The sequence below is a fragment of the Girardinichthys multiradiatus genome, chromosome 20, assembly GCF_021462225.1.
Source record: "Girardinichthys multiradiatus isolate DD_20200921_A chromosome 20, DD_fGirMul_XY1, whole genome shotgun sequence".
In the NCBI taxonomy this organism is placed as follows: Eukaryota; Metazoa; Chordata; class Actinopteri; order Cyprinodontiformes; family Goodeidae; genus Girardinichthys; species Girardinichthys multiradiatus.
This window is the reverse complement of record NC_061812.1, coordinates 21,490,421-21,562,509: the sequence shown is the minus strand read 5'-3', so window position 1 is coordinate 21,562,509 and position 72,089 is coordinate 21,490,421. Positions and strand designations below refer to the sequence as shown.

The window sequence follows — 72,089 nt, the reverse complement described above, 5'->3', positions numbered from 1 at the left end:
ACCACAAGAGAACAAGGTTGTGAGATTAATAGGAAAAAGCATAATTATGTAACTTGAAATTGTGTTCTTTATTTGCAAAACACAGCTTCTTTTTAAATCATCTGACTGAAACTATCTGAAGATGCTAAAACAAAAAGTGTTAGTAAAACAGCATGAAATGAAACAGAGGGGATCAGTTGTACCTCTAGCTTTTCTTACCCCTGAAGTGGGTGAGGTGTCTGTTTCCAATCAGCAGACCGTGGCAGGATGATTCCTGGTTCTATTTGTAGCATTCAAGTGTATGCTTGATTTTATCTGCTACAACCTGGAGGTGCTGAGGTACTTGACAAACACAGGAAGTTGTCCTGTTAAATAAATCCCCAGCTGAAAATGTGTTTGTTTTTTTTTTTGTCCAATATTATGACTAGGATAACATTCTCAGATAATACTTGATGACTGGAGGCAATGGTCAACGTGCCAAAGTAATCTTTGCATGTCACAGTGATTAGTTTCTCATTCAGAGAGTCTCAGAGTCTCAGGACACGTCAGCAGTGGAACAAATGTGCTTATGGAAAAATGCAGGTCATTTCTCTCCTGAAGTAAGGATGGATCAATTTGGATTCAGAGAAAGACATTTTCCTACAGACTCTAAACCCAAAACTTTATTTCAATCTGTTTCATGTTTAAAGACTTTAAAAAGTAATTGTCACAGTGAGAAATGTTGGCCACCATTTGATACTGGACTGAGGACGGCTCCAAAAATTACTCTTCTTTCTAATAATGAAGTAATAACTATTGTGTTGTTTAAGTTTTTTATATTCTTTATATTATTTCACTTTTCACGCTCCTGACAACTTTCAGCATGCAGCTGTTTTTTATAAACAAAACTGATAAAATCACTTCACGCCACCTGACCCGACAAAAATCAGCAAACAAATGTGGAAAGCCCCTTGTGAACAGTATGGAACATTTACTGTAGGTTTTAAAGAAAAATGCTGTGCAAGTGTTTTTACAAAAAGATCAGAAAGTGAAATAAATATTTGACTGACAGTTGGAAACAGTAACTTTATCCATAACAATGTGAGCATTCACACAGCTGGGCATTACCTTTCCATAAACAGTAATAGAATGCCCTTGCTCCAGACTAAAACTGTGCTAATGGTCCAAAATTTACTTTGACAAGTCCATATTTTAACACTACAAAAATGTATTTCATCATGGTAACTTAAGAAAAAAAAATTGCCCTATTTGTAATGTCTCATTCATAAAACCATGGCTAAGAACCTACATTTCGCGTTTATGCGGTCAATAATGGCTACTGTTGAAGTTGCCAAGATGCTCGTGCATGCTCTCACTTTATGGAACCACCTTTTGCTACAGTTGCAACTGCAAGGCTTTTGGGGTATGTCTACTTTCTTTGTTGTCTCATTAGAAGGTGAATCTCTGTCCTAGTTTTAAGTCTTTGGCAGCCTCTTGCAGCTTTGCCTTATGTTTTGCTATCTATGTACTTCCAGTGATCTTCAAATTTATCTAACTTTCCTGACTGCATGTTTCAACATGGGTATGATGTGTTCGATTTAAACAACATGCTCAGAGATTGTTATTATCAGGATGAACCGGTGTCCTCATGATTTTTTAAGTGAGATTGTGTAGCAATTTTCCCTTTGAGCTTTATCCCACAGTTCAAATGATTTTAGCTGTGTTTGATGTTAAAATGGGAACATTTGGACCAGCTGCAGGTTAAATTGTCTTTGCTCTCTAGCTTTGTAAATTGGAAAAAAAAAAAGAAACAAGTATGGGGAAACATCAAAACTGCAAATTAAACTGAGCTGCACTGTTCATCCTGAACAGAAGAAGAGAAAATACAGTGGCAAACAAAATGAAAAATTACTTCATGACAGATAAGGTAGGAACAACTGAAACAAGCAACTATTGCAATGCTCAAAAGCCATGTTTCCAGTATCCGAGCTTATTAAGAAAGCCCTTGTCTGTAATAGTAACGTTGTATAATGAGCATACCAAATTTTGAAATGTATTAATACAAGTATTTTTACTCTACCTTCCAGTAGCAGCTTGTTGGATTCTGTCCATAATAAAGGATATTCAAAGTAAAACCTCAATATTTGCTCAATATTTGTTGACATCTGAAGAATTGCAGATTATTCACTTCTTTATATACTGGAGAAACATCTGCCTGGGCCTAGACCAGAAAGAAATCAAATAATTTGAATGATCCAGCTAACACATCTTTATTCATCCAGAAAGGGACCAAAAAAAGAAGCATAAGCGGAATAAAACTGTGGCAGTTCTGATTTACTGTATAATACTTGAAATGTCATTTTAATGTTAGAATTATTTATTTGGAATGATACATTTGTTTGTTTTAATATATATATATATATATATATATATTGGCATTTCCTCACTGAACTAGCTGAGCTGATCATATTTCATCTTTATTTTTTTCTCTCCTTATCTATTTGACCTTTTTTATGCTTACTTAATGCAATCATTTGGAGAGTGTGTCTGTTTTCATCCTTTGTACAGTATTCTGTGTTACTCGTGTCTGTATGAAAAGTGCTGCATAAATGAGGTTTGATCTATTGACTGATGTTTTGAGGAACAACTGACTAACTGAAAGCAATGGTAACATAATGAGGTGTTATTAAGTAACGTATTCTGTTTCGCTTCATAACACAGCAGCAGCAAATAGAAACAGAATGTATGAAGACATTAACTATCTAAAATGATGTATCACTTTGATAAAATGCATATTTTAAAATTTATCAAAGGTATGGTGACATTTATACAGAAAAAATATTAAGAAATTAAAAACTTGTGAAACAAAGGATCCCTAAAACATTCTCCTTACTTAAGTCACTGTATTTATTAAAGTGGGAAACCACCATCTATTTGAGTTGGAACAAGATTTACCAAGTACTTACTATTATTACTCTTCTTGTTCCCTTTGTAATATCTCATGTTGGCATAAAATTTGTTCTTGTTCTTCTAAGATGCCGCTCACAAAAGTAGTTTGTGTGGTCACCACAGATTGCGATTTGATATGAATAGTTTCACAAATCCTATGAGTAGTTTGAGTCTTCGCTAAATTAAACTGCTGAGAGCTTTTCTTGTATCAATTTCATGGATATCAATTTTCTGTGTTTGATATGAGATACAGATGTTGCATTGCTTTCCCACATTTGAGATGCAATGCGTCACATATGAAACAGTGAATCTTGGGATTATTTGTTTGCTTACCCTCTGCTCTTCCTGTGGAGCAGCGGTAGGCAGCCACAGAGGACGGTGCCATCAGGATACAAGAGTCTCTTGGGTGAGAGAAGCCAAGGATTGACAGACTGCACTTGTTTAGATATCAGGAGACTCTGCATTCTTGACCTTATTAAAAGTTAAACTATGAAAACAGCAGCATGAATTAACTGCTTAGGGTGCTGGATGTTCAAATTAAAGGACAATAAAACCAATCTGATAAAACATTGGCAGGTGAAGTGGCTATCATTCTTTATAATGGAGGCAACGGATCTAGAACATGCAGCAAAGCAGATGGGCAGTTTGTCTCTCAAGTTAAGAGAGCACACTGTAAAAATCTGTTCGACTTCTGTTTATTGTTTTTTATTTATTTTTTTATGGAAATTGTAGGAGCAGACTTATAGAAATGTTTAGGATCTGTTTATATTTGCTTGTTTCTTTGTGCAGGTTGTGAAGGTCCAACAAGCAGGCAGAAGGTAGGCAGGATGATAGGTAATTTGTTTGTTATAAAACTGAATTTGTAAATTATACAAATATCTTTGAGGGACAGTAGAGTAAAGCTTGAAGCAACAGGGAACCCACAGTTGGAGAACATGTCATAATGAGTGTTTTATCTGACTGAAAAGAGCACAACCACAAGGACCTGACAGCGTTTTAAACAGTTTAAAACAGGAAAACAGGTAACAGCTCTCAGACTGGATCTTACTAGGAGGGAAAGGAGACTGGTTATTGAGGTTCTGAGGAATGGAGGTAATTTTCAGGAGGAGGGTTTGAAGGTGACTTACTGAGGAAGGATGTGGTGAGCTTGGTGGGAGAGGTAAGTCTTTCCACAGTGTCAGGCAGGAGTGGAAGGAGACTCACGACAGACCTGGCGGGTTTCTGTTCTCTGATCAAACTCGTTAAACGAGAGAGGGTGCAGGAGCCCGGGGATATCCAGAATGTTTGTCTGAAAAAGAGCAGGAAAAAAACAGGGTCGAGGAGAGCGCGAACAAACAAGAATGCTAAGATCTGCACAACACGGTCAGTTACCACATAGGTGAAAACCATGAGCTGACGCCTCCCTCCAGGTTCCAGCTCCTAATATAACCCCACTGATTTCGCTCTGATCCAGAACACTTGTGAGGCAGCACCTGCCAGTCACACCCTGTAGAAAACGAAAAGACAAAGAAAAAAAAAACACAGCATGCACGCACAAACTGCACACTGACACCGTGGATATGACACAACTGTGGACATCAGAGAAGAGGAGCAGACACTGATAAACAAGAGGATCCAACAATGACTAACAGAACTGGGAAGAATATATATATTGGGACAGTGATTACTGGACATATGGAATATATGAGTAATTAAATGATTGGCAGCAGATGGGAGGCAGGAGGCTAAAAGCAGCTGTTGTAGGCTAGCCACTGGAGAACGACAGAACAAACACAAAAGTGAAACACTGGGAAGGTAAAACAAGAACTAAACAGAACCCAAAAAAAGCATAAAGGTAAACTTAAACAAGAATTACAAGAAAGCATGGAAATAATGTAGAAGAGTCTCAAAAATCCAGTACCAACATACCAAAACTAAGCCAGACAGATAATGACACAGTTATGTCGTGTTAGCGTGTTTTTTTATTCTTAAACACTGATATTTCTGAAAACCTTCCACTAATTATAACAATTTAGAAATCGGGAAATTAAATCTCTCCAACGGTCACATGGGTGTGATGGTATCAACAGTTGATAATACATTTTTATTGACTTATTTGGATAGTGAAGTACAAGTAATATTTGGAGAGCAAAAAAGATAAATGAAAAAGTCATCTGTTGCCTTTAAACTGATCAAAACATCATTCTAGGTAGGATTGGTTCTCCATATATCTTAGCATTACAAAGCTATACACAAATTATAAAACTTGGTCTTTTTTATCTTTCCATAAACCTTCATGTGCTTTGATATATTAAACGAGTAACCACAATATCTGACTCAAGAATTGTTGTTTCTTTGTATTGGAAATGTTTACATTTCCCTGGAGAATGAGAGAATTTATGGTCCTTCTCGCATAAAGGTTCAAAGAAGCATAAAAGACACATCCAAATATTTTCATGCATGTGTTACAATAACATACACCAAGTTATTTTCCAGAATTAGCCTTTTAAAAAGTCAAAACTTAGAAAGTTGTTTAGATAAAATTTTCTTCAGGCTTTGGTGTTCATAGCAGGAAATTCAGATCACGTTGGGCTCTTTCTGACAGGTCAACAAGAAAACATGAAGCAAAGTTTTTATCCAGTTTATGGAAAATCAAAAATAATAAAAACCCAAGGCATCAAAGCCAAATAAGCTTACAGTGGTAATCCTGGCCAACATGACCTACTCCTGTGTAAACATTTACAATCTGTTACGAGAATTTGGAGGCAGAAGCTTTGTAGACTTTTTCTTTGTTCCTCTTGTGTGTCGTCAAACACATCCAGCAATAGAGTAAACTGTCCTTCAGTCAAATAAAGCATACAGCATCAGTTACAGACTGACTTCAATAAGCTGACAGCAGGTGCTGTCCTCTGATCACATTAGACACGATGAGAGGACAACACCTGACTAATCTTAACTGGGCTTTCCTGGAAATACAGCAAATGGCAAAAATATTAATGGCTCCTGAACCTTTTTACATTTTGTCAAAACACCACTAACTTCAATGTGTTTTACTGAAATTTTAGTGGAAGGGAAGAGTGGAAGAGTTTTGAAGTGGAAGGGAAAATGACTGATGGCTTTCAATGTTTTACAAATAAAAATCTGCAAATTGTCACATGCATATCTAGCCAGTTCTCCTGACTCAACACTTTGCAGAACCAGCTTTCATTGCAAGTATTTCAGGGTTTGTTCCTACCAGCTTTGGATGTTTACAGATATTACCCATTCTTCTCTGCAAAAAAGCCCAAGCCCAGTCACATTGCATGGAAAGAATCTGTGAATGGCAACTTTTCAGTAACAAATTCTCCACCTGGTTTATTTCTAAACGTTCACTTGGCTATCCTTACAACACATGCTGCTACTACAGAATTACAGGCCTATATCAAACCTCCCCTTCATCAGTAATATTATTGAAAAAGCTGTGTTTCAACAGTTAAACAACTTCCTAGCAACAACCAACCGCTTCGATGTCTTCCAGTCAGGCTTGCTGCTCACCACAGTACAGAGACTGCTCTTGTCAAGGTGTTCAAAGACATCCATATAAATGCAGACTGTGGAAGAATCACAGTGCTGGTATTATTGGACCTTAGTGCAGCATTCGACACTGTTGATCACTCCATTTTATTAGAGCGCCTGGAAAACTGGGTCGGCCTTTCTGGTACAGCACTCAACTGGTTTAAATCCTACTTGAACGACACTGACTTTTTTGTGTCAGTAGGTAACTTTACATCAGAGACCACATAAATCACATGTGGCGTTCCCCAAGGGTCCATCTTAGGGCCCCTCCTATTTAATATCTACATGCTCCCCCTCACTCAGATTTTAATAAACAACAACGTAAGTTATCATAACTATGCAGAAGACACACAGCTATACGTTACGATGTCACCAGGTGACTATGAACTCATTCAAGCACTGGGTAAATGCTTAGAAGAAATCAATGCATGGATGGGCCTAAATTTTCTTCAGCTGAATCAAAACAAAACTGAAGTAATAATCTTTGGACCAAAGGAAGAGCGTTTAAAAGTTAGCACACAGCTTCAGTTAATACAGCTAGAAACCACCAGTCAGGCTCGAAACCTGGGTGTAGTGATGGACTCAGACCTGAACCTTCAGAGGCACATAAAGACAGTAACAAGGTCGGCCTTCTATCACCTAAAGAACATCTCCAGGATTAAAGGACTAATGTCTCAGCAGGACCTTGAAAAACTAATTCATGCGTTCATCTTTAGTAGAATTGATTACTGCAACGGTGTCTTCACAGGTCTGCCTAAAAAGTCGATCAGACAGCTGCAGTTGATCCAGAACGCTGCTGCCCGCGTCCTCACTAGAACTAAGAAAGTGGAGCACATCACCCTGGTTCTAAAGTCCCTACACTGGCTCCCTGTAGCTCAGAGAATAGACTTTAAAATACTTCTGTTAGTCTATAAATCACTGAATGGCTTAGCACCAAAATACATGACAGACTTGTTGTCAGTGTATCAACCACCCAGACCTCTCGGGTCATCTCGCTCAAATCTACTCTGCATACCCAGAACCAGAACCAAACATGGAGAAGCAGCTTTTAGTTCTTATGCTCCACTAATCTGGAATAAACTGCCAGAAAACTGTAAAAGCGCCAAAACCCTAAGTTGCTTTAAATCAAGATAAAAAACTTATTTGTTTAGAGTGGCCTTTGACTGTGCCATCTAGGCACAATTAGTTGCGTTTTCAGTCCAATTTTCCTTTCATTTTCTTGTCCATCATTCTATTTTCTTTATTTTATATTATTTAACTTTTTTAAATTACCTCTGTTGTTTGATTTTATCATTAGATTTGTTTTTCTGTGTCTGCATCTGTGTTTATTTGCTTTGTGACTGTATTGTAATTGTATGTACAGCGCTTTGAGTGTCTCATTGCTGAAAGGCGCTATATAAATAAACTTACCTTTCCTTACCTTACATGAATATACATTAATCTAAACAACTTCATTGCAGCTGTGGTTCTGTAGGACTGTTGTCCTGTTGGAAGGTGAATCTCCATATCAGTCTGAAGTCTTTTGCAGCTTCTGATTCACTATCTCGGCTGAAGAAAAGCATCACAGCAAAATGCTGCAATCCCGATTTGTCATTAAGGGCATGGCATGTTCAGAGGTATGTGTAATGTTAGTTATCATATATACATAATATTTTACATTTAACAAAAAAGTTTATTTTTAGTATCATATTACCATATTACATTCTACATGTCTGCTATGTCTACTACTTGCTTTGCAGCAAATATTAAACTGAATTACTTATAGTTTTTAACAATACTTGCCATTCTTCTGTAAAGGCCAGACTTGTGGAGTTGTCCTTTTAACGGATTTTTCCCACCTGAGCTGTGAATCTCTGTAGTTCCCTTATGAATACTATTGCACATCATAGTTTTTATATTTTTATTTTATTAAATAATTTAAAACCATGTGTTTCCTTTTTTCTTACATTTCCCATATTTGCTACTTTGTGTAGATCTCTCACATCAAATCCCTGTAAAATACATTATACTTTGTGGTTGTTATGTGAGAAAATGTGAGCAAGTTCAAGTAATATGAATACTTTTGCAAGCTACTGTGTTCTGGTGGCTCTAATTACGAGGTTAAGGGGGTCATGTGGGACTGGAAAATACCCCTGCTGTTTTCAGGACATTTTTCCATGTTAATGTCACCCCTTCATGCTGTTAGAACCCAGAAGAAGACATGGCAGTTTTTTAACATGTTAAATAATGAAATCTTTAATCCTCAGATTTAAACTTGGGTTCTGCATTTTAACTATGACGATAGTAGATCCTCTTGGGAGGAACAACTCTTCCATTGCAGTGTGGTTTTGATTAGCTGAGAGACTTTGGGTTGCTGTTTAGTGTCCAGATTTGTTTGTGCAGGTCTATAGGGCATAACTGGAAAAATTGATTATATTTGTTTAGTTTTGAAATGACCCCCTGCTGTGTGGGTAAGAGACTCAGCAAAAGGCAGCACACCAGAAACTAAAAATATCTTGTAGATCTGTTTATGGTGGAAAGATTGCATGCTAATTGAAGGAGATTGCATAACTCAAAGTGGGCTTTTGCTTTGATCTGACTAACAATGTTAGCCCAGGCAGGGCAAGGCATCAAAACAGCTTGTTCATGCCAAACATTAAGGCAACTTTATTTGTTTAACATCTATGAAAAATAAGTTTGAAAAATGCTTAATCTAAAACAGTTAAGATGGGTTTTTTTCTAATGGAGGCAGACATACAGCACAATATTGGTTGATGCTTTTTTTCACTGCAATATCACTAACAATTCAACACTAGCACACTGTGGGCTAAAAACATTCATATTCAAAATAATTGTATTCTTATAGAGAAAATATAAAATACCCTATTTGGATTTTACTTATGCACAACTATTGACTAATATGCACACATTTCCGTCTTTACATTCACATTGTTTTTGATAGCGTTCTTAGCCCATACATTCATGTCAAAAACTAAGAATTTTGGCAGACTTTATTTAAAAAAATACAGACAGTGGCAGTTTTTCATATGGACAATGTAGGTCATTGCCCTTTTCAACAAATGGGGTGGCACAAGCTCTTGGAAAAAAAAGGTTCGTCATGCTCCGATTGAGTTTTCTATTACTAATTTGCATGTCAAGTCAATAGGTAGGATTCCCATGTTATGTGTATTTAATAATAAATATGGCCATACATTGCAGGTGACTAATGATGATGAAGTTGGTGAAGCTTCCAAAATGTAGAAATTTATAAACCTTTTATTTTCTTTGCCCAAAAGCATGTTTGCAATGCTTGATTTTTGAAAACTTTACTGAATTTGTGAAAACAAAAATTTGGAAATTCTTAGTGTTAACAAAAAATATTTTAACAGTTTATTTTGTCTCAGTTTTGACATTGGTTTAGAAAGAAGAGTTTGTCTGGGGTGCTACTCATACAAAAACAGGCACTTTAAACAGGTCGACGAATACAAAAAAGAACAATAACCTGAGATTAAAATCTGTCATGTTTTTTACACATAGTCTTTATCAGCTTGGAGGAAATACGTGGTGCACACATTTCTAGAGAGATTTTGCCATTCCTCAGCATATTTTTCTGTGCTTCTTCCAGAAAAGCACTGCTCCACTTTTCCTTTGAAATAACCAAATGGTTTCCTGTTGGATTAAGCTCAAGCAACATATCTGAAACAGTTTTTATGTCCTTTAAAAAAACATGATTGATTTTTGCAAAAGTATTTTGCTTGTTATCATGCTTCTGTACTCCTGCAGATTTGGACTTATCAGCCACTGTTTTGTTAATTCATTGCCATTCATGGTGCATTCTTTAAATATCATCTCTCCATGCCTGCACTCATGCAGCCACAAATCATCACACTACTGCCTTTGTACAGGTCTGGGTTCCCAGAGTTCCTTTCAACTCTAAGGAGAAGAGAGCAAGGTAAGTACAACGCAAGATCATGGACAGTGAGGACACAGAACTGGTCTGTAGATCTGATTACCACTGAGTTAACAATCTGATGCCTTCTTCAGGGTTCCAATAGCCTAAGAAGGCTGCTCCTGAGTATTCCCAATGTTCCACAGCTGTGACTGGACATGCGTGTCGTACCCTGTAGGTAGAGGTAAGAGAATTTAATGAAATTCAATGAAATCAGTCAAAAAATAGGGGAAAATGTTTTAGACCTCCGGTAGTCTGGTACATTCTTGTGCACAATTTCCAGATGCCTGAAGGTTTTATGTTCATCTGTTCAAACCTTTTTAGAATGCAAAGCATGCGTCCAGCCATTATACCATTCAGGAAGGAGACAGGTTGTCTGTCCCAGAAATGAACATGCATGTTCTGGGGTTGATATGCAAATTTTACATATCAATCCCAGAACAAAAGTGGGACCTTGTGAAGAGTGGCATCATGGGGTCACCAAATCTCCCTTACCAAGAGATGAATAAGGCCTGTCTTCCTGTACCTTGTAAACTTTACTCGACATCTCTCGAGATGTGCTGCTGGAACATCATTGTAGTTTGTGGTGCAACATGCGTGAGAAATTGCATTGGTGGACTTTTCCGAGTTCTAAATTTTTTGTCTTCACTTTCGCAAACACGTTTTGAACTCATTTGCTCGTAGGCCTTTGGTGGGAATATCTACCCTGGATCTGAAATATCTGCTGGATGACATCTAGGGAAAACATGTACTTTTGTGGGAAGAAAATCTAATTTATAATAGCTATGAAGCAGTTCTCATCAAAACTAAGCTGAAAAATGGATATGTTGTTTATCCAAACAGGCATATCGACATGACAGAAGGCTGGACTTGATAACAGCTGTTCACTGATTTTCTGTGATTTTTTTTATTATCAACTGAGCCTGAAAAGCAACAAACGTGTGCCTGCAGCACAAAGGCAAAACATGTTAGATAATTTTTGCTTTAAAAGTTGCCATGACGTTCCGACAAAGTTAAAAAGCATGAAATTAAATACAAGACATATCCACAATGATTTATCTAAATAAATGCATAAAATTAAACGACTGAGCACTCAGATGAATTAAGACAACCAAGGTAACAAAAGAGGAGCCTGACAACATGTGACTAAAATTATAAATTGTTATTTTTCTTATGCAAGCAGGAGTGTTCCTGTGTTTTTTTTATTCTTCAAACGTAACCTGTGACTAACTCCAAAGTCTTTGGGTTTACATGTTTTGATAGGTTACAGGCGGAAAATTAAAACTGAAATCTTAATGAAATCCTGATGGCTTCTGTGCAGAACTGAAAAAAATGGCAATGCTTCATATTTAAACCTGGCAGGCAATGACGTGAAAACTAATTCAGCTAGGATGAACAGGATTGCATTGTATTTTTGTCTCCATTACTTAGTGTTTTGTACCATCTTTTTTCCTTAATCTATGACATTAATTGCATCATATGTCTTTAAAGGAGGACTGCATTTGCAATTTAAAGGCAAAATACAACTTCCATTCAGACAATAAATTGTTCTAACATAACCAAAAAATCTTTTGGAATAGCTGCAGTGTAATTAAAAAAGATCATGTGTGCTACATGTAAACTTTGAAATCTCACTGAAGAAGAACATCTTACTTCCTAAATATGAGTTGTAAATCAGATACTTTAGTTAAGGTTTAATAGACTCATAATGTTGGGGACGATGTCATACATCACAGTAGGTTTTATTTTTACCTCATATTCTGAGAAGAAATATGAACACAGTAATGACCATGTGTTAAATCAAACTGACTCCATTAGCCGAGTCAGACTTTTGATGAGCCAAATGATTAACTGTTTCATCTGCAAGACAAAGCCATTTTAGATTATTTCACACATTGGCCACGAGAATGTAACTTAGTTTAATACTCAAAACAGATGTGTTGTGTGTTCTGGAGGAAAATTGAGTTTACAAATGGATTTATCTAGAATATACACAAATATGCATCATAGGTTTTACATTTTATGCCTCACAAGTAATAGTTAATGTTTTTACAGGGTGTGAGATACACGTGGGAACATTTTAGATAGAAAAAGGGTTCAGAAGTTTAAACAAACAGGTATTCTAGTAAGAAATATTTTCCTCTTAACGCTGCACGTTCTGTTGTCACATTATGTCATAGATACCAGATATAATCTGCTATGTTTTCATATACTGCTAGCCCGAGCCTCCCTATGCTCACTTTTCTTTGTATCAGGCCTGCGTCCTATTAAAACATCCCATAACAGTCAAGCAGGAATTAAAAAAGCAGCAAACAGGCTACAGAATTACTTCCTTTATACAATGACAGGCGAGGAAAATTAGAAATGTAAACCAAAGGCCTTTCTTTTAAACTGCACCGAGTCACAGCTAGTCCACAGATATTTTTAAAAGATTATTTATTCTACGTATATAAACAGATACTTTTAGTAATATACAACCCAAACATTGTTTCTTTTACTCTTACAGATGTGGCTCTCTGCTAACTTTAGAGATATCCTCAGTTTTCTTAACAGTTCATCAGACTGCTAAATGCTTTGTTATTACAATAAACCTATCCACAGAATAACACATTCATGTTTTATTCTTTAATTTCATTGTTTTTGGTACACTGCCCATAATGAGATTCGTACTTCAAGATGAGGATGAGGGGGAAAATTAGGGCGTGCAGAGCTACACAGGACTTTCTCACTATAATGGCAAGCTATCAAGCCCTAGGCTTGTGCACTCTGTTCAGAAAATACACTGGAATATTAAAACTCCAGCAAGTTCCCTTTTCTTTTCCTCAGGCCAGATTAAGATCTGAACAACTCCAGAAGCATAACATGTAGTTATTTATGCCAACTTAAAATTGTGAACTAGATGCTAAGCCCAATTTTCTGAAATTTAACTTGTGAAGATTCTTAAGGCTTGGGAAATATTTGAAAATAAAATATTGGGTTCCAGCACAATAGTAGCATGATAAATGCTATTTTAATTGTATTCTTTGTTCTCCCAGGCTCAGTGGCTCTGGGTTTTTTTTCATAACATTATCTACAGTGCCCTGGAGACGCATAAAAACCTGTTGAACCTTTCGACACTCTGTCACATGACTGACCAACACATACTATGCAACTGTGAAGTGTCCAAAGAAAAATACATGGTTTACAAATGTTTTACATTTACAAATGTGAAAAGTATGATGTGCATTTGTATCCAGCTCCCTGAGTCTATTTTAAAACCATCTTTTGGGGTATTTCTGTTTCCACAGTGAGACAGAAATTTTAGATCATTCTTCTTTGCCAAATAGCTCAAGCTTAGTCAGATTGTTAAGTCTCACAAAGTCTCAATTGGATTTAGACATGAATGTGCTTTGATCTAAATCATTTCCTTGTAGCTCTTGGCCAACTGGAAGGAGAACCTCCATTCCAGTCTTAAGTATTTTGTTGACCAATTTCTTCTGATATTTTCCTGAATTTATCCTAAACCATTTCCAAAAAATTCAGACCAGCTTACTTTCATGTATTTTTCTGAAGAAAACCACACAGCATGATGATGCCACTGCCATATTTCATCATTGGGGTGGTGTGTTTAGAGTGTTAGCTTTCCACCACACATGGGGTTTTGCATGTAAGCCATGCTACATGCTACATCTTCTACAAGTTCATTGTTTCTCTTCACTGTTCTTGACAAACATGCAGAGAAGACTTCTTATATGTTTCCACAATTTAACAACGTTGCCACTCCTGAATGAAGGACAGATTTGTGAGGTGCATCATAAATGGTTGCTGGGATCCCTGCATCTCTTCCACAGTTCCAATGAGTCTCTGGTCTGCATCTTTGATCAATGCCCTCTTTTCCAGGCCTGTCATTTTAGGTGAATGGCCATGTCTAGATAGGTTTGCAGTTTTGCCTATCTTCTTTGCCAGATAGTCAAAGAAGATCTTTAAAAAGAGTTTAAATCTGTAAATTTAAACTCTTTAAATTTACAGATAGATTTAACAGTGTTCTATCAGAGAATCAAACCTTGGGATATCATTTTAGAACCAACCCCTGTTTTAAATCTTCCCCACAGTTTTATCCCTGGCCTGTCTGCTGTGTGTCTTGGTCATCATGATGCTTCTTGTTCACTATTGTTCTCTAACACACCTCTGACGTCTTCATAGAGCAGCTGTATTTATACTAAGATTGAATTACTCACATGTGGGCTCAATTTGCTCATTTGGTGACTTTTGAAGGTTATTCGTTCTGCTGGAGTTTATGTAGAGATATCAGAGTAGGTTTGTGCTTGTAATGTGACAAAACATAAAACAAATTGTGAATACTTTTGAAAAGCTCTGTATGATGTAATATATGATGCAAGATGCAAGGCATCCAAATATCAGTATCATCAAAATAATCAAAATCTTAGATTACATATTAGAAATGCAACAGGCTGAACATACTATGTGAAGACCCTAGATATAGAGACATAGAGACACTAGATTTGAAAGTCATGAAGCTAATTACCTATCTTAGAATTCAATATTAATATAGTTAATGTTGTCAAGGAACAAGAATTGGAATCTTCTCAGATAAGCAATAATCAAAACCATGATTTGGCCAGGTAAAATACCACGAAGAGGCAAAACACTCAGGCGTCGAAGTACTGGCTCGCCTCCTTCTTATAGTCCTCCAGCTGATGACAATCATGCGAAACACCTGACGACCAGCTCCTCAACTCCTCCTAACGCCCCTACTGGTGGAAGAGGGTTAGTAGCAGGCAAAAATTACCAGGATCTGACAAATGTGGGGAAAAGAATTAAACTTAAAATCAGTTTCCTCGATACATTCTGTTTGGGAGCTCTGGTACGGTGGCCGGGGGGGTACCGAAACAAATTGACATTTTAGAAAACAAATTTACATTTCAGAAAACAAATTTACATTTCAGAAAACACTTTTACATTTCAGAAAATACTTTTACATTTCAGAAAATCAACCGGAAAGGGAATGTACCAGCGCCGAGGCTGACCCGGAAGTCAGCCTAGGGGCTGCATCCTTCGAAGGCCGTATTTGTAGGCCGATTACGTTACAGCGCGGCGACGAAGGCTGTCCCAATGCATGAATCATTTCGAGCAAATGCTGTCGACAAATGTGTCCTTATTTGAAGGATGGGTCGTGAGCAGCGCCGTAGAAAGAGTAAGATTAAGTAGCACTGCCAGAGACTCCCTGCTCAGCTGAAAATCAGGCCTGGTGTCCTCCTGGTTGAAGAAGCGATCAGGACTGGGACACTCAGGTTGATCCTGCAGTAAAGGGGTCTGGTCTAGAAAAAGGAAGAATGGAGATGGAAAAACACATTATTTTTAAGGCATGCTTCTGGATATTTTAAGTGATCAAAGCAAGTAGATACCAATACACCAAAAACACTGCATTATTATATAATTATCTAAGAACAGCCAGAGGGGATCAAATACTTTATAATTCCCATCTATCTTAAAATGTAAAGTTGTTGTTTATATATATATATATATATATATAAAATATGTCGACATACATTAGCCATAAAGTTGTTATCTCTTTGTTTATTGGCTAGTTAAATCAAACATCTTTTTTACCTGAACATGATTGTCTCTGGATTGTACCTGGAATCAGAAATTATAATGCTAACTGAATTATAAATAAACTTTTAAAACATATAGCACATTTCTTCATTAAAAATTCATATCGAAAAGCTTATTTATTCTCAATCACACTCTCCAGCGATACAGTTGGATTACATAAAACTGTCCATTTATTCTGGTTAACCTTAATATCACCTGAAATGTTAAATCGATTTTCAGTAAAAATTAAAATAATAACATAAACTGTTAGAAATCACTTGTGTTAAACGTTCACTGTGATGACTGCCAGCGGGAGCTTAGTGCCGGGAGTCCGGTCAGATCTCTACCGGGCTAGCTCGCCTCACCGCCGGTAGGGCTGGCGAGGCGAGCCGGTTACTACGCCGGGAACGGAAAACTCAGAACACGTCGGAGCACGTTTGAAATTAAGCGATGTCTAGATAAATCAAGCAGATATTTCACGTCTACATAGTTATATTCCCGCACTAAAAACATTGTAGAAGTTAATTTGTGTCACAGAAAGTCTGTAAACTGATTTTAAGTTTAATTCTTTTCCCCACATTTGTCAGATCCTGGTAATTTTTGCCTGCTACTAACCCTCTTCCACCAGTAGGGGCGTTAGGAGGAGTTGAGGAGCTGGTCGTCAGGTGTTTCGCATGATTGTCATCAGCTGGAGGACTATAAGAAGGAGGCGAGCCAGTACTTCGACGCCTGAGTGTTTTGCCTCTTCATGGTATTTTACCTGGCCAAATCATGGTTTTGATTATTGCTTGTCTGAGAAGATTCTAATTCTTGTTCTTTGACTAATGTTTTGTTTTTGTCTCAGGTTGACCAAGCCTCGCTCATGTGAGATATCTGAAGGAACTTTCCAATAGTTTTTTTGGACTCTGGATTCTTGTTTTTGTTCCACTGGCAACCACACTAAAGATTGTTCTCACAGCTTCATGCAAACCCTGTCCACCCTCCTCCAAGCCTCTCAGGACTCACCTGCTACGGCAGTGCTGCAATGTAAATTTGTTTTCTGAAATGTAAAAGTGTTTTCTGAAATGTAAAAGTGTTTTCTGAAATGTAAATTTGTTTTCTAAAATGTAAATTTGTTTTCTAAAATGTAAATTTGTTTCGGTACTTGTAAAAGTGTTTTGCACCCCCCGGCCACCGTACTCTGGCTTTTGTTTGTTGAATTAAATATGTTTGCTAAATGTCATCTATAGGACTCTAGATTTTGTTTGTCTCTTGTTCAATTCCCTGTTTGTTTTTTATGACCACCCAACCCACCCTCCACCAGCAACTAGTCAGTCATTTTCTACCGCTTATTCCATAGTGGGTCGCGGGGAAGCTGGTGCCTATCTCCAGCAGTCTATGGGCGAGAGGCAGGGTAAACCCTGGACAAGTCGCCAGTCCATCACAGGGCAACACACAAACAACCACACACACATTCATTCATACACCTAAGGGCAATTTAGAGTTACCAATTAACCTAACAGGAATGTTTTTGGACAGTGGGAGGAAGCCGGAGTACCCGGTGAGAACCCACACATGCACAGGGAGAACATGCAAACTCCATGCAGAAAGACCCCTGGATGGGAATTGAACCCAGGACCTTCTTGCTGCAAGGCAACAGTGCTACCAACTGTGCCACTTTGCTAAATGTCATCTACAGGACTCTAGATTTTGTTTGTCTCTTGTGCAATTCCCTGTTTGTTTTTTATGACCACCCAACCCACCCCCCACCAGCAACTATATTTTCCTAATCTTGTCATGAAAACACCCATCCCTGAGGGACACTAGTGCTTTTGAAATAAGACACAGTGAAATTCTTCCAAATCCCCTAAATCAGAAATGTTTGTGGTTTTCCTCTGTATTCTGGGTTTGCTGTTGGGCAATGATCAGACTCTATTGTCAAATCAGCAATTATGTAACCTTAACCCCCATTAAAACCAGTGACCTAGATCAAAAATTATTTTCTTTGCTGTTTTGGATGATGTTCAAATGACATTCTGAGAAATAGTGATTGTTCTCCACTCATGTCGTTTACACTTGATTGATAGGTATTTACTGCCCATAGGATCATCTATGATGTCTATGTTTTAGTTTTGATACATTTTCGTGCTGCAAAAAACTATTGAGCTGTTTCATAAGCAGCATTCCTGTCTTTGATTGTACATTTTACTTCAGTCCATAGCCAAGCCCAATGCAAAAAAGAAAGGACACAAATCCATACAAATCAACACAAGGCTGCCCTCCAATATTTAATCATGGTTAATGTGATTTTTCCAGGTTTGTTTAGGTGCATTTTCCAAAAAATACCTTTTGTTAATCCCACTAATGACATAGCTCAGGGGATGAAGATGTGCCTGGTGAGGATTCAGATTGAAGATTTTCAGCTGTTAAGAATAAGAAAAAATGCTTGTTTTGATTATGATAAACTTTAAAACTGAACTTTTTGACACTGATTGCAGAAGAAAACAAACAAAATGATGGTTCAGAATTAATAGAAATCAGATGATAAAACTACATCTACCATCTATTTACTACCCATTGCCTTCCTATACTGTTTACTGTTTTTTCATGAAGGAAAAAAGTGAGCAGCTTACAAATGTAAAATGAGACAACACGACTAATAAAAACCATCCATTATATCTCCACTTCCACCATGTTCCGTTTTATTTGTGGATATGCTACATGACACGGTATCTCTTGCATTTCTTTGTCGTCACTGATCAAGGTCGGGTTCCTAGCACTGTCCTTTAATGTTTGCATTTAAAGATGTTCCCACATTTCATAGAATCCAAAAAGGCTTCATCATGCTTCCTCTGCCTCCAACACAAGCTATGTTGGTTCAAACCCATCTGGAATAACTTTATGAGCACAAAGAAGATTTTTGTTTGATCTCCTAACTTAGAAAGTCAAATAAAGTGCTTTTTCATGGTTTTACAAAATAAATGGTTGCGATTTCTGTTGTTTTTCTAGTTAGGTGAAAATAAATTTATAAATTATTGTAACCAAGGACTTCTGATAGTGATCCTGCATGTAGTGCCTTGCAAAATTATTCAAACGCCTTAAAAGTTTTCATATGTTGTCATATTACAACAACATGCTATATAATTAATTTGGATTTTATGTAATTTTACAAATACAAAGCCTGAAAAGTGTGGCATTCACCTCTATTTGGTCCTCCAAATGCTGTAGTATCTTTGTTCATCTAGAGATTTTTAAATTTGTTTTTCCATTATTCTTGCAAAATAGCTAAAACTCTGTAAGATTAGAAAGCCAGCATGTGGGAACTATGGTCTTCAAATGTTGCCACAGGTTCTCAGTTGGATTTATGTCTGGAGTTTGACTGGACCATTTTACCAAATGGATATGTTTTGATCTAAACCATTCCTTTGTAGCTCTGGCTGTATATGTAGGGTTGCCATCTTTTGTTGCCTCTAACAAGGTTTTCTTCTAAGATTGCCATGTATTTCTTCCCATCATCTCTGACTACCATATTAATCCTTGCTAAGAAAAGCATCTCCACAGAATGATCCTAGCAAAAACATGCTTTGACATTGGGATAGTGTGTTCAGGGTGATGCATGTGTTTGTTATCTTTTTATTATTTATTATTTTGCATATAGGCCAAAAAGTTACCTTTTGGACTCATCTGACGAGAGGAGCTTTCACGTTTTTTGAGGGTTTTTTTGTCCGCTACATGGGCTGGGCTGTAGCAAAAAGCAACCAGGACTTATTATATGACTGTCTTTCAGTATACTTTTCTTTTCCACACTATCTAAAGGTCAGATTTATGGAGTGGACAACTAGTAAATGTCCCACCTGAGCTGTGGATCTGCTGCCTCTCTGATTAATGCTCTCCTTGCCTGGCCTGTTAGATTCATGGCTATGTTTTGGTTGGTGGGCAATTGTGCCATACTCTTTCCAATGTTAAATGATGATGGTGATTCTCTAGCAAACCTCTGAGTCCTTCACAGAACAGCTGTATCTAGACAGAGGTTAAATTTACACAGAGGTGGACTATTTACTATTTAGGCAAACAGTTGCTCTGGATTGTATTTAGTGGAATCAGAGTAAATTTGTTTAAAAACAATTGTCCACCCCACTTTCAGAATCAGAATCAGAATCAGAATCAGAATCAGAAAAGCTTTATTGCCAAGTACGTTTTTGGACATACAAGGAATTTGTTTTGGCGTAGTCGGTGCAATACAGTACAAATTAAACAGTTTTCAGATATTTACTTCTGAAAACCGTTTATCATTTTCCTTCTACTTCCCAATTATGTACAAAACACAAATGAAAACATTCAAAGGGTGGGAATACTTATGCAAGTCACTGTAGAATCGATATAATAAGATGCTGCTTCGCTTATATGTGTATTATAAACTTCACTGATTTAGTTTACTCCCATTTCTTTGTCAAATACAACAATGTTGAAAGTTACTAGAAAACGGGAATCATTCATATAGTTTTGTTTCTTTACAGGGTAGCACAATTATTAAGGTTTACTCTTTCAGCTTTATGTCCAGGGGTTCATTAAGATTAGATATTTTTGCAGAGGTTTCTTTCATGGACCCTCAACCTAGCATTCTAACATTACAGTTAAATCAGATTTTCCTCTATTTCATTTGACACTGGTAAAAGTCTTGCATATTTGATGAATGCAATGTTTTTCCATCTGACAACTTTGCGATGGGTATTAAGAAAACACTGTACTCTTTAATGATGCAAAATTCTGATGCAATATAGTTTTATAAAATACATTTTAAAGTTTTGCATGTGAAACCTGTGCTTGACTGCATGTTATTTGTTTTCCTGGAACTGTGTTCAGCTGCAGAATTGTATACTTACCCCTAATAATGGAGCCAGGGGCTACTGAATAGACAGTAAACTGTTGTTGTGTAGATTTTCTTAGAACTTGGCTCATATTCCCCATATTGCTTTAAGTTGCCTCCACATGCCAAAGCACTTATCAAAAGTACGGACTGAATTATTTTTTGCAGAACAGAAATTGAGGTCAGGACTTATTCAGTGTTATTCATGAGTTTGTAATCTTTGTTGCACTAAATCTAAAAGTACAATTATTTTGGAAAACATCTGAAAGACTAAAATGTTAAAGTTCAACAGATTGAAGTTTCACATTTTTTCAGAATATGACTGCAGACCTAAACAATACAGGAATGTACTTCAGTAAACTGCAATGTCACAATGATAATTTTTCCTGTTTTGTGAATTTTTCCTGTTTTGGCTTCATCTCTGCCATCTATACAAATCGCCATGAATCGTATCCAGTCTAGCAGTTCATAGAGGAAACATTACTCATTATCTTTGCAGGCAGACGTCTCAGAAAACAGAAAGATAAACAATCCCTCAACACACGATAACACTAAACCTTTATAATATATCACATTCCAAAATTCATGATCAACATGACAAAGGAGTAGATGTTACATCCATACAGCATTTTGAACAACTTTTTCACTAGTAATAAAGAATGAGCTATTTAGCTATCTGCTACTTTCTGGAAAATTTGAATTGGGGGAAATAAAACAATGTTTTTTACAATTTCATTAAACTTTTTTTCATCCCAATAACAGTAAGGAAGGAAGAGGCAAAAAGCTTGATCTTCAGTGTATCTTTGTCAAAAGTCCTAAAGCAGTGGTACATTTGCTTAATAACTTACTTATTTATATCTATAAAAATGGACATACTGATCTGGATTAATAGACAAATGTTTTTTTTTTAACCTTCCAAAGTGTTTCTTGTTTAAACATCAGATCAAAACTGATGATACTGAATTTGTTTTGTCATTTGAAGCTACCATTAAATCAAAATCGAATTTGTTAATGAGTAGTTCAAACATAGCAGACTGAAATCATTGTTCATCCATGTCTCCACAACATAAATGCACTACCACTGTCAGTTTTGTGTTGATGTGTTGAACATTTGGAGGAAGAGGTAGGGTACTGGATGGATAGGCTATAACTTTCATTTCTGCTGTCATCTAACATTTTTGATGGGAATGTAACTTGTTTATAATCTTATTTGAGGGAATATCATTGCACTTTTTTGTGGAAAGCCAACATTTCTAATCACGTCTAAGGAAATCCATTTGAACACATCTCGGGATACGTTTTCATGACAACAGTATAAGGTTTTGATTATTTAAAATGATAATTTCGTTCTGGTCTTATTTAGAGTGAACTTTTTTGTGTCCTGATACCTGTTGAATTTGTAGAATGTGAAAGTTTCAGATATTAAACCACTTTTTGCTTTACATTATTCATGATCATATAAAAAAATACATATTTTTTTGCGGTCAGAAAGATTTTACATAGGTAGATTGTTCATTTTAATTTAAATGTATAGTACAGACCAAAAGTTTGGACACACCTTCTCATTCAAAGAGTTTTCTTTATTTTAATGACTACGAATATTGTAGCTTCACTCTGAAGGCATCAAAACTATGAACTAACACATGTGGAATTAAATACTGAACAAAAAAGTGTGAAACAACTGAAAATATGTCTTATATTCTAGGTTCTTCAAAGTAGCCACCTTTTGCTTTGATTACTGCTCCGCACACTCTTGGCATTCTGTTGATGAGCTTCAAGAGGTCGTCACCTGAAATGGTTTTCCAACAGTCTTGAAGGAGTTCCCAGAGATGCTTAGCACTTGTTGGCCCTTTTGCTTTCACTCTGCGGTCCAGCTAACCCCAAATCTGTCATGTTCTGTGTTCGGATCGGACCAAAGCGCAGACAAGAGCTTGGGAGCAGCATGTTTGTAAGTGTCTTCAGAATTTATTTCCAGAGGTATTTACAAAAACGTAGCGAGTAACTGCAGGTACTACAAGAATCCAAACAAAAACTCACATGAGAGTTCTCTGCAGGAAAATGTAGAGAAAACAGAACCAGGGATAGTGACGGAGGAACCAGCGGGGAACAAAGAACACAGACCAACTAATATACTGAGAGACATGAGAGGGAAACAAAGGGCAGACAATCAAAGAAACAAGGAACAGGTGTGACATGGATGCAGGGAAACAGAGGGAGCAGGTGAACCTAATAAGACTGAATACAAAAACCAAAATAAAAACATCTTGACAAAATAAACCACAAGAGACCATAAAACAAAAACCAAAATGTCACACCGTGTCAAAACCATCTCGATTAGGTTCAGGTCCAGTGACTGTGGAGGCCAGGTCATCTGGTGCAGCACCCCATCACTCTCCTTCTTGGTCAAATAGCCCTTACACAGCCTGGAGGTGTGTTTGGGGTCATTGTGCTGTTGAAAAATAGATGATGGTCCAACTAAACGCAAACCGGATGGAATAGCATGCCGCTGCAAGATGCTGTGGTAGCCATGCTGGTCCTTTGGTGTTTGCAGCAAGATGCTGCATATCTTCTATAAGTCTGTTGTGGAAAGTGTGATCTCTTCTGCCATCATCTGCTGGGGAAGCAGCATCAGAGCCAGGGACTTAAAAAAGCTCAACAAGCTGATACAGAAGGCTGGCTCTGTTCTGGGGACTCCTCTGGAACTTCTGGAGATCATTGTGGAAAGACGGATTCTTCATAAAATGAAGAACATTATGGAGAACCCTGAGCATCCTCTTCATGAGACTGTTGTACAACAACACAGTGTCTTCAGTCAGAGGCTTCTTCAGATCTGCTGTAAGACGGAGCGCTACAGGAGATCCTTCCTGCCCACAGCCATCAGCATCTACAATGGCTCTTTGAAGAAACCTTCATAATGAACTACAACAACATTTAATTTCCCTTTGGGATTAATAAAGTATTTTTGAATTGAATTGAATAAAGCTAAAGATTTTATATATTTAAGAAAGTGGGAGCACATATTTTTTCAATAAAGGCAGCCCAAGAATGAAGCCTTGAGGAACCCCACATATAATGTATTATCACTCAGATTGGCAATTACAGACTGGAACACTTGCAGTTTCACGTCATTTCCAACATTCAGGGAGTACAAATCTTTTTCTCTCAGTGAGTTAATATATGTAAGCTGCATGGCAAGGAGGCAGGAGCAAAAAGATAACGCAGTCATTTTTAAAGCATTAATTGCTAAAATACTTCTCATAAGCATCATGTAGTTAAAGAAAAACATTTTCAGACTGAAATCCCAGAAAATGGTTCAAAATCTTACAAGGTATAATTATATTTATGTTGCTGCATGCATGAGAAATATGCATCAAGGAGAAAAGGTTAGCGTGTCCAAAATGATCCCTAAATATGTAATAAACTCAGTAGCCATATGTTACTATGAAAAAAGCTAATCTTTTGGAGAAAGCATTTGTTTTAGTTAGCTGCATTCACATCGAGCTTCTGTTAGTCACGCTTACGTGATTTAGTTCTGCATGTGTTTTCTGAACACTTTCTACTGACACACAAGTGCTTTAGGTTAGAAACAAGGATTGTCTTCTGGTTTATGCCTGCGTCATTGCACAAAAACCACAAGACAGTTGTGCCAACACACTAGCTTGTGATGCTGTGAGATCCTGGCATGCATTTTCACAGCCACTCCCACAACTGAAGATCTCTACACTATCTACACTTTATCAAACTATTTCCACTAAAATATACCAATGAGCTATGGCTGTTTTAATATGCCGCAGTCTGAGGATTTATGTTTTTAGGAATGTGACACAACACTAATTTTCTTCCTTATTTCCATGGCAGTGCTCTCGCTAATGAGGACTCAACCAAGGTAAACATTAAAGTACCAAATTTTTTGCTGTAGAGTGCTCAGTGTAAAACTGAATTGTGAAGAGTGAAGCGTCATTACTGGCAGGTGTGGAGTTTGATTTTTAATTCTTTCTCAAGGCAGCAGGATTAGCATTTGAGGCATTTTACCCCAGAGTTTTCAAAGTGCTGAAGACAAATTGTCTGTGTGTTTCAAGGGTACTGATTAGGAGTTATGTGTTGCTATTTACGTAAACTTGTTAGGAAAGAATGAAAATAATAACGAGGTTAAAAAAAAACAGAGCATAATTTGAGAAAATAAAAAAACAGCTTAACTCAAACAGCCACTGGGTAAAATGTTAAATAAATAAGCAAGTACAAAAATACACCAATACATTCATGCGCCTAAGAAAAAATGGTCTCACAAGCCAAATCCTCCCAACCCATCTGTCAAACAAAAGAGTAATTTATTGATGAGGCTGCAGTTTACCACCGCATTACGATGAATGCAGATAGATGGGGAACTTTATTCGCAGCTCGGCATTTTTCCTTAACAATTTACTATTTAGAAGAGCAAGGTTTTAAAATATGTAAAATATGTATATTTTTCAAGGTGAAGAGTTGGGATGTTCTTAACTGACTGATTCAGTTACATTATTTCCAACTAAACTATTATAAAGAAAAGCAATAAGGCTTATAAGTTTTCGGGATCTACTCATTTAGATTGATTTACTTTGCTATTTGTTTCATTCGTTTTCATTTGGGGTCTTGCAGCAAGAAGGTCTGGGTTTAAATCCAGACCCAGGATCTTTCCCGATGGAGTTTGTATGTTCTCCCTGTGCATTATCTCTTAGTACTCCGGCCTCCTCCCTCAATCCAAAGACATGATTGTTAGGTTAATTGATCCTTTTAAATTGCCCTTAGGTGTACAGGTCCTTCTCAAAATATTAGCATATTGTGATAAAGTTCATTATTTTCCATAATGTCATGATGAAAATTTAACATTCATATATTTTAGATTCATTGCACACTAACTGAAATATTTCAGGTCTTTTATTGTCTTAATACGGATGATTTTGGCATACAGCTCATGAAAACCCAAAATTCCTATCTCACAGAATTAGCATATCATTAAAAGGGTCTCTAAACGAGCTATGAACCTAATCATCTGAATCAACGAGTTAACTCTAAACACCTGCAAAAGATTCCTGAGGCCTTTAAAACTCCCAGCCTGGTTCATCACTCAAAACCCCAATCATGGGTAAGACTGCCAACCTGACTGCTGTCCAGAAGGCCACTATTGACACCCTCAAGCAAGAGGGTAAGACACAGAAATAAATTTCTGAACGAATAGGTTGTTCCCAGAGTGCTGTATCAAGGCACCTCAGTGGGAAGTCTGTGGGAAGGAAAAAAGTGTGGCAGAAAACGCTGCACAACGAGAAGAGGTGACCGGACCCTGAGGAGGATTGTGGAGAAGGGCCGATTCCAGACCTTGGGGGACCTGCGGAAGCAGTGGACTGAGTCTGGAGTAGAAACATCCAGAGCCACCGTGCACAGGCGTGTGCAGGAAATGGGCTAGAGGTGCCTCATTCCCCAGGTCAAGCCACTTTTGAACCAGAAACAGTGGCAGAAGCGCCTGACCTGGGCTACAGAGAAGCAGCACTGGACTGTTGCTCAGTGGTCCAAAGTACTTTTTTTGGATGAGAGCAAATTCTGCATGTCATTCGGAAATCAAGGAGCCAGAGTCTGGAGGAAGACTGAGGAGAAGGAAATGCCAAAATGCCAGAAGTCCAGTGTCAAGTACCCACAGTCAGTGATGGTCTGGGGTGCTGTGTCAGCTGCTGGTGTTGGTCCACTGTGTTTTATCAAGGGCAGGGTCAATGCAGCTAGCTATCAGGAGATTTTGGAGCACTTCATGCTTCCATCTGCTGAAAAGCTTTATGGAGATGAAGATTTCATTTTTCAGCACGACCTGGCACCTGCTCACAGTGCCAAAACCACTGGTAAATGGTTTACTGACCATGGTATCGCTGTGCTCAATTGGCCTGCCAACTCTCCTGACCTGAACCCCATAGAGAATCTGTGGGATATTTTGAAGAGAACGTTGAGAGACTCAAGACCCAACACTCTGGATGAGCTAAAGGCCGCTATCGAAGCATCCTGGGCCTACATAAGACCTAAGCAGTGCAACAGGCTGATTACCTCCATAAGGTGTGAACTGAGTTTAGGTTAAGGTTAGGGTTAGGCATGCACTGGTAATGATTAGGTTTAGGGTTATTGTCAGGGCTAGGGCATAGAAAGAGTTGAAAATGACTGAAAATCAATGGAAGTCAATGGGAGTCAACACATGGTCCTCACTACATATAGCAAAACAAGAGTGTGTGTGTATATGTGTGTGTGTGTATATATGTGTGTGCGTGATGGTTTGATTTGTTCTGTGTGTCTCTGTACTGTCCTGTGATAGACTGATGACCTGTGCAGGGTTTACTTCGCCTCTTGCCCAATGACTGCTCCACCACGGTCTAGGATGGACAAGCGGGTATAGTCAGTGGAAGAGATGGATGTTTCATTTAGTCTGGGTTTAAACTCTTAGAATCCTACATCCCTTTTGTTTTTCTTGGTAGTCCATAAATTTTAAGAGAAATAAAAATGATACAAGGTTTTCATTTTTTTTTACTAATAAAAATATCAAATGTTGTGCATTTGTTTCCCACAGTCAATGAATGCGCTTTCACTTCTCTGGCGCCACCTCTGGCTGTCTGGGGCTACAGTAGAAGGTCTTGTTGCTGTCCTACTGGAAAGTGAACCTATGTCACAGTTTTAGGACATTTTAGCTTCTAACAGGGTTTCCTTCAGCTATGTCTATCTTCCCATCACGTCTGACCAGCTGTCTTCAGCCTGCTAAAGAAAGGGATCCCAATAGCATAATGATGAGACCATCAGTTTTGACAGCAGCATGGCTTGTTCACAGTCTTCCAATAATTTTCCACTACACATCACATAATGCCTTTTTTAATATATCCACCATCTTGACAGTCTTCCATAAAGCCTAGAGCCCATATTCACAAAGAATCCTAAGACTAAAAGTAGCTTCTAGTGACGTCATTCTAAGAAAAATCTTTCTCAAATTCTAAGAGTTTTCTTAGAAATGTCCCTCGGTAAGAAAAATTTTATTCACAAAGTATCTTTGTGATGGCGGAAAAACTAAAAGGAGAGATATTCTCCGTATAATGAGCAACAGTGAATTAATAAATGCTACTAGCTTGACCGCGCAGGTATCCACTCCCTAAACAGTCGAGTAAATAAGCGCATACACTTCTATAATAATCATTCAGTCATTAATATAGAGATAATATTAAGTTAATCATTAGACTTAGGCAAAATTAAATAGTTTAAGTGCAGGGCAGATTTAAGGTGAAACCTAGTAAGGTAATATTAGGAAGGATAAATAAATAATGAAAACAATAATAAGTAACCATGAATAAAAAGCGAACAAAATTACAAACAATATAGTACAGAATTATTTAAATATTTACAGATGGTAAAATGCTTTCAAAAAATAAATTGGAAAAAACTTGGAAAAACTCAAAAATAAATATATATACATTAATAAAAACACTAGACAACAGTACATCAATCTAAGCACTATAAACATAGAAGGAAGATGTAAATGAGGTGAATAAATATTTGCTGTATTGTACATGATGATGTCAGCTGCCTAATTGGTCATCTACAACGCTCCAACATCTGTGGAGCTGTGAAGTTCTCTGGAGTGCTGCTATCTCCTTTTTAGCTTCTAAATGCAGCAGGTACCAGAGCTCCTCACATTCCAGGCTGGTGCTGAAAGCAGAGGGAACGACCCATTGATCTGCTCTGTGATCCCAGGACACAGTCTACCTCTTTTCCACCAGCAGGCTCTGCTCCTCTGTTCAATTCGGTTCTCTCCACCTTTTTTTTATGTTTTGTTTTGATCATTTTACCAAACTAAACCTCTTTAGAAAAGGAGATCACAGTAAAATGCTAAATTTTGATATTAATATGAAATTAATTAACATTATATAGATATGAAAACAACCAGCAGGGTGAGTAAACATAATAATAAGTAAATCAAAATAAAGATGAGCATGTATATAAGCTATGTTCAAACATGTTGGTGCTGTGTGACAATTAATTAATACTTGCTAAGTTTTATCATCATGATTTATACATTTATTAATCCAGTCTAAATTCTATCATCGGTTCATTTTTCTCCATTGATTACTAGGAGCGCATTTGTTTGTTTTTTGTTTTGGTGTTTTTCAACAACCAATCACAGCTCTTGGAAGACAGCGTCACACCTAGCAACGGGGTCAACCACACCTCCACACTAAGATAGGAATTTCTGTGGTCTCCTTGCAAAGAGTCGCTCTCAGCACTGAAGTGAATCCCTCTTAAGCTAGGACTCTTAGCCAATAATTTTTAGGTTAGGTTAGGAGCTCTCTGAGAGAACTCTGATAGTCTTTGTGAATACGGGCCCAGATTTATGAAAAGTACAAATATTAGTTGCCCTGTGAATTTATTCTCCCACCTGAGCTATGGACTTTCGTAGCTCCTCCAGGGTCACCATTGGTTTCTTTTCTGCTCTGATTACCAGGTTTCATTTTCAATTCCACATCACAATTATGTGCTACTTTTTGTGGTTAATCACATGAAATCCCAGTAAATAATTTGCAAGTCTGTGGTTGTTATGTGAAAACATGTAAACAAGTTACTTTTGCCAGGGGTTGTATGTCTGCCTTTTTGACCAGAAACTCTTTATACCCTACCTTACATTCAGTTATCATAAGTCAGAGGTTCTTCTCTTTGCCCCACTGAAATAGTTCAGACATATTACTTGAAATTATGAAAATCCTTCAGTGTCACCATATTATAATATTTTTTACTTGTTTTTTCAATATTTTAAAAATGAAATATTTATTTCAAACACTGTGTCCTAGAAATTTCTGCACTCTTTTATCCACTCTCATCTTGAATTCCCTGGTAAAGCTTTCTCCACAGCACCCAGATGGGTTGAAAGTGCTGCAGCTCATGCTACTTCTGAGGAGAAAAATGTACAAACAAACAGCAAAATAAAAGGACAGAGAAGAACAAAGGTCTTGGAGATAAGGAGGTGTGAGCGGTTTGTGCCCTCTTTGCTTCAGATTGCAGCTATCCATATGGCAGAATCTAATTACAGCCCTCAGTCACAAGCAAAGCACACTTAGAAATGGCAGAGAAAGAAAGAAATGAAGTTCTCCCAGAAAGCGATGTTCAGATTTTAACAGACGAGGAACAGAAGCGCTGTCACCTCACTGTGTCAGAGGAATCACATTTGGGATGTCATTACTAAATCATTAAATGCTGCAGGTGTTTTTAAAAGCTCAGCCTGACTGTAGGTGATTCAGACTGTAAGTGATTGCTTCATGATTCATCACTGTTTTTATCCTAATCACTCAAAGACTAGCACGTTTAAATCGTTTGAAACTTTGTAATCACTGACCATATTGAAATTCATTTTTGGTACATTTTGAACATTTTATACATCCCTTTTGTCTTAATTTAATTTGTGTGGCTGTCATTGCATTCTGTTGTGGTCACTGAATAAATTAAATAGAGCTGTTCCTCCCCCCTTATTTTAAAGGGTTTAAGAACTGAAATAAGGGCAGGTAATATTTTTAGAAAATGTTCATTCACCTTTGGATAGAAAGAGCTGCATGCTGGGAAAAAAAAACAACAATATAAAATGTTGTATTCTGAAAGTAAAAAGCAGTTGGATCCCATTAGAGAGAGATTGCAGAAAGGATTTGCAACAATGTCAGACAAGTTTTTAACTTATACCTTCAGTGACTTACTTGAGAAACATTGCTGCAGAATGTTTTATCTTCTTCTGTCTCTTCTCCTGAGTTGCAGTTATCCTCAAGACATTAAAAGACATTAAATATTTCACTCTAACTGTGGAGGAATGGCAAGCAGCTGTGATCTCTCAGAATTAGAAGCTTTTTGCTGCAGCTTTATTTTACATAAAGATGGACTGCTTTTCCACCCTTTAATGTATGCATATGTGCATAATGTTGACAAACTGCATCAGTTTGTCCACATTGTCCTCAATTTGGCTCGCACCTATATGAGATGTATATCAAATATATATTTGAAGAAAATGTTATGTCAATATTTAATATTTTTTAAATGTGGTGTTTATATTATGTCACATTTTTGAGGTATTGTAATAGAATGTTTATTTTATTTAATTTACCTCACACAATCTATTATAGGACTTCAGCAAAACATGAGTAACTACATTAATAATAATATTTGATTACCAAAATAATTTGCTGTGTAATTTACCATTTACATCCCTTTGTATACAGAGTTTGGCAGAGAGTTACATTAGACTCATCACCAGCCATAACAAAAACGGGAGACCATGCCACAGGTAAAAATGCACTAAAGGAACACTTATTAAAGATACAGTATAGGATTACCAAAAACTATAATGGAATGGTAAGTGTTGGTATCAGGATTAATTGGAATGTATGTACCTGACTTTGTGAAGTGCCTTGAGACAACATGTGTTGTGAATTGGCGCGATATAAATAAACTGAATTGAATTGAATGTGTTTCATACGTTATACCATCAAAGTGTTCAAAAACCATGTGCAGAAGGTGAGTTCTAAACATGTTTCATACATGTATTCATATATGTAGTTTTAAAATGTTAAATCCGACATATGCTTAATCACATTCACATATAATCAAATTGTCTCATATGTGATTTTTTTTTACAAGTGTAATTCACTTTTTTTTCATAAGGGTTTGTGATGATAATGAAAGGAATGTGAATTATAATGTGAATTATTCGTTGTTGTTGTTGTGGTTGTTCATTGTTCATTGTACTTTGCGATTTTAAGCTGATATCAACCAGTTGTCTCTTTCTGGTCTGTTTCCTTGTCATACTAAAACTGTTGAACAACAGATCTGTGAATTTGAAATGTCAATCTGTGGTTTTAAATACAGAATATATTCTATGAAATAATGGGTTTGTTCATCAAAAATATTCACCTGTTGTTGTAGGAATATAGTCACCTACAAGTAAAATATTTTCAACCACAAAAGCATTCAATAAAATCTCATACAATGCCATATAACTAGTACACAACATATTATTAAAATGTCTTCCAAGCATTTTCTTAATCTTAGTTCATCCTCATACATTGCAATAGGTAATTTTATCCTTTAAAGGTAATTAATTCTTTATATATTGTTTATTTAATTGATTTCTAATGTTACAAACATTGTACAATTACAGATAATGTTTAACCTGTTTTCCTAAAACACATTAGAAGAAATCACTTAAGAACTTCCACAAAACTAAATAAATCAATGACAATACCTCAGACAAGGCCTGACACCTATAATAGCATTATGTATTAAGCACTTAGCTGCAACGATGCCCTCAGATTTTTTTGGATGAATAATAAAAACAGCCTTTTGGTCAACACACTCGGGCCCTGCCTGCAGCGTAAACAAACTAAGTGGCTGCTTGGGGCCATGAAGTCATTAAGGCGTTATATAACCACTCATGTAATTATTTTTTACGGGGTCTGACACCCAGTTGTTATTATTGTGTTCTCACATAGCGTCTTTACTTCCCAGGAGGGTCCTGTGGACTACAGAGAATGTTTTATGATTAAAAGAGTTGTTTTTGGAACGGATATAAGATAACACCTTGATGGGCACATTTACAGAAAACATGCAGCTTTTCTACACTTTCAAATTTTTTTCGGGTGCGTTTAAGCCATGGAAAATTTGTTTTATTTCAATTAAGCATTGTAACTGGTAGACTTAATGTTTAATGTTGATTAAAAACTTATTTTTTTGTGTTAAAAAACCCTACCCAGACATTTTGAATATTATTAAACTGAGGTTGTTGGTGCAGTCAGCTGTTATTCTCATTTGTTGTGTGCAGTGTCCAGCAGAGCATGCTGTGTATAACCTATTTTGAAATATTAATTAACATGTCAGCTCAGTAAAAGTTAAGAAATGTCATGAGATTGGGGTTGAGAAAATTTTTGTTTTGGTACAGGATTTAAGTTTGCATCTAGCTTTAACTAGTTTAGCAACAGCGGTAGCAAATCCAAAGCGCTATGAAGCTGAGCTTCTATACCTGGGGCAGTTGTTGCCATTGACCAGCCCTTCTTAAAGGCAGAACTAGTTGGGCATACTTGACTCCACAGACGTGCATATTGGAGGTGGACACGGGTACGTGCATCTGTGCCACAATGACAGGCTTTATCCCCTTCTTCGTCACTAGTATGGTTTAATGGCCTTTAATACCACCTTCTATTCTTTTTGTTTTTTCCAAAGCTACAAGGCAAATTAGCTCTGCCTCCTTGTGCAACGATGCCATGGAAGAAAGTGTGGGAAATGTAGAAATTTGTCACCAGAAACGTAGAAAATAAAAAGTTAATAAGACAAATGCAGCTGATCCAGATCACTGCTGCCTGCATCTTAACTAAAACTAAGAAAGTAAAACACATTACCCCAGTTCTGAAGTCTTACACTGGCTCATGTATCTTAGAGAATAGACTTTAAAATACATCTGTTAGTTTATAAGTCACTAAATGGCTTGGCACCAAAATACATTAAGGACTGATGTCATATTAACTTTCCATACCACTCAGGTCTTCTGGTTCAAATCTACTCTGAATACCCAAAATCAGAACCAAACATGAAGAAGCAGCATTCAGTTCTTATGCTCCACTAATCTAGAACAAACTTCCAGGAAAACTGCAAAAATGCTGAAACCCTTAGTTCTTTTAAATCAAGGTAAAAAACCCATTTGTTTAGAGTGGTCTTTGACCCATTCTATTTACTATTAACTGAAACATCATTAGTCTCTGTCTATAGTCCAGCTTTTCTTCTTGGTCTGCGCACACATGTCAAAACAAATCTCAGACTCTATGGATTTTGCTCCCCTCTTCCAGGACATCCTCGTTCCTCACCAATCATAAGATCTTATTTCCATCTTTGCTCTACATCATTTCCTGCTCAGATAATAATGACTTACCTCTCCTCCTCAGTGCCTAGTCAGACCCCCACTGGAAACCCAGAAGACCAACCACTTCTCACACCATTTTTAAATAAACCTGTTAAACATTCATTTTGTGTTGGTGGCTGTTGCCTGCACTAAAATCGTTCTTACAATCATGACAGGTTGATAATACTTAACAAGAACTAGGTTTAACTGAGGTTATTAACTTGTTGTAAATTAAATGCTGATTAAACAGGTTTTTGTACTTCAATTTGATTAATAACATATAAATTGACAGATACTGCATGTTGTCTCTAAAGTTTAAGCCAGTGTGAAACAGAGTGGTTGGAACCTAACTAATTTCTCTGTTTCCTCAAATTAATTTGAGTGAAATGAGCTTTAAAAATAGTTTAGAGGTAACTAACTATGTCGTGTAAGCGTGTTTTAATAAATTGTTAGTGATTAAACATATTTATTTATTAGTCCTGACTAAAATCTTCCCACATAAACATTTATGAAAACTGTTACACCTATTTTTCAGGTTAAATTCTAAAAATCAACATAAAACAGAAACCATAAAACATTTAGATTACATCTACAGTATCTCCTCTTTGTTGTACTTATATTGTGGTGTATTTTTTATTTATTTAGATATAATAACAAAAAACTCTTGATTCTAAAAAACAACGAACGCATACAGGTGAAACTCAATAAATTAGAATAGTATTGAAAAGTTCATTTACACTTTATTGACATAAGTATTTATCTGTCTACCTTTACATAAATGAACTATGATGAAATCCTATTCTCAATCTATAAGGTCCAATTTGTTGATAAACCCACCGTTGCCAGCAATAGTAACTTTAACTATTCAATAAACATCTTCCACAAGATTCAGGAGTGTGTTCATAGTTAGATGAGGAAACCAGAATTGCAGCCTCTAATTCATCCCAAAGGTGTTCAAGAAGGTTGAGGTCAGGACTCTGTGCAGGCCAGTCAAGTGTCACCAAACTTTATACACCTGCAGCCCTGGAAGTGACTGGAACAGCATAAATCAGTTGAAATGAGTTGTTCATGTGATCCAGTACTTTTACCATTATAGTGTATTTCAGCAACTCAATCTACAAAGAACACACATTTTATAGATTAATATTACACTGACTGATGTTATAAAGCCTTTATTTCAGTTATTTATGATGCTTACAGCTGAGAACACCACATTTAATTTCTTTGAAGGTTATAATATTCCATCAGACCAATTAAAAAACTTTTTAATACAGAAATTGTGCCTTTAAATCTGACAAACGGGCCTTATTGGAATGCATATTCTAATTTCCTGAGATGTACCAATACGTTTCCCAACATTTGTTTAGGAGCTGCCCATTTTGGTATTAATCAGTCAACCATTTATATGCAAATTCCAGAATTTCAGAAGATTTTAATAATGAATAAATTCAGTTTAATCCAAAAGCTTCCATTGCAAATACAATAAGAGAAGTTGTTTAAGGATTAAGAGATTAAAAGATTAAACATACAGTCAGCCATAAAATATAAAACATAGCTTTTATTTAAATATTCTCTTTAAAGACTTTCAAGCCCAGTAGTTTGAGCAACATCCTATTTATTTATAATGAAACAGAATCAAATGGCAACTTCTTAATAGACCTTACACAGCATCAGTTTGTTTTGTTTTTTTCTTTCCAACAATCAAATTCTGTCTGTTTTGTAACAATAATGTTGTAGCCTTCCAGTTTTTGTGAATAAAATCGAAAATAAGCCATTTACCTAGCAGTAAGTGTGGTCACAATATTCACAGCACACTTCCTAAACATTCAAGGCTGATTCAGCAGAATTTCACAATAGACCACCTGCAAGTGTTCAGCTGAGCGTGCCAAATAAGTTGAAGAAAACATATATTCAGAGACTGTTGATGAGACGTGATGTTCACGTTTTTCAGCTAAAGATGACCTACAGTCATATGAATAAACTAGGACACCCTACCACAGCCTCTATGTTTCTACTTTCTTTTCCTGGAATAAATAAAATAATAACATGGAAAATAATATATGAGCAATTGTTTAGAATTGGCTGAAAATTTGATGAGGTGTTCTAAGTTTTTCATGTGATCTGGTGTTTACTCGGTTCTGAAATTATATAAATCTAACATCATATGTAAAAGGCCACATACCATAGATTCCACAAAGCAACTACAAACAAAATTAAACCCAAAATGGCATGTACAGCCATTAACCATAAATAGGAATTACATGCATAAAGCTCAAAAATCAAAAGAAAAAATTTAAAGGAATATGCTTTCTTTATACTTTTGCCTGTGGTCAGTAAAATAAATTAAATAAATATAACACTTTCTCCTTTTGCATTTTTTTATATTTTACACTTTGATTTTCTTACAATAATAGTATTTTTAGTTTTATGCAGGAATTGTTCCTATTTTTATTTTTTTATGTCTTTAATTTTAATTGTGAATGCCATTTGACAAAAAGAAGGCTAACACTGATGTCTAAAACAGTAAACAGACACAATTGTGGTTTGGTAATGTAACAACCTGCAGGGAAAATAATTTAATGATTTGTAGCAATAAGCTTAAAGTGGTCTCAGATAAATGAGGATATAGAAAAATAATGACATCGAAGGGAAGTGGAGGGCCCCACGCCTGTGTTTCATCTTGGGCCCCAATGGGATTAAATACACATTTGACAACTGATCTGTTTTATACAACATTAATACAATTAAGGCAAGAGACACGTGATGATCTATAACTAGGAAATTTCTGATTCATAAACACAGGCAGATAAATCTAAGGACCAAAATGAATGTATTTATTTATCCATTTTTATCATATAAAAGAGAAATGTACAAAATCAACAATCAACTGTCAGGAATCTGGGGTGTAGGAGTACTTCTGCCAGTGTATATGAGGAGCTGGCTTTGCTTGAGTGTTAATCCATGTGGTAAACCCTAGCCCTCCATGCCTGCATGTTGGTTCTCTGCGTTTTGGTAAAGCCTCCTTGTGTTTCTCCCCTCCTAGGGATTATCCTCAGAGCTATACCATGCTCTTCCTGGATATCAGGTTTCAAGAATTTCTGCAGCTAACAGAAGCTTCAGGTCTCTTGTGCACGACTGGCAGTCCCAAAGCTCTTTGTCACCTGCTTCTTCCGGATACAAACCTGTCCACCCTACAACATCCACTGTTGCTGCTCTGAACATCACCGCCCTCCATTCATCAGTACAACCATCACACGAACTTCTCCCCAAGATTCCTGCTTACTCTCCCTGGCATACTACATCTTCCACCTCTATCAGTAAGCCCCTGTCTCTCATCCTCGAAACATTCCAGACCATTTATTTCCCACTCACCTCTACCACTCCTTCCTAGTGACTCTGCTTATCATTTCCCCCGAAGGTTCCAGATCAAGACCACCAACCATTATTCATTATTATTTCAATAAACTGTTTTTAAAACTTTCCTCCTGGTTTCATCCTTGAGAGCGTCTGTGCATGTGGGTTAGGCAATTAAACAGAATCATGACAAAACACTCGAGCCATTCTGACCCATGGTCTCAGGAAAACCATCTCTGAACAGGACACTCAACTCATAACTCATGAATCTGTCCTACTGTCCCTGGGTGAGCAGCAACATTCCACTAACCAATGTCTGGATCATTTTACTGCTCTCCTTCTAAAGCTCCAAACCCAACCTTCCATTCCTCCACCAGTAGAGGTCCCCAGAATTCATGCACCATCACATCATACCACCTTCTGTAACATCATTTCCCCTACACCAGAAAGGTTTTTGGGTATGTTGGGTCCGTGTGGGGGATTCTTGTTGCATTGCTCACTAGTCTTCATCCTTGCTCCCCACTCTTTTCCCCTTGATGATGCTTAGATAAGGAGTTTATTCAGGAGTTTAAAGCGACCTTTTTCTCATGACCCAGATAAGACCTCCCTAGCCAGCCACCTCCTGCAGCTGGAACTCAAGTGCACTTAAAAGTGTTCTCTTTCATGCTGGGTTTCGCATGGCTGGTTCAACATAACCCCCATTTGAATTGGTCTGAACTCCAAATCGAATTCTGGTCCTCTGCATGCCTCTCCACCTGTCTCCAGTTAGCCATTTCTTCGCCATGTCCTCTGGCAAGTCCTAAGGAGGTGGATCCTCCTGACCTGTCCAAGATTCCTGAAGTGTATTTAGACTTGCAACAGGTATTCAACAAGCATAAAGCTCTTTCCTGACAACCTCACAGACCATATGACAGTGCCATTGACTTCCTACCTGAAGCTCCATTAGCCACTGTACAACATCTCCCATCTAGAACGAGAAACTATGGAAAATTACATAAATGCTCCCTGCTCCACTAGGGGCAGGCTTTTTCTTCATTTCCATGAAGGATGTTTCACTTCCACCATGTATAGACTACAGAGGTCTGAACCAAATTGATCATTTGTTCTCCTTTTGAACCTGTCCATGGGGCCACCATATTTTCCAATCAATCTCTAGAAGGCCTATCACTTGATCCATATCAGCCAGGGAGATGAGAGGAAGACAGCTTTCAGAACTCCCCTAGGACATTTTGAAAACTTCGTCATGCCATTTGGACTTGCCAACAACCCTGCCATTTTTCAAGCTCTTGTAAATGATGTACTTCGTGATTTTATTAACCTCTTTGTGTTTGTCTAAATAGATGGCATCCTGATCTATTCTAAGACCATCGTTGATCACAAGAAACATGTGCGCTAAGTCCTCCAATGTCTCCTAGAGAACCGGTTATACATCAAGGCTGAAACATGTGAGTTCCACCAACCATATGCAACTTTCCTGGGTTACATCTTAAAGGGGAGAGAGGTCCGCAATGCTCCAGAAAAAACAGACACAGTGATAAACTGGCCTACCCCCCAAAAAATGCAAACAATTACAGAGATTCTTAGGATTTGCAGATTTTTACTGCAGACTCATCAAGAACTACAACCAGATTGCAGCATCTCTCACCTCCCTAACCTCCACCAAGACCATATTTTCCTAGGTCCCTGAAGCAGAAAATGCCTTCCAGAAACTCAAGGAACGCTTCTCCCAAGCGACCATCCTAATGCAGTCTGATGTGGGGGTTGGAGCTGTACTTTCGCAATGATCAGACTCTGATTACAAGCTTCATCCTTGTGCTTTTTTCTCTCGCTGCTTGTCTCCCACAGAAAGAAATTATGACGTAGAGGATCGAAAACTCTTGGCCATAAACTTGGTCTTTGAGGAGTGGCGGCATTGGTAGGAGGGGCCGAACATCCTGTGCTGGTTGGGACAGATCACAAAAACTTGTTATACTTAAAGTCTGCTAAATGTCTCAACTCACAACAATCCTTGGTCTCTGTTCTTTTCTCGCTTTAAATTCTCTATTTCCTACTATCTAGGATCCAAAAGCATCAAGCCAGATGCCCTCTCTTGTCAGTTTTCCTCTGATGAATAGGACAAGAGCCCAGTCTATTTTTCCCCCTAGCTGTGTCATCAGTGCTCTGTCCTGGGAAATCAAGGAGACTATCAGACAGGCCCAGCAATCTGAACCCAACAGAGTAGGACAGAGTCAGACAGCCGTATATACATACCATCAACCTTCCATGCCAGGCTCATTCACTGGATCCACACAGCTAAATTCTCATGTCCTCGTGGTACCAGTAGAACCATAGCTTGTCAAAGAATAGATTCTCGCCTGTTCCATCTGCGCAAGAAATAAAACCTCCTTCTGGACTGCTCCAACCCCTCGCCATACCCTCTCGACCCAGGTCTATATCGTCGAAGACTTTGTCAGGGGACTACCTGTCTCTAAAGGTATGACCACCATACTCACTGTTGTTGACCAATTTTGTAAAGCCTGTCATCTCATTCCCCTTAGAAAACTCTCAACATCATTTCAGACTGCACGACTGCTCATCAAGCATGTTTTTCACCTTCAATGCCCTGCCTCTCATCCTCAAACCATTCCAGACCATTCCATTTATTTCCCACTTAGCTCTACCTCTCCTTCCTAGTGACTCTGCTAATGGATTCCCCTGAAGAAGACCACCATTATTATTTCAATAAACTGTTTTTAAAACTTTCCTCCTGGTTTCATCCTTGAGCGTCTGTGCATGTGGGTCAGGCAATTAAATAGAATCATGACTTCAACAAATTCTATGCAAATAAAATAACGACCTCCATGTTAACACCATGATAACAATACCAAGCTTTGAACTTAAAGTGTGAGCCTCTATGACTGAGCTTTAGGATTTATCACTAGGGTTACAGAACAAAATTTAATGAAATAAAACTGAAATGGCTTATACAGAGCTGTTACTGGTATATACGTAAAAGACTAGGTAACTTCTACAGTTCAAAGATATTATTATAAGTTTTCACCTATTTATAATTGGGGGTGGGGCTAAATGTTTACGCCCATAAAGGTAGGTCAATGAGATAGCAATAGTAAGGTAATTCAGTATAAAGTGGCCCACATATTTTGAAAATCGGAATAAAAAGGCTCAGTAGATTAGAAGAAATACAAAGTTAAGTAATGTGAGGTCTGTACATTCTCAGAAAAGGCAGTTTCCTTCCGGTGAAAATGAAATTGGTGAGGGCGGGGAGGGGGACAGCACAGACACTGGTGGGATGCACAGAGCAGAGCAGAACAGAGATCCAGCTGGACGCAGAAAGTGAGGCAGACTGCAGATCAAACAAAAACGCAGAATATTTTCTCCCGGGTGAGTTTATTTTAAGCATAAATTCTCAATTTGATATGTTTTTACTTGATATTTCTTTCTTTGTTTTTGAGAAATTTGAAGCAATCAAAGTTTTTAATCATTTTGTTTCCATGCAGACGACATCCCAACTTCTGGAAGGTTTGGTCAATTTACCAAGAACAACAATAAAGCAACGTTTCATGGAGCAACTGGAGATCTAAAAGTGTCGGCTGAATGCAGTGTGTGATGTGACAACTGACTGCGCAAAATCTGGCGCTACTGCGCACAATGGAGGAACTTTTACGCGCACAGGATGCTTGGTCTCAGAACGTTTCCTGGTATAACTCCAGCCATATAAACAGCACTCATTTAGGGAACAGCACGGTAAATCCCTTAAAACGAAACGAAGATGTAGCCAAAGTAGAAGTTACAGTCCTGGTTGTGGTGCTGCTGCTCGCTCTGACCGGTAATCTGTGCGTCCTTTGGGCTATCCACACCACCAAGCACAGCCACTCGCGGATGTATTACTTCATGAAGCACCTGAGCATCGCAGATCTTGTTGTGGCGGTGTTTCAGGTCCTGCCGCAGCTTATCTGGGAAATAACCTTTCGCTTTTATGGACCCGATTTCCTTTGCAGGCTGGTCAAATACCTCCAGGTTGTGGGCATGTTTGCGTCCACCTACATGCTGGTCCTGATGTCAATCGATAGATGCTTAGCGATCTGCCAACCGCTTCGCTCTGTGCACAAGGGGAAAGATAGCTTCTGTGTGATCGCATCTTGGATCCTCAGTCTGATTTTCAGCACCCCACAAGCCTACATTTTTTCTCTCAGGGATGTCGGAAATGGCGTTTACGATTGCTGGGGGGACTTCGTGGAACCCTGGGGTGCCAAAGCCTACATCACATGGATGAGTCTGAGCATCTACATTCTTCCAGTGGCGATATTAAGCCTCTGTTACGGCCTGATATGCTTTAAAATATGGCAAAATATCAATATGAAAACCAGGAGGGAGCACTTTTTGGCTCTCACGCCGAGGCCGTCCAAGGGCGCACAGCCACTGTCACGCGTGAGCAGCGTCAGGCTTATATCGAAAGCCAAGATCCGCACCGTGAAAATGACATTTGTGGTGGTCATTGCTTACATTGTGTGTTGGACTCCTTTTTTCTTTGTCCAGATGTGGTCTGCATGGGATCCTGCTGCACCAAGAGAGGGTAAGATCTCATTCTTCAGTTTTTCAAAAAAAGCAAAAGAGCTGGAAGATAAATGCACCAGTTTTTTAGATATAATTATGATATAATATACTAGCTGACAGCTTTATCTTCTGTGCAAGGAAGTGATTTATGACACAAGGAGCAGAGTGTTGTCTTCAATTTTGATTCAAGGCACTGAGAATGTGTTGTCCATAAACCCTCGGCTTATAATACTTCAGAGCTAAATGCTGTATGCATGCAAAGGTCATTGTCAAAAACTCTCGTTAACATTCCCCTTTTTTCTTTGAGAAAGCACAAAGATGTTTGAATCCAGACTTCCCAGGAGTAACACCAGATGAATGAGAATGTCACTTACAACTCTTATCGGTCCTCAATGCCACTGGGAACCAGTACATCAAGTATTAGCTTATATAATATCAATTTAAAAGGGTTTTTCAGACGTTCTTCTCCTTTTATAGTTGGTTTTCTATAACAGAAGACATAAGTAGCAAAGCAGATGTGTTCCATAATCTATAAATGTGAACCATTTCAAAGTTGCACAAATTCTTGTTCAGTTATAGATCAAAAATTGAAAATCTGAAAATTCTTCTTTAATTAATCCCTTTCAGTAAAGCCGCTCCGAAGGCAGACTGCTGTTAATGCAATTTTTAATACATCTGTGTATATTCTATGTTATGATGTTTTTTTTGGGTTTTTTTTTACTCGGTGACCTGCAATACATTGTGAGCCATTTTCAAGCATGCAGTCAGAAAGATTGCATGTTTTAAAGCCGTCCTATATGTCACATTTCTTTTACACTGTTTGCCAGTTGTCTATAAACTGGTTTGCTCGGCTTAACATTTTGGGTTGGTTCAACAACCAGTAAATCCTTTCAGAATTCATTATTTTAAAAACCTGAATGTCTTAGATTAATCATTTCAATGGAACAAAACAGCTTTCTTTTCCAATGTTTTTTCCACTGGTTATTTAAACAAGAGTCAAAAGTAATTTTTTATAGATCTCCAAAGAAATAATTGCAAATGGTCTATAAATAATATTGTTGTAATGAAGATATGAAAACATATGAAACAAAATATAATTGGGCAAAACAGTCATTACCTTTTAGTAATATTTGGTGAACAAACTCTTGAAAAATAATTGTGTGGAAGCTGCTTTCCCACATGTTTTGAAAGTTTTGGTCACTCTTTTATTGCTGTTATGTTTTTAACTAATTTAAATTTGCTACCAGTCCAAAGACTGTTAGGGTAATTAGTCACTCTAAATTGCCATTAGGTGTATGAATGAGTGTGTGCATGGTGGTTTGTGTGTTGCCCTGCGATGGACTGGCGATCTGTCCTGCTTCTCGCCCATAGACTGCTGGAGATAGGCACCAGCTTCCCTGCGACCCACTATGGAATAAGCGGTAGAAAATGACTGACTGACTGACTGACTGACTTTGTGTCTCAACAGGAGTTTTTGACTTTCTTAAAAGATATCTGGGGAAATAAGTCACTGCTTGTCAGTTTAATGTATTTAAACTTTTCCACTTACACTAATCATACCCAGAAACACACTTCTCATGAGAAGCTGAATATCTGAAGTACAAATATACTTTTCTAACAAGGTCCATTCTAATACTCTTTCAATTTTTACGATTTTTTTGATACACTTAGAAGCAACAACGCATGCCCACAACATGACAGACACTCCAACATTTCTTAGCTACTTAAAATGTTGGGTACAACTTTTTTCTTTTGCTTAAATCCTTTATTTAGTTGCTCCAAAACCAAATCAAATACATCATTACCCCTAAACAAGTGTAATTTAGATTCCTTTATCTCCAGAAAATTTTAAGATAAAGTCTGTTTTCTCAAATAACTACATAGACTACAAAGACTAAATTACAAGACAAACTTTTCACCTCTTTTGCCTACTCTTTATGAATGCTACAACCCAGTTTGTGCACAGCATACAGTAAGTCATGAAATTTCAATGTACCGGTATATAAATTCTGTAATTAAATGTCATTGATCCTAATACTTCTATCCATCATATACTTAAATGTAATCATTGTGTTTTATACTGCTTCATCCTGTAACTGCATATTTAATTTACTTTAGGAAAATAACTGAATCGAAGTAGAGTTGGTAGAGCAAACATCATTTGATCAAAAATACCAGATATTTCAGGATTTTAAAATTATTTTATTATTCTGACATTCATAGTTGATTTAGAATCTAAATTAGATATGCATTAGATGTGCATGGTTGTTGTCCTGTGTGTCTCTTTGTTGCCCTGTCATGGACTAGCAACCTGTCCAGGATGTACCTACCTCTCACCCAGTGGCAGCGTGGAGATAGGCACCTGCCACCCCGTGATTATATGCCCAGACAGCGGGTATTGACAGTAGGCAGATGGACTAGATATAACTCACCCACTAGGTATAAAGGTTGTGAGATATTTCCTTATGACATTTCAAAAGTAGGTATCTGTCTAAATCTCAGTGTGAATGGTAATAGAAGGAGCCTGTACTTTCACATTTACTGCAGGTTCTTTGAAGGTTTGCTGCTCCTGCTTGAGAAGCTGAAGGTGGAAGTTTCGTAGCTAAGGAATTTGAGCAAATTTTGAAAAACATTTAACTCTCTACCAGAAGGCATGGATGTCAGTAAAATCCTCACAATGTGAAACTAAATTTGTTGACAGAAAAATATGAACTTTTGCTTACTTGCAATGATTGTTTTAATTCTTCTTCTTCTTAACATATTCTCCTTGCTACTTCACCAAGTTGTTGGTAAAGGAAGATAACAAGTGAAAGAAGTGAAGATAAGTGAAAAAACAGCCAATAATAATTATTTTGTTTTGTTACTAAACTCCCACAAGTTAGTGTAAAAAGATAAAGGTTTGGACTCTCAATTTGGGGTATTTAAAGGAACTGAGTTTCATATTTTTGTGACATCCTTCACCAAATAGTCTTTCAGCTCTGGACAGGCTGTTTGACTTATCTCTTAAACAAACACCTCTTTTTGGGTCATTTTTTTAAACATTGCACAAACACAGCTCTGAGCAGAAAACCCAGTCCTGTAGGGAGTCAGATTCAGGCAGGAAAAAAGCAGCTCAGCACTTGAGGAGTGAAGAAGACAATAAGTACTAAATCTCCCACACCCCATTAACGGTTCAGAGAAGAAGAAAAAAAAAATACTTGGAAGTCGTCCACTTTCCACTGTTCAAGCTACTTTCTGCCTCAATGTGCTTTGCAGCTATAAATGTAATCGGCTGAGTGGATGGGAAAACAAGGTGCATGTTTTTCCCCACAGGGCGGCCTCTTTTAAATCCCCATTCGTCATCTCTGTGTCAGCTTGACGATGTTCTATTCAGCATCCATTAACATCTCATGCTTTTATTAATCCAGAATGTTTTGGAGGGTGTCTAATACGGGAGCTGATATATTTCTAAATGAAAAACGCTTTCAGTCCCAGTGAGAATGCAGGTATATCAAATGGGGAGCCAAAAACTGCCTGGTTTTATTGTGAGCCACCTCCATGTACATGTGTCTGTCCCATGAAATCTTAGCTTAACAGGATTTAAAATGTAATAATATGAAATACTTTGAAAGCCAGCAATGTTAACATATTTATTTAAAATACTATTTCATCACAAGCTAAAGATCTGTAGTGAAACAATTTAACCTGATTATTCGTAGAAAATCTAAAATGTGGGACAAACACGTTTAATACCAAGAATGAGTTTCAGCCCAACAGTGATTTGCATAGTATTTGATTCAATCCTTTTATTAGGTTGCCACCACAAACCTCAATGCTTTTTATTGAGATTTTATTTATTGGGAAATTTAGGATTGGATTAAGTTGATGATATATTTTTGCCTGTTAGTTGGATCTGTGTGTTTCGTAAATATCCTTGGGATGACATTTGTTGGAAATCAGTGCTCTGTAAATAAACTGAATTGAAATTATTTGATACAATTGACCAAAACACATATTTTGCAACAAAAATCAGAAAAATATAGCATGCATGTATTCAGCCAATCAAGCCCAGTTTGAGTAGACAGAAAGTGTATGTGAAGAGAAACTTTCCAGCCTTATCACAGAATTTCAGACTGATTTAGGTCTGAACATAAATCAGGGCCTTTCCGTTAAGTAAACATGCTTCGATCTAAACCATTTAATTGTACCTCTGGCTATATGTTTTGTGTTGGCCATGCTGGAAGGTGAACCTCCACCCCAATCCAAAGTCTTTGGCAGTCCTTAACAGGTTTTCTTCATGGATTGCCCAGTATTTAGCTCCATATATCTTCCCATCAACTCTGAGATAGCTTTTAGCTGTTTAGCCGTTTTGTTTGTTTTAAAGAGACCAGAGTTCACTTCCTCAGATGTCTGCTTCATTTGGGAAGGTATGTAAGCTCATTTGTACTCTGGAGCAGACCATGTAAGCAAGTTCTCTCCCCCTCCAACATTTTTTTTTCTGTACTGTTGCATTTGTCTCTTGAACACAGAGAAACATGTTGCACAATGAACTGCTTCGCCTGCCGCTCATACTGGATAGTTTCTTGTGATACTGCCCCAAACGAGAAGCCGGTGTAACTATTTGACTTTGTCTTCATCCTCTTTGCTGCAGTGAAAAACAACTGCAGTGTTTAACAGAACAAAACCAAATCAAGATGAGAAATGTTTTGGTATTCCCCACCCCTAGACTATCCTGGAGTGTAAACTCCCTAAAAGCCTCCTTTTCTCTTCTCTGAAGAAAAGCTTTTAAACAGCATTATGCTGCCACCACTATGTTTCATCCTGGTGATTGTATGTTTTATATGTAGGCCAAAAAGTTCAAACTTGGTCTCATCTGACCTTCTTCCACACGTTTGCTGTGTTCCCTACGTCGCTTCTGGCAAACTACAAATGGTAATTCTTATCCTGTCTTTCAATAATGGCTTGCTTTTTGCCACCGGTATTATGAGCCAACCTGTAGCTGCATAATACAACCCAGTCCCCATAGGTACCTTGTCAGTAAAGATAAGCCAACAGTTAACATTTTGACATGTGGGACATCAATTTCCCAGTGGACTCCGTGTCTCTCTGTGCAGGTGGAATATTAGCCTTCTGGTACCAGTATCTAAGTGAACAATTAGTTCTGACCAGCAGAAAGTGTCAAAGCAAGTAGCTCCAATGTCAGCATTTATACTAGGGAACTTCTCTTCTCAAGGCTAGGTAGAGCAGATCTGTACACACTATGCACATGATTCACCTGAATGTCTCCACCACCAGATCTCTAGAGGCAAGAAGGAAGAAGCTACTGCTTAACCAACTCATTTCAGCCTGCTAGTTCATAGCTCTATTAGTCATACAAGGCTTCCCACACGTGAGCAGTAGGTAGAGTCCCCTATGGAGATTTAAGTTCATCACATTTTACGGCTCTTTCCAAATAACAATTTTTCATGTTTTACATGATACAAGGACCACCAGTCCTGTAAAAAATTAGGACTAGGTATAAAGGGTTGTGTGTTTTTGTAACAAAATCGGGCGTGTGTATATTTTATATGAGTTTTGACAATTCTGAAGCATTTAAGTAATATACCAAAGTAATTAAAACTAAGAAAAAGACCTTTTATAACTTTTTGTGAAATAATTTCGTTATTTCAGTGAGTGTGGTCAAATTATTCCCAGTCTACTTTCTATACATGCCAGTGTTTTTTTAAATATGTGAAATAAATTGAAAAAAAGAAACATTCAGAGACTGTTAAGATGTGATGTAAGATAGCTGTCCATGAAAGTTCCCTCTTAAACAGATCACAAGATGCTAAACAAAGTCTCCAAAATCCTTAAAATGACACAGGGACCTACAGCAGGCTCTTGCTACTGTTGAGCAAAGAGGAGATTTTTGCTCTTTAAGAAAATATGCAGGACAGACTAAAGTTTGCCAGAGAAGGCGTAGACAAAGACCAGGAATTCTGGAATGATGCTCTTTGACCAAATGAGTCAAAAATCCAATCATTTGGACACCTCAAGTGAATACATATTTAGTACAACCCAAACACAGCATAGCAGTTTAAAAACATCATACCAACTGTGAAGCATGGTTTGGGGATCCAAGACATCAGTAAATTCACTAAGGGAAAAATAAGCAATGTATGGTTCTGCGCCGGATCAAAGCCCAGATTTTGGACTCATTGAGATGCTTTGGACAGATTTGAAACAGCCTTTACACGCAAGAAACCTAAAAGCTGAAAAGTGAGAAGTGAATCAACCTTTCCTCAGACCAATGACTGAGAGCAGTTCACAAGCAGCTCACCAAATGTAGTGTAGCTAAAAGGTGTAAGACTATTAAACTATTCAAATTGAAATGCAATTTAATGACTCTCTTTTTCACAGAAAAATACATAATTAGATTAGATATCAATGTTAACATTTCTTTAAAATAATTTTTATATTTAATAAGGAGTCCTAAATTGTTACATGCAGACACTGATTCTTTTATAAGTACCCCACAGGCCCCCTGTACACTCACCGGCCACTTTATTAGGTACACCTGTCCAACTGCTCGTTAACGTAAATTTCTAATCAGTCAATCTCATGGCAGCAACTCAATGCATTTATACCATGTAGACATGGTCAAGACGATCTGCTGTAGTTCAAACCGAGCATCAGAATGGGGTAGAAAGGTGATTTAAGTGACTTTGAACTTGGCATGGTTGTTGGTGCCAGTCAGGCTGGTCTGAGTATTTCAGAAACTGCTGATCTCTAGAGTTTACAGAGAATGGTCCAAAACAGAGAAAATATCCAGTGAGCGGCAGTCTTGTGGTCGCAAATGCCTTGTTGATGCCAGAGGTCAGAGGTGAATGGCCAGACTGGTTCGAGCTGATAGAAAGGCAACAGTAACTCAAATAACCACTCGTTACAACCAAGGCATGCAGTAGAGCATCTCTGACGCACAACACGTCGAACCTTGAGGCGGATGGGCTACAGCAGCAGAAGACCACACCGGGTGCCACTCCTGTCATCTTAGAGTAGGAAACTGATACTACAATTCACACAGGCTCAACAAAATTGGACAATAGAAGACTGGAAAACGTTGCCTGGCTTGATGAGTCTCGATTTCTGCTGCGACATTCGGATGGTAGGGTCAGAATTTGGCATCAACAACATGAAAGCATGGATCCATCTTGCCTTGTATCAACGGTTCAGTCTAGTGGTGGTGGTGTAATGGTGTGGGGGATATTTTCTTGGCACACTTTGGGCCCCTTAGTACCAATTGAGCATCGTGTCAACGCCACAGCCTACCTGAGTATTGTTGATGACCATGTCCATCCCTTTATGACCACAGTGTACCCATCTTCTGATGGTTACTTCCAGCAGGATAATCGCCATGTCTTAAAGCACGAATCATCTCAGACTAGTTTCTTGAACATGACAATGAGTTCACTGTACTCTAATGGCCTCCACAGTCACCAGATCTCAATCCAATAGAGCACCTTTAGGATGCGGTGGAACGGGAGATTTGCATCATGGATGTGCAGTCAACAAATCTGCAGCATCTGTGTGATGCTATCATGTCAATATGGACCAAACTCTCTGAGGAATGTTTCTAGTACCTTGTTGAATCTATGCCACGAAGGATTAAGGCAGTTCTGAAGGCAAAAAGGGGTCCAACCCGGTACTAACAAGGTGTACCTAATAAAGTGGCCGGTGAGTGTAAGTTCCATGAAAACACCGAAAACACCCCATGGTTTCCAAACCATATTAAGTATCGCCATAAATACGGTGTACATTAGTTAAACATGATACATGTTTCAGTGTTCTTTTTTTCATTTAGATTTTTTAAAAATGTTTAGGTTTATTCTTTCGAATGCTTTCCCTTTAAATTAACTGAGATGTTATTTTTCTCTCTCTGCAGACATAGCCTTCATTATCTCCATGTTGCTTGCTAGTCTCAACAGCTGCTGTAATCCTTGGATCTACATGTTCTTTGCTGGTCACCTGTTTCACGACTTGATGCAGAGCTTCTTCTGCTGCCACAGACACTATCTGGCAGACTCTTCCTGCCACTGCGATCGGCAGCGCAAGCACAAGAGAGGCTCCTCCACTTACGTCATGAAGAACGGCAGCAGTATGAGGAGCCTGACACACACATCCAGTACAGGGGGGGTGGCGCACTGAGCCGGCCAAGAGCCATCTAAGGCTTCCCGTGGTTGACTTGATCCAGCAATCATGCAAGACCTCAATTTGGGCATTTAATCATCTACAGCAGAGCTGAGCTTGCCATGGTACAATGGTTGTTGTCAACTATATTAAATCAAGACAAACAGAGAACATAAACCTTCTGTGTGGAAACAACTCTGCACCCTGTGATAACAGAAAGTAGAACAAAACGTAATTGTGTCCAAAATGTAAACCAACTGGGCTTCAAAATGAAGTTTCAACCAGAACCCAATCTGGTGCACATTTGAATTCAGCAGCATGTGTTGAAATGTTGGCTCACAGCTGCAGTCAGCTCTAATAGGACTGGACAGGATGGACCAGATTTTGATCGAAGATGCCAAAGAACATCTCCTGTTGTAGCTCAGAACAAGCTGACTTAGTGGCTCTCATTTTTGTTCTAGTTCACAGAATGAGGCAGAGGAAATTAATTAATGTATAATGCTTATTGTGGCATGGTTAAATATATGTACAGTGTCTGTGAGAAGACTTGAAATATGAAATAATACTATATACTGAATGTTTAGTTAACTAGACTTGTCTACTATCTCTAAGTTTAAACAACTACAAATATTCTTTAGATTTGTTTGCACTGTTTCTGCCCTTCAGATTCATATTTTAAATAATTTAACAACAGATGCTTATCCATATTGTTTATGTTATATACAGTTTTTCTCAGTTGCTTTTGTGCATTTCCTAGAACAGAATTTAAAACTAAAGCACTTGTTTAGTTTCCACAACATCCTGCCACTCACTTGTGGTACATCAGTAACATGTATTTCTTGTTTGATTTGTTATTCTGCACATACTTCCATACGCTCATGCTGGTGCTTATGTGCAACTGGTAGTTGTATCATAAATCAGCTCATTTTATAATGATCAAAATGCATATCACTCTAGGCAGGCTTGTCATTTCATCTTGCTTGAGTGATTGCTTTTAAGAATATTGAATTACTAACTAGATATGTTTCAAACTTTTATTTTGAAATGTACTTGTTTAATACTTAGCATTACCACTTTGTATTACTGTCAGGTTGACCCTGACCAGGGGAATGTCTGTGACTAGTTCTATTCTAGTTTACAGAACTAGTTTAAATCAATCAATCAGTCAATCAATCAATCAATCAATCACAAGCTGTTTTCTAAACATCTAAGGGCATGCATATGCACATGTAAGGCACAGTGAAGACATTTTTTTATGACTAACATTAAATCAGAATAAACTTTCAGGTTAGTTAGAATTAACATAATTATTTATATCTTCGAACAGTTTGGGAAAGCCCACGTGATGATCCCATAAAATTTAGAGGTTTACAGTTTTTCATAAAGTTAACCTTTTAACTGTATGGCCTTTGCCCAATTTTTAGGTTTCCTTCCACAAGCTTCTAACTGTAGCTTGTAGGAATTTTGGCCAATTCCTCCTGACATAACCTTGCTCTTACACACCTTTACAGGTCTGTCTTAAAATTTTCTGTGGGACTGATATTAGGGCTTTGCATTGACCAATTCAAAACACATTTACCTTCTCTGTGACACAGAACTTGTCTCCAGTGTCCAGCTGGACATTTCCATGCTGTTTATTCTTGTGTGCAATAGTTTGAACAAATGAATGTAGCATCTTCAGGCGTTCTAAGAATGTTCCAAATGATAAGTTCACAATTCTCTTCCTGATATTTTGCAATTTATCATGCTGTCACACAAGAAAGCAGTGTGTTTGAATTGGTGCCTTAAAGTACATCCACAGGTGTGCCTCCTTTTAACTCAAACGTTTTCACTCAAAGATTCCAGTTAATTAGTCTTTAGGACTTTCCCAAATTGTTCAAAGGCAAATTAATCTAAACTTCTGAATTTGAAGAAGTAATAAAAATATTCTCAGCAAAGTCTCTCATTCTTCAAACTGAAATAATAAATACTACATCAATGATTTTGATTATCCTAACTAACCTAAAACAGGAAAAAAGTTTAATATCAGACAGTATGAAAAGAGGTTGTTTCCCTTTTATGTTACAGTGTATGTAAAAATCTGTTTTTAACTGTATATGAATACATACATGCATATATCACTTTGATGGTTTGCAGAGTTTAATTTAGAAAACCTTACACTGATAACACTCTTCATTTTCAGTACCTTATGGATTTTCACAGGTTTGTTGACTGACCTAAATATTTCTTTTTTAGAGATACAGACTAAAGATTCTGAACAAGACCCTCTTAATGTTCTGAGAAATTCATCGGTTTGCAAATCTTAAGGATAATGTGAGAAATGTACCACAGCAACCGAGAAAACATGTTAAAGGAACATTATCTCCTGAGGTTTGCCTTAATCCTTTAAGGAGAGGCCTAATGAAAAAATAATAATAGGAAAAAATACAATGTCTGTGCATGGGTATCTGAAGTCAGTCTCAGTGCCCTGTAGAAAACCACCCTTCCAATTTGTTTGGGTGCCTTTGTGTGTGAAAATAAATCATCCATTCTGATTCATGTTAAATGGGATTAGACACATCAAAGGCTGAACTGCAGGAATGTTGTCTAACCTTTCCATATTTATCCTGACTCAACTTGAAATCAGGACACTGCTTTACCTCAAAAATGAATGAAACTGTTCTCCTCTGCTTCTCTTGTTTTTACAGCAAATTGTTTTATAGTTACCTCATCTTGACAGAAATTAATGGCTCATCCTTCATTATTTTCAAGTCTAAAGTTGGAAATTCTAAATTTGTGTTGCTAAATACATAAAGTTACCCCATGATTATTCATACTCCTGGCAGATATAGATTTTTTATTATTTTCTTTTAACCAAGAAGTTTCTTTCTGATAGGAAATTAGAAAGTGGCCCATCAAAAGATAATTAAACAATGTAAAAGCAATATCAGCTTTGAAAAAAACATTGTTTTTATTTACATCTAAATATAATATATTATTTATGCTCTTCTCAATAATTAATGGAAAATTATTTATTGGTACCACAACAATCAAACACTTCTTATAATTGCGAACCAGCCTTTTGTATGTTTCCTCTGGTATTTTGATGATTTATCCACTGAGCTCTGGGTCTTTAATTTTACAAGGCCTCCTTTCCTTTACCCAAATCTTTAGTTCCCTCCACAGATTATCCATCGGAGTCAGGAATGGGTCACTCCAAAACATTAATGGTGTCCAGTCAGAAGCAACATGTTAATGAAATTAAGAGATTACTTCGAACCTAAATCTTCAAAGGAAATGAATAATTTTGGACCTAACTATAATAAGTCCTTCACAGCTGTTCCTGCATTTCAAACAATTAGTTAAAGAAATAGCTCAACAAGGTTAACTGTTTTAACTTTAGGAAAATAGACTGCCAGGCAGGGAAGTAGAGCATTGAGAAGCATATTTGTGGCAAAATAATTAGACTGAGACTACTGGTGTTCAAACTGCAGAAACAAAAATGTTTTTAATGTGTAAGGTTACCTTGTGGTAGTATGAACTCCAACTCTGTATGGTCTCTTTTATATAGAAATAGCTTGCTTTAGTGGTAATGAACTGTATTTCAGGGACCACATTTTACTTTAAATAGTGGGACAATCCCTTATGTGCAGACCTTATTAAAATAACTGAGCTTGCACTACTGGTTCAAGTTAGAATGTCTGTTGTGAAATAGTTCTGACTGTAATTTGTGATGAAATTGTACTTGCATGTTAGCTCAAAGCAGAACGAATTATCGCAAATTACGCAATGGACGAATGAAGTGGCTTAGTCCACCCCCTAAAGCCACTTAGTCTGGTTCTGATAAGTCTGGTTCTCCCCTTTTGTGTTATTTTTATCAACAGCAGTCACAGACATTATATTATGACATCAGAAAATTGTGTCAGCAGGTAAAATTTGACTACTTTAGTCTTTTAATTGTATTTGTATGAAAGCAAGAGTGTGTACTCTGGATTATTTTCCCCCTATCCGTCTGATTCTATATTTTCCTTCAAAATAGTTTTTTATTTTTTCATTTCACTCTGCATGCATTTTATTGTTTTTTGATTATTTAAACACACCTAATGCGCATGTAATTATTTGTACATTAGATGCAAATTAGTTAGGGTTAATACTAATCCTAACCCTTAAACAACTGAAAGATATTTAACATAGGATTTTATCCTGTTCTTTAAACATAATAAAATCACTTTTAAATTGTTAAACTGGTCTCTTTGTTATGAGTATATAGAGCTTTGGGAATATGTGTTATTGGTGATGTCTTTTCAGAAACACAATATGGACACTTCTTTTGTTTTTAATCGAGAATAATGACATTCTACTGTATTATTAATAAATTATTTTAAACTATGGTAATGAAAATAAATTAATCACTCATAATTTATATTAATATCTCGTTTCCCCCCGCCACTGCCTGTACTACCTCGGCGAAAAACGTCAAATTTTTCATTTTTCCTTGACCCATGGCCAATCAATGAACAGCAGTCTGTTCATGTCACATGTAGTCCCTACTCAGCCCTGATTGTGAGCAGTGACCAAGAAAGGAGGTATGAAAAAAAAATCCACGAATGAAAACGTTTAAAAAACAAGCTGAGTGAAGTGGAGCTGGCCTAAGTAGAGTCTGTGGAAAAGGAGCATTAGTCTCTAAAGTAAGCTGCCTCAAAAGCAAACAGTTTCCAGGGAGGGAGTTTTCAAAAGATGCTGATCAGCCAATCAGAGGTAACCTTGTGATAGAACAAGATATACATCACTTCAGACAGCCAATATAAAAAATGGATTCCGTTACTTTCCTTGACCACATTCTGCAGACTAGAGAGAGACTAAAAATGTAAACCATCTAGTAGATAAAAACATCTCCTGGTTGGAGTTGTTTTCACTTTCAAAATTTCATACATGCAGTCATTCTATTGCATAAAGAGACAGTTGACATTAAAGGTTTAGCACACTAACCACAATTGGACTGTTTAAAAATCTTTCTGAATTTCCAAAAAAGCAACAACAAAAAAAAAGATCCAGCATGGAACAGATGCTTTGACACATATGGACAGAAATTCAGACAAGACCTCTTCTGAGTATAACACATACACATCTTAGATGTTTGTTTAACTCAACAGTTAAAACGCTTTTGTTAGCAAAAATGTGTAAACATAACATATCACATAATTTTCCGTGAAATATGTGCATTCATGTAAAGATTTATCCTGTTATGACAAAGTTAGGCAGCCTGGTTTGGATGCAGATCACTCTGGCATTCTGTCAGGTACAGAATGTGGGAAATCCTGTGTATCAACAGTAACATGCTTCCATAGGAAATACCAGTCTGACAGAACCAGCAAACAGCCGAAAGCAACAATTTAATCTCAGAAGGCCCTGCCGAAAAACTTCATGAAGTCACATAAAGTGGGGAGTCACTTACATAGAGTACCTGTCAATCGTATGGATACACCTTCTCGCTCTCGGGCTTTTATTTTCTGCACTGTAATAGACAAGGAACATGTGGAATTATTTGTTAAACTTGTTATATAATTTCTTCCAAGTGTCCACATTTTTCTTTAATGAGTTTTGCATGCTCTTGGCATCTGTCAGTTAGCTCCATGAAGTAATCACTTGAAATGTATTTCAAGTAACAGGTATGCCTTGTCAAGAGTTAATACCTGGAATGTCTTACATTTTAAGGAGTAAAACCAGCAGTTGTGTTGTGCAGGCAGAGGTATGGTTGGTACAATAATCTAGACAGCTAGAAGCCCTATTACGTCCTAGTTTATTTAACGTTTTTTTTGTTTACTGCATAATTCAAGATGTTTATTCATAGTGTTGATGTCTCCAGTTGTCATATACAATGCAGAAAAATATTTCAAGTAGAGAACTAGAGAGATGCCAAAACATAAAAGATGAAGTGAAGAAACGGGTTTAACACAACATTTCAAAATAGATCAGACATTGAGAGAAACAAATTAATGTGGCTAAACTTTGACCTACTGTACTTAAAAATTAACTACCGTATTTTCCGCACTATAAGGTGCACTTAAAAACCATTAATTTTCTCAAAAAATGACAGTGCGCCTTGTAATCCAGAGCGCCTTATATATGGATCAATTGGTTAATTGGTTGATCCATACTGGTTGTACACGGCGCTCTGTCAAAATGTTTCAGTACGACTGGTAAACTACAAAGCCGCACCGCTTGCAGCATTACGGCTACCGTAGTCAGGGGTGTCGCCGAAGTAAAAGCGGTAAACACCTGTACTGTGCTTACTCCTAGTCCAACACCACTTGTGTGTGTATAACGACCCCACAATTGCACCTTTCAAGAGACACGCTTACGATGCTGAGTTCAAACTCAAGGCTGTCGAACATGGGAATAGAGCAGCAGCGAGAGAATTCAACAGTTAACGCTACTATATTGTGAATGTACTAACGTTTGATTTAGTGCATCAAACTGTTTCTTTTACGTGTTTACTGAATCAGGGAAAAGTTCCCTTTCACGTTTTAACTAACGTTTGATTTCAACTTCAACTTCATAGACTCCAATGCATTCCTAACGTGCGGTTGGCTCTATTCAATAGAATTCTATGTAGAGGAGACCTTACCATGAGAGTGAATGGAGTTATCAGAACGCTGGTTTGTAGTGTATTAATAAAGTTTGACTGACTGACTTATCTGACTGTTTTGTTGACATTCTCTTTAGCACAGCTCCATCTAGTGGATGCATAACGCAACCCCAGTCAAACGTTTGACTGCAGTAGCTTCTATTCTATGCGCCTTATAATCCGGTGCGCCCTATATATGAAAAAAGTTCTAAAATAGGCCATTCATTGAAGGTGCGCCTTATAATCCGGTGCGCCTTATAGTGCAGAAAATACGGTACCTTTAAAGTTTTTTTTTATTAAGCAAATGGAATTTGCTTGTTCAGGAGGGAGTCACCAAGGAGCAAATTTCTCACCATTTAAAAAAAAAAACACTGCTCGAAACATTGTAGCAATAGAATAAAACCTTTTTTTATATAATGACTGCAAGCTTTTGCATTTGGTAAATTCTTAAACAGGATGCAAAAAGCCGTCTTACTGTGCAACAGGATGGTAAAAACAAAAGAAACAGTCATCAGGGGGTTTGCACAACGTTGACTTTTTTTTACTTGGGAATAACAGCAGTTAGAAAATGTGCAAATTGGAACACATACACACCAGGTTTTAGTAGCTTTAAACACTGATCTTAGCATTTAACACCACTATGATTTCACTCTCCTAGGATTAATGATTAAATCTTAACTCAAAGAGAATGGTCCTGTTCTCCAGCTTAACAGTGTGCCAAATCGGGCACTTCCCATCATCTTAAGGTTTTGGGTGCACTCGTGTCTGCACTTAATGCAAGTCAAGTCCCTAAAGTGGACCTCAAATTAAGAATGACTATGGAGAGCAGTTTGTTTTTAGCTTGAAACATTACAGTCATGGTACTTGTGTGTTTTCACTTTGGAATCCTCCAGAACATGCTCATGCTTTTTCATTGGAGGATTGTTTACATCAAACAGTGACTATACTGCAACACAACCCAAAATGTATAAAAAAGTTACATAATTTTCCTTTGGACAATGAAAGAAATATTAGTTTACAACCCTTATACCCTGACATTAAGTAAGTTGAGTTCCTTGTCATAACTGAAAGGGCTCAGAAAGCTTTCTAATGCAGATAATAACTTGAATACTTCTTCATTCATAGCTTAATGTCTGTTAATTGTGGTGAGAAAACCCCATGAAGACATTGTTGAAAATGCTTCGCGACTCAAAAGAAAATGCAAACAAAAGTACAACCTGTTTCATAAAAATAGTGTAAACTGATTTCTCACTGTGAGCATGTTTTCAGGGATTGTATCAGTGTGTAAACTACATGAACATCTAAGACGTTTATCATTTTTCACCTTCTTGGCCATTTAACTGAAAAATATATTATGCCTTGCCAAACAATGTATACTCTTTGAACCTTTTTTATATTTTGTCAAATTAAAACCACACCCAATCTGTTTTATTGGACTTTCATGTGATTATGCAATTTATGTTTAAATAATACTTTATTCAGGTGAAAAGAAAATGATTGATAAGATTCAAGCTATATTTACAAATATTATTTGAAAAAGTGATATGCACATTTTTATTCAGGCCCCTTTACTCTGACAGCCCTAAATAAAATCAAATGCAGCTGTCTTCAGAAATAATTTTATTAGTCCACCTGTGTGTGATTTAATTTCATTATCAGTCCTGATGATCTGTGAAGGTCTCAAATGGTTTAGATTAGTGAGCAAACATTTTTATGAAGACCAAGTGTAATAAAGAGAACTTGCCTGTTTCACTGTAGTCACTGGAGCAGCTCTTGAGGAGCATTTTGCACTTTACTAAAAGCACTTTATTTAGCACTGCACTTTAAGCAGGGATTTGCACATCAAGATCTATTTGTACACATGAAGTTTGAAGTATTTATTGAATATTTATTGACATATTTTAATCACTGGCATGTAGCCTTTTGTTCCGGGCCTTGCACAGCTGCTCTTCATCAAGGAGTGTGGTGGTCGCCTGTGATAAGAAAATGTATTGTTACTTAGAACAACAAGGTCTACAATTTGGTGAAGCTTAGGCAATTGTGTGTGTGTGTGTGTGTATGTGTGTGTGTGTGTGTGTGTGAAATCTAAAAGTAAAAGAGTAAGTAGAAGTAGAAGTTGCTTGTTAAAGATGTGTTTACTCACCTGTCTTTTATGTCTCTTCCCAAGCGTTCAGACAAATGCTTCCCTGGGGGTCCGGACACGATTTAAAGGTTCCAGCAGAGGCCATGAGAGAAGGGAGTGTCGGGAATTTTTTTGCACATAGTTTTTTGGTGTTTTACAATGGTGCTGTGGTAGGTTTAAATAAATTATTTAGCTATTTGTAGTAATGTTAAAATGCATGTATTTATTTATGGAAATGTTTGTAAATGTATAAAGGAATTTGATAGACCACCCCTGTGAGCCATTGATGGTATAGTCCTCAAATAGCTGAGCCTATTTAAGGCTCTGGGTTCTTAGAAAGAGGGTGCTTTTTGTATGGCGCTAGTTATATAGAGAGCTGGATGTGCCATTATTGTTCCAAATATGGCGAAATAAAAACCTGCCAATTCCACCAACCTCTGCCTAAGTTGTCATCTCCACTGCAAAATCCAGGCGTGAGAGGCCCCCTTGTTACATCAAGGAACACAGCAGACAGCTTAGCGACAAAGTTGTTAGAGACCTTTAAAGCAGGCTGTTCAGCCCATTATACAAAAATAGAAAGAGTATGGTACATCTGCAAACCTGCTGCCAACATAAACTGATAATACGGGCAAGGAAGGCATCAGTCAGAGATGCAACTTAGAAGAGGCCATTAGTGACCGTGTAAGAGCTTCAGAGAGCCAGATCATAGGGAGGAGAATTTGTTGACAGATTAATGCTTCATTGTGCACTCTACAAATCTTGCTTCTGTGGAAGATTGGCAATGAGGAAGAAATTGTTGAAAGAAAAGCAAAGGATGTCCAGCTTGCAGGTTGCAACAAGCTATGTAGGGGACACAGAAAAGACACGGACTAAAGTACTTTTGGCCAAAGGAGACCAAAAGTGGATCTTTCTGGACTAGTTTTTCACACTATGATTGGTAGAAAACTAGCACTGTACATCACCCTAAGCATACCATCACCAAGGGGAAAACAAAGTGGTGGCAACATAAGGCTGTAGAGGTGCTGTGCTTAAGAAGGGGCAGGGCAACTTGATATGAAAATAAAAGAAAGGGCCATCCTGGAAGCAGATGCCATGCTCTCAGGACAACAGCGACCATAAACATTAGTCTGAATTTTGCATGTATATATATCCGTGTGTGTGTGCGTGTGTGTGTGTGTGTGTGTGTGCGTGTGTGTGTGTGTGTGTGTAAAAATTAATATATTCCAGTCTCTACATGTGCAAAGCTAAAAGAGACATACCAACCTAGACATGCCAAACATTGTAGCTATATAGGGAAAAGCTCATGGGGTAAAATAAGCACACACACACACCACACTTTTCAGATATTTCTTACAAAACAATGAAACCAATGTGTCCCTTTCCTTACATTTCTTAATTATGTGCCACATTGGTCTATAACATTGTTGGTGTAAAATGACAAAAGGTTTACTGGGGAAAGAAATACCATATATATCATTTTTTGAAACAATCAAAAGTCAATGCTGCCTTTTTTTTTTTCAGTCCACATGAACAGAACTATGTCCACATCATTAAGACATCCTGTCCGAATTTGCCTCTAAGGTCATTCTTTGGTCAGGTGTACACCTAAACCTCCACAACATTTCCCTGCACTCGTTAGGAATGGGACCGCAGTGACATGCAGCACGATGCTCCAGAAGCTCTGTAGCCAGCGAGTACCGATGAGGACACATTGAATACAGGGTCGAACCATCCTGTCACAGAAAAGAAAACACAAACATTGCATAGTTCACTGCCTAAATTTCAGTTGGAATTGGTCTCTCTTAATAAAGACTATATAGAAACATGAACACATAAACCTCAAACCCACAGCACTGTATGTTTGTGTTTGTCTCCTAAAGGTAAAACAATTTCTTAAACAAAGCAGAGAAATTAAAACCTACCAAATGTGGAAGCAGTTGAGGATGGCAAACAGAAAACCAGAGATAACTGACACGGGAATGGCCAGAAGCACGGTGACTATCCTGTAGATCCAGACCCTGGACACTTCAAAGAAGGCATTGCTCCAGATCCATATTCTATCGCCGCTGCGCACAGATGGCGGCTCAGCTATTACGTCCTCAAACCCCACCTTTGAAATGCAAACACTAATTCAATCAGCATGCACATTTAATAATCATGGAGGGCCTTATGATTTACAGAAAATCAACTCAAGTGTAATCAGCCAAGCAGCTATTTTTTTATCAAATTATTTAAATGCGTTACAAATGCAAAAACACATCCATTTTGGCAATCTTGATTTAGCAATTGCATTAGATTATTTTACCTTGAGGCAGTCATTGATACCTCGGGGGTCCCTTGAATTAATCAGAGGTTTGGTGTCACTGATTTCCACCAGTGTGGACGTGTGAATGTTTTCCTCCTCATCCAGAGAGGGCTGGGCTCTCCATAACATCTGCGGTTCCTCTTCATTTTCAGACTCTTCTGGGTCACTTGAGTCCCCCAGATCAATCTCCACTTCCTCTGAATCTTCATCTTTCTTCATGGTGTCCATTTAAACACTTGATAAATAAATTAAAAAAAGGGAGCAGGGAAGGTCGCCTGTCACTACCGAAGCAGCCCAGACAGACGGCCGCTTCCAGCTGGCTGAGTGCTGAGGTTATATTAGGAACATTACAGTGACCTGGATGGTATTTGCAGCTGGTATTTCAAGAGAAGATCATTTTTCCTGTGCTGTGTGGAGGAAAGAAGGGGTTGAGGAGGATATAAATACTTTAAACTTGAACATGGCTCTATTTACACTCAAACACTGTAGTGTAAATGTAACCATGAAAACAAAAACAATGCATAGAAGTATGGAAGCAATAATGAGGCATTTCTCCAAAGTTTTGCAGATTCTGGGATTTCAATAATTTCTCAGATTTACTTTTCATTAATTTATTTGTTCAAGTTGGTAGGGCAGGCTCTTGAACTGTGAGACAATGCTGCCCCCTTGCGATGACTGAAAAAAACTCTACCACTTTAGCAGTGAGATTTGACATCTCTTTATACTGACGTGCTTAGCAATTTGAAAAATATGGCATGCATATGTGTTCAGTCCCATGATTTAACAGTTTGAACGACCAGCTTTCGCTGCATTCACAGCTTTTTGGGTATGCCTCTACCAGTGGTACACATATTGAAACTGAAAAACTGTCTATTCTTACTTTATAACAGCTCAGTTAGATTGGATGGAGAAAGTCTGTGAACAGACATTTGCAAGTCTTCCCAAAATCTACTAATTTGATTTAGGTTTGGACTTAGAAATTTAAGTCTAATTAAAAAAATAAGGTCTGATTCTTTTTTTGGAGCAACCTCAATAAGTTCGAATTTCCAATAACCTACATATGAATTTTATATGTTAGAGCATGCTGTTTTAGCTCTCTCAACGTTTTGTGAACATGATTTGAAAAACCTATTACTCTCTCCCAATTTTTTACCTACATATGTGATCCTGGTATCATTTCAGCACATGGACTAGGGTGAGAGATATCCCATAAGGGGAACTATGAAGGACAAAAATACAGCATCATAATAAATAAATACAAAAATAAATATTGCAACTCACCAGCACATTTCCTTTCCTCGCTGCATAAGTTCCTGCATAGAAAATATGCAAATACAACTGCTAGCACATTCAGTGGGGATGTTAGTGCCACCCCCGGCCCCCTTTGGTGGTATTATTGGAAAATCACATCAGGCTGTCAATGTAAAACTCTTAAATTAAATTTGAGTTTCACAGATAGTTACTTTCCTTGCAGGAATTTTTCCTATCTACAGAAAAGGGTCTCCCCTGTCATGCATTTAAAAAGCCTTTCCCTTCAACGCTTTGACCTTTCATTTACAGCTCATCATCATCACTATTAAAAATGCAGCAACCTATTTAAAGAAAAGGGCCAAATTGGATTATTCTGCAGTCTTTCAACCTTTCAGCCTCACAAAAATAAACCAATTCAGCAGACGATTGATGCTGCATTTCAACGAGGTAATCCTCTGTGGATCGACATAAAAACAATGTTGCCACATGATACTCATCCTCCCATATATACAAAACATATAGCCATCAATTCAAGCTATTTACTTTCAGCCCTGTTATTAATACTGTATGCCCATGGGGATAGGAGAAAATAACAGCAACATATTTCCATTAGAAAAACATTACACAATGGTAGTACACAATACATCACTACAGGCACGAAACAAGCTGTACATAAATTTATTGTTTACTCTGCATTGACCAGTGGAGCGTTTCCATGGTAGGGATAATTTCAGATTGCTGGATGGAGACAGAGAGAGGACACAGCGTATTGATGGCAGGGAATTTCCTGCCTGGGTACAGGAGACAAAGGCATGCTAATGGACTGCACACCTAACCAGATGGAGCTTGTTTGTTTCCGGCTGCACAGGTGAGGTCAGCAGAGTTTGTGTTCTGTGCATGTGCATGTGCGATGACTAATGTCACAGCTGAAAACAGTTTCTTATCCCAAGAGACTGAATTAAATGATCAGATCATTTAGATTTAACCATGTTTGCTAGTTTTTAAACACTTTTGATTGTATTTTACGCTTTCAAAACTTTTTTTAAATTATGAAATATCCTTAATACCCATCCCATACTATCACACATTACAACCTTAAGTAACAGCATAGGTGGGACCAAGTCATTGTTTTTTTTTTATGTTTAGTCATGATTCAAGGTAAATCCTAAGTAAAGAGATGTAAGTCCCAAGTAAAATCCAGCACATCAACGTTTTAATTGCGATTCTAAAACTTGACCAGATATGTAGTTTATTGGAAGAGAAGTAATAAGCATTTCCTAAAGTGTAAAAATCGTTTTTTTAAAAGGTGCTATTGTTTGCCTAAACAACCGGGAACTGAACCTCAAAAACACCATAAAATCTGTTTTGATGTTGCTTTTTACAGTAAATGTTAACCAAAAAAAAAAAGCCAGCCTGTAAATTGAGAAAATAATGAGCAGATAAATAAAAAATTGACTGGATTTCTTTAGATAATAAAATTATTTCCATGTTAAGTAGCTGCAACAGTACAAATCTGCTTTTACAAAATTACATAAGTACTATTAGATCATTAAAACAATTGAATTATTTATACAACTGTATAAAGATAACTTTCTGATTTGAGATTTTTCATGGCGCTACCATCTGCCAGCTTGGATGCACCAACTGGGTTTCCAATTAAGGTGACATGCAACATAGAAACTGGACTCTCACGAATAACAATCAGAGGAAATCATTAAATATGAACAACGGAAATATTGATAATGTAATGTTACCATGTAACTTTACCACTTTACTATTGCAAAGTTAGTAGATTGCAGTGATAACCATTTGATCTAAAAGCCAATTTTCATCTGTCACTCCTAAGCCTAGACTAATTTTGTTTTTTTTTGTCTAGGTTCAAATCTCTAAAGGTAGACACATGTTGTAGCCTCTATCCTTAGTTTTCAGCCCACATGTTTCACATACTGAATTAATTTGATTATACACCTTTTTTTATCTGCATGGTGCTCAGCAACATAATCATATTTGTTATAAAATTAATAAAGCTAACTTTAACATGAGAAATAAATGTTTAAGTAACACTTTATAAATTATAGTGAAACCTTTAAATCAAATTTATTTTCTGTGGGTTTTCTGTTCTGGAGCATACAAGTGCGTTTAAACACAATTTCTGTGGGTCACATAACAATTTTTTGCTTGTTTGTTTTTAAGAGAAAAACACTTCCCTTTTAATTCATGAAATAGGCCGCCAGGTGCTCTCTGTCCAGGACAATTTTGCCATTCCCCTAACATAATGTCCTTCAATTTTGGCAACATTGACCTCCCATACTCTATTGCAAATCAACTGCTGGCAGAATCCCTGTCACTGTCTGTCTCCAGGCGTGCAATTAAGAAAAAAAATGTCCTTTGATACTTCCTTATGTCTGTATTCAAAATGTGGACTCTAATGTCATCAAATTTGAATATCAAATCCAAGTCACAGGACTCGAGTCCACCCCTCTGGGTAATAGACACCTTAGCATTGCCTTCCTATGCATTTGACACAGCAGCATACATAATTTGATTTTAAAAAAGCCATCCTTGTTAAGGGTTGCGAAATGGGGGACCCCAGAATGCAGACAAGCAGGCAGCATGACGGTAGGTTAAAAAAGATTTAATTAACAAAAACTCACCCACAGAAAGAGGCAGGAACAAAACAACAAACGGGCTGGCAAGACAGGCATGGCATGATCCAAACAAGACATGAGCATGATCTGAAAGCAAGGCATGAACATGATTTGAAAATGATTCCACGATGAATAACTGAACAGGTGTGTATTTATGGAGCGCGACCAGGTGAAACAAGAAGACAGATTATCTAGGTGCAGGTGAACCGAATAAAGTTGATTGACAGGACAAAACGTGACTTGAGCAGAACGGAAACTCTTGAATACAAACTAACAGAAACTAGAAAAACATTAAACTAAAGCATAACCAGGAAAATAATAAACAGAAACATGATTCAAAAACTGTGAGAGGCATATATGAAAAAAAAAAAAAAAAGAAACTAAACAACCCCAAATCATAACAATCCTGCCACAGGTTTTTTGGTCACATTGAAAAACTCAGCTGCATGAGCATTGCAGCTCATAGAAAAACATACTGTATTTCCCACATGAGCACCACTGCTACAGAATTTACAAAATGCTACTCAAATATTCAATTTTACTTTATCTCAGGCTACTGTCTGAAGATACTATGTCTGCACTAATGAACATTTCCTCACCTCACCATGTTGGAAGCTTATGCCTCAGAATACAACTGATGGTATGACTACTTTCTGATTAACTTGGCTGAGATTAATCTGACCACTCATAGAACCTTAACATTACATTCCAAGACAGTGAGTAAAGCTCAGAATATGATATAAAAAAAAAAAAGAGTGTGGCCATTTTACAGCAAAAGTAATATACCCCATCCTGACACAGCATAACACTGTAAATTCTCCATGTCTGAACCCCATATATATATATATATATATACTATTGAGAACGGGACACACAAACCACAGACATGTGACAGGACTTGATGTTCCACTAATTCCATTCATTTCCTCATTTTAATTAATACAACACACATCTTTCATTATGCCCGCAAACAACGCAAGATAGGAAACAGCAGCTATAGAAACGCCATAAATTGCACACACGTGTCACTGCTATGAAAGTAACACAAGTGCTACCTAAATGTTGCAGCGGTGACCCTTTAATAACATTACTCAAGCCCATTTTATAAAACAGTTCCATCATGAAAGACCAGTCCATATCTGAGCTGCTTCTGCTCATTTGCAAATCAAGCTAAATCACAGTGACTTAATTTTAATCAAATTAATATCACTGAGTGGAGGAAATATGGGTTTGTAGCAAAAAGAGCAACGGTTCAACACTAATTAAAGCTGATACTTTCTGCTGCCAACATCAGCAGCTTATGTGGGAAATGACGGATGTGCCACCGTGTTCCTGCTCAGCACCTGTCACTCCAGCTGTTTGCAGAACAATAGGTCAGACAGACTGTCACATCTACTGAACAGTGTGTTCATCCTGAACAGAAGAACTTCCAGTCCAGTCACACATTGCTGCATAACTTTAGGTGGAGGATGATATAGTTTTAAATACTTCCAATAAAAAATAGCAAATCCAAAATAGATCAGCTTAAAAAATACTTAAGAGATAACTGGTTGCCATTAATTATTCTAAGATGGTTTGTAAGAGCCTGTCTCCCATTAGAAATAGAACTACATATTTACTTCCTCCCTTGCTCATGTTCTTTCAACAAAGAAGTGTAGTTATTGCTGTACTAAGCTGTTGTTTTGATATATTTAAAGAGTAAGAAACTGGTCAATCAGCTGTACATGATTGTTACTGATAGTCATGGAAACATTATTTTTCCCCAAACTTTTATTTGAGTCATATAATGTCTTGCAATTGCCAAATATTAATCATTTTTACAATTTGGGTTTTGGAAGTATCCAATACATAGATAAATAAAAACAATGAACACCCAAAACTTAAAAATGTTAGTCATACCTTTATATGTAGAAAACGTTTAATCCCTCCTTTTCAATTCTTTATAATGACATTATTTCATCAAATGTTTGCAGCAAACAGAATTAATGTTTACAGAACGAATGCTGTTTTTGTTAAAAAAAAAAAAAAAAAACTTCAAATGTTATTTCCTAATGTACCAAACTATAATCTATAAGTTCATCCTGATGTGGGTTTGTAACCTCTTTGTGGGATCTAAGCACAGTGGACACAAGGGCTCCCTACGTGAGCACTGATGAGATGCTTTACAGACTGTCATGTTTTATATTAGCACAAACGAGTTGAGGGTCTGACAAAATAATGTTATTCACTCTTTCAGACATCAATCGCCCTCTCTCCCTTTGAATCTTCAGGAGTGACTGTCTCATCACCTCTGCTGTGCATTATTCATTATTCTGTGCCATAAAGCAGCTCATCAAGTTTAAATTAAATAGGCAGCACAAGAAGAGTAGGTATTTTCCTTAGATTTACCTTTAAGTACAGCCACAATCAATCAGGCTCAAAGCATGAAGTCCTGTTCTCTGAAGGAGTGGGCTAGTGTTTGATCTACTACAAATGAGAAAGAACAGTTGTAATTGTCCTGATTTAATTGGAGCTGCCACTGAAGAGGGAGGTTTTTCAATTTGATTAGCATGTAATGAAAAACAATCTGGCTCAGATATTTCTAAAACAGAGAAGTAAGGAAACAAGCTGGAAGTAAGCTATGAGACATGTTTTCATTCATGCTACTGTTTGCTTTGTGTAATTTGATTACATAAAATATGATTCTGACATATGCATCCTATTGAAAAAAAACATGCAATGACATTCAATGACTGTCATGTTCTGATTTAGTTTTCTGATCCATGTGCAGAGAAAGCTCAGAGACCGCATGGTTTTCATCTGCTCGACATCTACTTGAGGATCTTTGTTAGGTGAGTACTTTCTCAGGCACATTCTGCAGGAGTGGAAAGGACAAAACTGCTTTTTTTGTCAGCCTTTCCATTTCTGGGGTTGCCACAGTGAGTCATATGGAAAGGACAAAAACATGAATGTCCAAAATAAAGAGTTTTCAAGAAAATCTGAGAAAACATCATAGTTGTTGGCTTGGCTTGCTACCAATAGTGCTTGCCCATTAGGCACCAAATGATCATCAGAGAGCTCCTTAAGTATTCTGAAGTAGATTTGTTATTGGAAGTCAGGTATGACTGCAGCACTCAGCCAAGCCCACGCACCCAGGTACTAGTCCTGCAACTTCTAGAGAGAGAACACAAGCACATCCAGCATAAACATACTTTAAAACATCAAAATGACCTTGAAAACCATGATCTGTTTTTGTGCATTTGTGGTTTTAATGACACTTCTAACATCTGAGGTGTGAAGAACACTAGAACAATCTTAAATACCAACAGAGTCCTTTACATCTAATTCCCACTACAGACATCTTTTTAAAATTGAAGTCTAAAGTGTAATGGATATTTTATATTATGTATCTGCAAATTTGTTATTTTAAAATGGGATTTAATTTTCTAAAACTTTTGTACAGTCATTTTCTTTAAGAGGTATAGTCAGGTGTTGGTAACGCTCATTCAGATTTGTTATTTTTCTCATGCTGACCTGGCTTCTAAGCATAGTCTGCAATTTCTTTCTATAGCTGAGGACAGTTGGAAAACTGCTAAGGCTGAAGCCTACCAGGAATCAGATATAGCTGGAGCCCAATTAAGAACGTTTCGCATTTAAGTGGGCTGGGACAGTGGTGGCCAAAGAAGAATCTTTAGCAATAAGATACCTTCCTAATCACCCACTTCAACTTAACACAACAGATAGATGATTGAAATTTGGACACAGCTATGCATTTCAACAGGACAATAATCACAAACACACATCAAAAACTGGTGTAATAGATAAAACAGGTTAACATTAATTTGTATGGCGCAAACTTTAACTATACTGAAAATGTGTGGACCATGCTTAAATGCTGGGGTCAAGCAGAAAAAACTACTAATTTAAATAAACTTGACAAATTCTACAAATTCTACCAAGAAGATGAATTAAACATCCGTCTAACTGACCATCTATGCCAAAAGCTTGTTGATGGTTACAAAAAGCATATTGCACGGTGCAGCTTGCTAAGTTGTACCCTGCAATATGCTATGATCCTCAGCGATCTGCTGCATCTGCAGCGCCACCTTTTCCCTCTGTTACGGCCCCCCCCCCCTCAAGTTGAAGGAGGAAGAACACACAGGACAACCATAATAAATTGTCAGAGTCTGGTACAATGTGATTTATTTTTCTCTTTTCAAAAAACGGACCCCAAAAGGGTTGAACAACCTGTGGGAGGGAAAGGGGCGGTTAGGTTGTGCCAAATCAAAGAAATAAATAAAACAAAACAGGGCCAAACTGTCACCTAAACTAAGCCAGAAGAAATAAAGGAAAAGAAAGCTCTGCTATTCTAGACTAACAAAACAAGCCAAAAACATTACAGGGGTGGCACCAACCTACTTACCTAGTGTGTATAACAGAGAAAAAACTACGTGATGGAAATGTACAGGGTACCCCAAACTTACCTAGCCCACAAACTCCCACCACAAACCTTGAAACAATGCTGGAGAACAAAGCATGTCCCAAAAAGCCAGCCAGGTGAAGCCACACCCCCAGCCCTACAGGTGAGCAGTTTATGTAGAGCTGTGTTTGCCTTCCAGTGCTTAACAGCAGTTTCACACAGTTTCCTCACTGTCAGAGACAGTGACTAAAGCAGCTGAAGACCCAATCAAACACAAGGTTCCTGCAGTACTGTAGACATAGTCAACATCATTGCCATTTCTTCCACACCACTAACACAAGCGTAGCCCCTAGAGACTTTTTTTTTAAATAGCTGCCGTCAGTCTCCCTCAGAGCTGCCGCCATAAGAGTCTCCCTCAAGTGTCAAGTTCCTGTTCCTTAGTTCTCCAAAGAGGCCCTGCTGAGTCTGTTTCAGTCTCAAGTACCTTTTTCAGAACTCTCCATGGGGGCCCAGGGTCGATCTCATGTTTTTGTTTCTAAATTCTCCAACAAAGTGGCACAGGTGGGATTATCTTGCTATCAAGCTTCAGCCTATTAGTCTTCAGGCCTTCTGGAAGCTGCCCTTAAGGTGGGGGTCCTGTCATGATCCACTGGCGTTAATGTTTTGGTTTTCATCTGTGTTGGTGTCCTGATGTCTTTTCTTTACTTAGTGCTTTCCATTTTAAGTTTGTTTCTATGTGTTGTAAATTATTATCATTTAGGTCTTGCCATATTATTTCACTCCTTTTTGTTTAGTTTCTTACTTAATTCCTGTGTTCTTTTCCCTGTGTAGTTTGGTTTATTCTCCTATGTTAGTGTTAGACTTGTTCCCCTTTTAATTTGCAGATCATGTTGTGTTTTAATGTGGGTGCTTTGGAATCATTTGTGTCAAATAGTCTGTTTTCCTCAGTCTCCCTGCTCTCACTCCACAGCTGTCTTCTCTATGATTAATTCTTCACTCATCAGTATGTAAGCTTCCAGTTTTTTTTGTTGTTGCCTGCTGTTTCTTCTGTAACCCTCACCTGAGTCCTTTTCCCTTTGTAGTTGTAAGTTCCTGTGTTGTTTCACTATTAAATCCTTCTTCATCTTTATGCTGCTTTGGTCTGCCTGCTTTATGGGCCCATAGCAACTACACAATATGACAACCATAAATTCAGTTGTGTATCAATCCAAAGTTTGTTTTTTGTAAAACAAACAGTTCAAGTGCACCAGGGTGCAATGGATCTAGAATGTGTACATGATGAAAACCTCCATTGGAATAGCGTATCATATCTGTAGACTATAAGTGTAACTTTTATAGTACTGCCTTTGATAAGAGCACTCTCCTACAGTGTCATCAACAGAGTTGTTCTGGTAGCTCCTCTCCAGCACTTACATGGATTTGTTTGCAGCCAGAGACCATAAAATGGCACAGTGTTATTTTGCTATGAACACATCCAGAAGTCAATAAAAAGGCATTGTAGTGACTGTTTATATAAGTGTATTTGCGCAGGTCTTTTTATTTAGTGCTTGTCAGAGGGTTTGGTTCACCCTCGACACCATAAGCCATTTCTTTCTTCTCTTTAATATCAGAAGATATAAGCAGAAGATACTTTTAAGTAACTCAATATGTAATCAAGTTATTTGTGAACTGATTTTTGAGAACATCCCTGGGAAGTAACAGGATTTGCACAAATTTAGCTGAGCTTACTAATTTTATTTGCCAGCATACACCAGTGTGTCTGGCTGGTGTTATCCCCTAAATCTAATCTGTGTTGCACAGAGGCAGATTTGGTCAAAATGTTTACTGCACAAGCATTAGCAGCTGTGATAGTGATCTGTTTTTATGAGAAAACTTGACAAATGCAGTTGTGATTCCAGAATTCACAATGGAAAACATATCAATAAGATGCAACTATCAAATAGGAACTGTAAAATGTACTTAAATCGCTGCACACAAATGGGTATTGAAAACACTCACGTCATCTGTTATGAAATGGCATTTCTCCTTGTATAACAATGTTTTAACTGGGCTCAGTTTTCGCTACATATTTTTCTGTAAGTGAACACATGAAGGTTAGATTACAGGGTTTTTTTCCCTTGCTCTCGGTGGAAGACACGCGTTTTCTCTGCCTCCCTCCCTGCTGATCCCTGCTTCTGCTTTTTGTCTGTATTTTTCTCAGAGCCTCGCTTTGCATATCCTCCAAACTTTTAAATTATGGATTTGGTCAGCTGGACTCTCAAAGTAATAGATAAATGTTTTTTCTTTTCAACGGGAAGACAGGGTAAAGGAGACCCTCTTGTCCAGACGGGACGTTCTTCTCTGGATACACAATGGATTCTTGGCAGCAGTGGAAGATTGTGTGCCTGACTACAATGTCGGTCAAGGACATAGAAATTGTGTACATATTTGGACTTTTGATAACAAGATTTCTGCTTTTTGGAGTTGGTGGTTACCTGGCTTATCGATTGATTCGCAAAATGTGTGCTGTTCAAAGCGTTCCAAAGCTGCCTGCGATGTTAGATGGAGTCTGTAGAGCGATCAACACTCAGACAGAAATGTTAAGAGAGCAGAATCGCAAGCTGGACATGATTCTTGAACAGTATCGCAGCCTGGCAGCGGTTGAACTCAGAGGTTAAAGGATATAATCTTGGAGAAGTTGTACGCTCGAGATTTGCGGAAAGTACCAGAAATTTGGCTATTTGGATTCGCAATAGAGACATACCAGTAAAACTCTTAAGGTAGTTGGAAATTCACAACTGCCTGAACCACAACATTTCTTGTTTTTCTAAATCTGGCTCCCCAATGAGGCCTTGGCAACTTCTGCTAACTGGCTATCAACAAAATATCTCCTGGATGTTATATAAACACGACGCTCTTCCCCAGCACTCCCCTACCAGCTGTGTGCTGATAGGACTATGAGGCCGATTGATAAAACTTCCACCTCTCTTCTTAAGGAC

General features: G+C 37.5%; 2 protein-coding genes across 2 annotated transcripts; one reads left to right on the top strand and one right to left on the bottom strand.

Moving 5' to 3' along the window:
• The first annotated feature begins 40,347 nt into the window (after positions 1 to 40,347).
• LOC124856343 (isotocin receptor-like) lies at positions 40,348 to 54,002 on the top strand. The gene is made up of 3 exons (XM_047346687.1): positions 40,348 to 40,461; positions 40,578 to 41,653; positions 49,535 to 54,002. Exons 2-3 carry the CDS (start codon positions 40,729 to 40,731, stop codon positions 49,795 to 49,797), a joined length of 1,188 nt encoding a protein of 395 aa, XP_047202643.1. The 5' UTR covers positions 40,348 to 40,461; positions 40,578 to 40,728; the 3' UTR covers positions 49,798 to 54,002.
• Positions 54,003 to 59,841: 5,839 nt separating this feature from the next.
• cav4a (caveolin 4a) lies at positions 59,842 to 61,160 on the bottom strand. The gene is made up of 3 exons (XM_047348058.1): positions 60,814 to 61,160; positions 60,431 to 60,618; positions 59,842 to 60,241 (listed from the first exon to the last, which is right to left on the bottom strand). The coding sequence occupies exons 1-3, from the start codon at positions 61,039 to 61,041 to the stop codon at positions 60,091 to 60,093; spliced, it is 567 nt and encodes a 188-aa protein (XP_047204014.1). The 5' UTR covers positions 61,042 to 61,160; the 3' UTR covers positions 59,842 to 60,090.
• Between the last annotated feature and the right edge of the window lie 10,929 nt (positions 61,161 to 72,089).

What these genes read in the sequence shown, in the direction of transcription:
- cav4a (XM_047348058.1), bottom strand. Translation starts at nt 61,041, where the DNA reads ATGGACACCATGAAGAAAGATGAAGATTCAGAGGAAGTGGAGATTGAT. An exon ending in GTATCAATGACTGCCTCAAG is followed by an intron (nt 60,619 to 60,813) that starts GTAAAATAATCT and finishes TGCATTTCAAAG; the next exon opens with GTGGGGTTTGAGGACGTAAT. An exon ending in CTCAACTGCTTCCACATTTG is followed by an intron (nt 60,242 to 60,430) that starts GTAGGTTTTAAT and finishes TTTCTGTGACAG; the next exon opens with GATGGTTCGACCCTGTATTC.
- LOC124856343 (XM_047346687.1), top strand. Translation starts at nt 40,729, where the DNA reads ATGGAGGAACTTTTACGCGCACAGGATGCTTGGTCTCAGAACGTTTCC. An exon ending in TCCTGCTGCACCAAGAGAGG is followed by an intron (nt 41,654 to 49,534) that starts GTAAGATCTCAT and finishes CTCTCTCTGCAG; the next exon opens with ACATAGCCTTCATTATCTCC.